Genomic DNA, 60948 nt, shown 5'->3' with positions numbered 1-60948 from the left:
CGATCCCCGATCGATCTCGCTATCATATACTCGAACCCTGATTCGTAGTTTCCACTTCTCTCTTTTTGCTAAGGCTAATCTCCCATGCCGAGATTCGGTAGCTCTTCCGTCTTCTTTCTCACTCTTCTCTTTCTCGCTCTCGCCATCTCTGAGTGCCGATTGTTTTCTACTGAGAACTCAGATCTGATCTCTGATGGCGCCTCTTCCTCTTCTTCTTGGTCTTCTCTGCTGGTTTTGAAGGGGAAATCTGCGACCTCTGAAACTTGTGAGCAAACTTATGGCTTCCTTCCCTGTACTTCTACAGTGCTTGGAAACCTGTTTCTTGTGATCGTGTATGGCTACCTCATGTTTTTGGGAGCTACTTATCTCTCTACTGGAAGTGAGCTTCTTCTTGAGGTGCTTGGCCCTGGTATTGTTGGTGGCCTCTTTCTGCCAATTCTCGGTGCTCTTCCTGATGCCATCCTTATTCTAGGTGTACTCTCTCTCTCGACCCTCTGTTTTGTTTATTCGCGATTGCTTTATTTCTTATGACTACTTTGGTTTACTCTCTCTCTCTCAACCCTCTGTTTTGTTTATTCTTATGACTACTTTGGTTTACGTTTGGTCAATCCTCTCTCTCTGCTCTGCGCTGTTCTTTGTTATACCATCGCTCTAAATTTCATGATCTCTCTGTGTCTGGTTATCTTTATAGTTGCTGCTCTTTTCCATTTATTATTGCTTTAATTCATTCGATTACTTTGTTTACGATTGCTCTATGGATGCTTTGCTTGATCGTTAATACATCTGAGAAATGAACTATTTCGGATTGGTAGAATTATGGATTGGATTTTTTGTGTGCGCACGTTTTAGCTCAATGAGAGAAATCAGCCTTAAATTTCTTTTTAACTCCCTCTTTTGGTTAATTTCTTGTGTTGCCGGCTTTCTAATGAGAATTGATCTTAATCTGACCTTCTTTGGGAATTCTATTTTGATTTGGAAATAAATTTTCTTCAATTTCTCAAGGAAGCTTTGAAGTTGAGTTTTGGAGTCCATTGTGGATGTCATATGGTTATGGTTCAAGAACTTTAGTTTTGGAACTAAAGCATTAGAACAAAGGTTGCTGGGGAAGTTCGATACGATCAACTCCTCTAGTCAAGTGTTAATATTATTAATTAGTATTCTGTGAGATTTAATCATTGAGCTTGATTTGACGATAAAACCTACAAGATTGACACAAATTCTCAAATGTAATTCCAAGCGTATTATTCTGTAACTATGTAATTGATATTTCTGATATTTTTTGCAGATTAGGACCTTCTCAATAGTAAAAAGGAAAAAAAAAGAGAAACTAGTTGTTAAGTATTCTATTAAAGATGAAGTTGTTGATTTGCCTGGAAATTGGAACTGTTCCTCAAAGACAAGCATGTGATGTAAAATTGAACTACGGATTGCATGGAGCACAGAACGTTAGATCATGACATGTGGATACAGTGACTGATTCTAGTTAGCAACAAAATAAACTGTACAAATAAAGTTATCTATAAAATGTAATGGCACTTTATTTGAGGAAAAACAAAATTCAATGCTCTAGTGCGGTAACTATGGATGTTGTTCTTCCATTATACCAAAAGCCATGGTGATGTGGGGCCTTTGGGTGGCATGAAGCAGCATATATTAAGGCTGTCATTTGGGGCGTTCTACATCAATAAAGAAGGTAGGAGACGTTCTGGTCTTGATGTTTAGAGTCATGGGCTGGATATCAATCTTTACCATATACAACTCTCCTCCTTCCTAACAATGCCCTTGTATTCTTTTCAATGTTCCCTGAGTACTTCAACTTCTCTATTGTGTCAGGTGTTGATACATGTCGACACTTAGACACATGTTGATAGGTGTAGTCACAACTCCTACACATTGATTTTAGTGCTTTTAGTATGTATCAACACCTTATATAAAAGTGTCGTGCATACAATTAAAGACTAAGATTATGTATTTTAGAGTGGACATAGATGTTTTAGCTATCATGGGCCCGTGGTGACCCAGAGTTATATGAGCGCAATTTTTTTTAAGCCTTTTTAGTATGAAATCTATACATGTTCTATTTTTTTTAATATGAAATTTAAGTCGTAAAAATAATTGTCAGCCCCAAGTTGAGAACCCATGATTGATTTAAGAAGGATTGTAATAGCTGCCATAAATGAGTGCTGATGTCATAGTTATATTTGTAGGATTAGGATAGCTGAAGGGAAATAATCTTTGATAAAGATGAAGATAGGAAATGCTTTAAGACCAGATGGTATCCCAATAGCGGTTTGGAAGTGCATTGGAGAGATTGGCATATGCTGGCTAACCAAGCTGGTCAACAAGGTGTTGTTGAGAACAAAGAAAATGTTAGACAAATAGAGAAAAAGTATTGTGGTACCTATTTGTAAGAACAAAGGAGACGTACAAAATGATACGAACTATTGGAGGGATTAAACTTATGAGCCACACTATGAAGCTATGGGAGAGATTGGTTGAATAATGACTAAGGCATGAAACAAGTGTATAAGGAAATCCGTTAAGTTTTATGCTAGGCAAGTCAACTATCAAAGCCATTTTCTTACTTAAGCAACTGATTGAGAAGGTTTAGGCAAAGGAGAAAGGCCTTCATATTGTCTTTATTGATTTAAAGAGAGCATATGATAGGGTACCTAGAGATTTAATTTGGTAGATGTTGGAAAAGAAAAGAGTCACCAGATGATATACTAACATAGTGAGAATATGTACGAGGGAGCGCTAACTAGTGTGCACACAACTAATGGAGCGACAAGTGAGTTCTAAGTGACAATGGGCCTACATCAGAGGTTAGCATTCAGCCCATATCACTTTTATTTGATTATGGATGAGTTAACCAGACACTTGCGAGATGAGGTACTGTGGTGTATGTTGTTCATGGATGACATAGTTTTGATCAATGATGCTAGAGGCAATGTCAACACAAAGTAAGAACGTTGGAGGGATGCTCTAGAATCTAAAGGTTTTAAAGTCAGTTGGACTAAGATAAAATATATAAAATGCAAATTTAGTAATAATAGGAGTAAGAACAAGGAAGTAGTTAAGATTGATGATAAAAAAATTACCTAAAAGAGACTGTTGTCGATATCTAAGGTGGATAATCCAAGAGAATGATGAGATCGAGGAAGATGTCACACATAAAATTAAAGCTCGGTGGGCAAAGTGGAGATATGCGTCCAGAGTTTTATGTGATCTCTGCGTAGCATTGAGACTGAAGGGGAAGTTTTATAAGACGACTATAAGCACAACCATACTTTATGGGACAAAACATTGGGCGGTCAAGAAACAACATGTCCATAGGATGAGCATAGCTGAGATGAGGACATTGAGATGGATGAGTGGTAGGATAAGAAATGATAGAATTCAAAACAATTATATACGAGGGCTTCAATAGGCGATAAGATGACTTAGGTGGGCTGGCCATGTGCAACGTAGACCTAGTACAACACTGGTTAGGAGGTGCGATTTGGTTCAAGTGGAAGGCTCTAGAAGGGTAAGGGGAAAGCCCAAAAGGACATTGATAGAAGTAGTGAAAAACTATAGTGACTTTTGGTCTTACTGAGGGTATGGCCCTTCATAGAGAGGAATGGAAGAACAAGATTTATGTAGCTGACCCCAAATCATTGAGTAAAGGTTTGGATGATAATGATGATGATGTGGAGTAATAGCTGCCACCTCTATGGTGGCATTTATTTGTACTTGATGCGCTAACAAATATTAATATGAGATTGCAAATGCTGTTCAGTATGAAAAAAAGTAAAATGCAATCCTCAAGGCTTGAACTCTAATCACCTTTGTAAAGCAGCGGTGTGTTTTACCATTATAGAAACAATAACTTTATGGAAAATCTTAGTAATTTTACATATGCCTTAATATTTAACTATAAAAAAATTTGAACAAATGTGTCTAGCCGTATTTTATTTTTACATGAAGCACTAGACACTCTTAGTACGTGTTAAAACACTGACACTCTTGTTGACTAATTCTGTTCCGAGATTATCTTTTCAATTTTTCTCTTTCTTTTAAGAGATTCCTTTGTTTTCTTGAATTGGTGGGATGAAGCCTCAGAGCACATCTCATGTTGATTGATTATGTTCCGAGATTATCTTTTCTAATATTCTCTTTCTTTTGTGAGATCCCTCTTGTTTTTTTTGAATTGGTGAGATGAAGCCTCAGAACACATTTCACACACGTGCAATGAAACTTCTTGTGGTACAGTTTGGAATAAATTCGAGTGATGCACATACATGTAAAAGCATGTGAAATAAATTTCACAGAGCATATTCAATCATAGACGAAACCCTGGTGCATCGTATGAATGAAGAATTCTTAGGTACTAGAAATGCTACCTATTGAATCCTTAAATTCTATTTGATGATGGGATTCTTATCATTTCCTCTACATATAGGAGTTAAGTATGATCACTTTTTTAGATAATATAAAACTTCAATAAGGAAAGATTTTGACGTATGAAAATGACAATAATTACAAATAGTACACCAAATGGGTCTTAAACTTTCATATTTCAAAAAGTTTATCTTTTTTCTCCTCAACTTTTTTACCATTTATAAATTTTCACTTAAGTGAATTTAAGCTTGAGTTCTCAAACCCATTTATACTATGTTGCTCTGTCATCATACAATGGTTTTCGTGCCTTAAAATAAGTGTATTATTATTTCCACGTCCGATTACTTGCCAGAGTAGATTTATTCTTTCACTTTTTTTGTTAAACATGGTTGTATTAGTAGTATATGTGAATTTATTCATCATCAAGTTAAAATTTTGACAATTCTGTTCCTATGGATGATATTCACCACTTTTTTGTGTTTATGCAGTATCTGGGCTCTCAGGAAGTACAGAAACTGCTCAGAAGCAAGTGTTGATTGGAATGGGCTTGCTTTCCGGCTCGACAGTCATGTTATTGACACTATTGTGGGGTTCTTGTATTGTTTTGGGGAAATGTGATCTTTCAGAAAGATCGACAGCAATTGATCAACAAGATACAAAACGATTTAGCCTTATCGGTTTGTTTTGTCCCTAATATTGTCCTATTGGTTTCAGTTAAAATCTTGAATGATAATCTATTGTGCTTGGACCGTATTGTTACTATTTTTTACTGATTTTAACTGTGTGGTGTTTCTGGGAATGCATGTTTTGCTTAGTCTGTGACAAATAATTATGAAACGGGCTGCCTACATAATCTTTTATGCCTTTATATTTTAAGGAATTGTTTTATTTTATCATTGATGATACCTTTTATCTTGATGTATAACTTGTTCGGCTCTAGGAATCTGGAATGAGGATGCAAAAAGATAAAAGCAAAATGTTTTTAGCTGCATTGTTTAGGTTTTGATTAAAAATTATAGTGTATTGTGACAGTACTTGACCAAGGTACTCGAACCTTGGCCGAGGCGAGTTACTCGGCCGAGTGAGATTAACTTGCCTGAGTCGTGTACAATTTTAAAAATAATAGAAAAACAAAAAACTAATTATTTATATATACATATAATGTACTAAACATAAACAAAAAGATTGCAATGGCGCAATGGTTAGACCTCACGATCTCTTTGGCATGAGGTTTGGGGTACCATTCCTCTCACCAAGCAAAGCCGACAAATGTTATTTTTGACCCCGTAATGACCCTTTTATTTTATTTTTTTATAGAAAAAGGGTTGGGCAGCAGCATCTGAGGGGTTTCGATCCTTGGATGTGAAGTGTATAACCTGTACATGATAACTAAATATCCATTTAAATGCTATTTGTAATAGAAAGGGCATACTTAAATGCCATTTAAATCCCTACTTGGCCTCGCCAAGTAACTCGCCCGAGTCTAAGTCGCCTCGGGCGAGTCTCGAAACACTGAAGAATTGTATTTTGATATTCTCTTGGAACTGGAAAGAAGAAACTACAAACAGAAATGAAGCACTAATCACCGTTGCACCTGAGAATTTGGTGATCAGTCCTGACCTCAATGGACTTGTGGTCCCTTGTGTTCTAGGTGTTATTTTCAAGTTAGATGACTTGTCACAAGTTCGTGTTCCATTTATTTCTTTGTCTAGTTTAATTAAGGTATGTTTGGGCTTCTTTTGTTTATTTCATTTCAGAATTATCCATATATTTACTTCTATGAAGTCAAAGTTGTAGTGACTATTATGGGCCTCATGCCAATGAAACCTACAATAATTATTTTGGATTCTTGCTGTAGCAGTCATTCATTTCTTGCTGTAACAATAACAGTCATGCATAATGGGCTGTAACAATCATGCATAATGGTTGCAAGTCCTATGCATGTTGCCTACTTGTATTGTAACTCCCATAGGGATTTGTGCATATATAGGGCACATTGCCCCACAATTTGTAGAGAGTGAAAAAATACATCTATATTTTTCTCTCTCTTGCGCTTGAGTATTACTTTCTGTCCCTTCTTTCTCAATCTTAACATGGTATCAGAGCCAAACTTGGAACCCTAGGATATCCTATACATACTGTGATTCTAAAATCATGATTTTTCTTCCGTCTTGGGCATGAAGCTGTGGTGTATCAGTAACCTTGTATTTTCTAGCAATATCATCTTGCTTTCCTCTACCGATAAGTAACTTTTTATCCCAAACTCCTTTCTTTTTAAGCAACCTCATATTTCCAGCAACATCATATTTCCAGCAACCTTGTATTTCTAGCAGCCTTACATTTCCAGCAACCTCATATTTGAAACTAAGGAATTAGTACCTTGAAAGAAGGCATTAGGGTTTCTAGTTCGAGCCTTATCACAACTATTTGGAATCGGCTTCATGAAATGATGTTGCCAAGTTTTACGCTGGCTGCCCTACCTAACACAACCCTTCTTTATCCCATTGTTGATGACAATAAAAAACAGGCCAAGCAATGAAGGATCTTTGAGTCCTTAGCAGGCTTACATCCTGACTTTGAACTTTAGAGAGTACAAGTTCTAGGAAAGTACAAATTACCCTCTCTTGAATCATTTTATAATTATATTAAAGGGGAGGCTAGTAGAAAGGCTATTGCAGAAGGACAACACTCAAGATCCATCTTGAACGATTAACTTTTGCAACAAGCTCCAAGCAAGAAAGTGTGGGTACGAAAGGAAAAAATTGTGCCCCACTTTGTCTTATCGAAAAGGAGAAACTTAAATGCTCTCATTGTGGTAAGAGGAGACACACCTGAGAGCACTGTTGGGACTTTCATCCATAGTTGAGACCGAATCCAAAAAATGCAAGTGCCATGCTGTATTGAGCCAGGGGGAGGAAACCTCAGCCACACATACTATGTATCAGATCTAAGAGATCAGGTTATCAAAGATTTACAACACTAGTTGACTGCTTCCCATGGATTCATTCAGCTCTTAGACCCCAGTAGAGCAACTAGGTACATATGCAACTGTAAGCGATGCTTCCAACTCCAGCTCTTCTACACCTTAGATCATTGATTCAGGGGCTACTGGCCATATGCCGATAAGAAAGTTGGTTTTTAATTTTTTCCTCTCGCTTCTAGTGAAGTTAAACTTCTTATGGATCCATGACCAGTGCCTTTACAAGTGGTGTATATAAACTCTCATCATCCTTGTCCTTACCTTTTGTAATACATGTATCTTCTTTTCCTTCCAATCTTCTTTCTGTTAGCAACTCGACAAAACAACTAAACTGCAGTGTCACATTTTACCCCCTCCATTGTGTTTTCAAGTTTTTCAGGACCTGAAAACGAGGAAGACGATTGGTGCTGGTCATGAAGACAATGGGCTGCACCTATTCCACACGGGATAGACTTCTAGTGCTCTCAGTTCTAAGTCTCGAAGTCATGAGTGAGTCCTCTTGAGGCACATCTCGCTTGGTTCAAAAAAGTTCCATATGGCAGTATGTCAGTTGGGATTCAGAGAAGTGTTACAGATAATTCTATATTTGTTAAAGGAAAAATTTATATAAGGGTGAGGCCCTAAACCATCAAATTAACGCGCACCTTAAAAATTCACTAGAAGTGGTTGTTTTGATGCTGAAAAACCTTCAATTTGATCATCTCGACCTCAAGTTGATGTTCATGAGAAAAATAGATTTCAACTTTTGGAAACAGTGCATCTTGTAATGTATTATCTAAATTGTCAATTTTTAAGATTTTCAAGTGTTCATAGATTTGTTCAATCTACACTATGTTTGAATCCTTAAAATTTATAATTAGAGATGAAAATATTTTTTCAGGCCATTATAAATATTTTTAATACTAAAACATCATATTTCTGCACTATTTGAAGGTGCGCCTTACTTTGATTGTTTAGAACCTCAACCTTATACAAACCTCACTCTTGGAAAAGAGATTCGTTTTCTAGTAATGATCGCGAGATTCAAAAAGTGAAAGATTTCTTAGTGGCTGTTTTTGACATCAAGGATCTTGGTCCATTGAAATATTTCCTTAGAATAGAGGTGGCTAGGTCTAAACAACGAATTTTTTGTCTCAAAGAAAATATACTCTCGATCTCCTCAATGACACAAGAATGCTTGGAGCCAAACCAACAAAATCGCCGATTGAGGTTAACCACAAATTGTATGATCAGCAGTCAGAGCCTCTGAGTAACCCTAGTGTATGTTAAAGATTAGTGGGTAGACTTATTTATTTGACTGTTACACGTCCAGACATTACTTGTGCTGTAATCATGGCAAGTTAGTTTATGCACGCACCATGCACCCATCATGTGGATTTTGTTTATCGCATTTTATGGTAGTTGAAATATGCTCCATGGAGAAGGCTACTTTATACTAGTCATGGTCTTCTTGATGTACAAAGTTTTTGCGATGCAGATTGGCCTGGGCGTTCTCTTGATTGACGATCCAATGGCTATTCTATGACAGTGGTTTGTAATTTAGTCACCTGGAAGAGTAAGAAGCAGAGTTGTAGCTCGATCTTCTGCAGTAGCTGAGTATAGAGCAATGACAAGTGCTACATGAAATAATTTGGCCCCATTCTCTTATCCACAGTGTTTCAAAAAAAGCTAGGCGGGTCCTACGCGGCCTGGGGGGTCCAGGTCGCCCAGCGCCTAGGCGGGCGCCCAGAACTTGGGCAATCCAGTCGAATCCAAAAAAGATGTCCATTTGAATAAAAAAAGGATATATTGTATAAAAAATAAAAATTAGGTATTTAGGGCACTTACTTTGAGTTTGATTGCTCAATCTTCAAACTTCCACCTCAAAGATGCTTCTAAGGACTCAAAATCTTCTAAAAAACCCCCCAAATAGATTTATAAAACATCAAAAATAAATCTAATATCAAGAAGTGATGTTTTGATCAATTTTGTCAACTTTGAGAAACCCTTCGATCCTAAAGAAATCACCAAAAACTAGTTTTTTGGAGGCTTTCTCTCTCTAAAATGGGTTCCAATAAGTTTTAGGTTTCAAATGAATTTAAAACCATCCTTCTAACCCTTTATATTTTAAAGAAAAATCAATACAAAAAAAAAAAAATTCCGCCTTTGGGCGGGGCGCCCGCCTAGGTGGGTTTTGTACCTCCTTAGCGGCGTGCAGGCCTTGGGCGACCGCCATAGGTGGGTTCCGTGCTGCTTAGGCGGCCGCCTTGGGACTGCCGCCCATCAATGCCAGGACCCAAAATATGAGCTTCAAGGAAAAGATTCCGACAGCTTGAGTTCAATTGCAAAAAGAAATCGAAAGACAAAAGATTCACCAAGATGGCAAGACAAGTCTCATGAGGAAGGACACTATTCCTACGAGGTCACAAACACATTTTAAAGATCACCACGAAGGCAAAAAGCTGACAAAGCCAGGACAAACCTGCCAAAGACTTCAGCTCGTCTCACCGACAAGACCAAACATCGGGACAGGCCAACACAATGCTCCCGACTGGACCCGGCAGACGAGACCTACAGTGGTACTCTGATTGTCAAAAGCAAACCTGGTGTAGCGGCAAACAGTGCTGACCAAAGGTTCTTTAGCAAACCATCAAGGAAATCATTTTGACAAACCAAAAGACGCTCCAAGAAGGCTAAGTCGGCCATGACTTTGGACGTGCTATGTAACGACCTGCACAACAGTAAGGGTAGTTGTGCCCAGAGCTGGTCATCTCGATAAACTGAGATACCCTACTCGCTAGAGAATAATTGGTCAGCCATGACCTTGGACTCGCTATGTAACGACCTGCACAAAGTGGTAACCAAAGCTAGTCACCTCGATAAACTGAGGCACCCTACCCGCCAAGGAGCAATTGGTGCACGACGCAGACGAATGCCGACCAAAGGCTCTTTTGCTGTCTTACCAAAACAAACAAACCTAGACCAAATGGAAACAATTCCCTTCGACATGGCACTCAATTGCCAGACGGGCTTGATTCTGATTGACGAGGTCTGTACAAAATCCTCAGCTTCAGAATCACAAATAGTCCAAGAGGGTGAGGACTTCGAAAAGATCCCTCAAAAAAGTCTCTTCTTCCCTCAAAGTTTCCACGGATGGACCCGCGAACAATGCATCCCTACATCTGAGCAGCCTAGTCACACCATTGCGTGAATATTTCCCCGGCGTTCACATGGTCCTATGGCTAGGAAGAAAAAAAAGTAAGAGCCGAGGAAATTTCCGAATGTTGTCCTTCTCGATTCTCTTGAAGCACAAACATTCAGCGGGGCAAGTTGTTTGAACACATTTTTCAGCACTTTGGTCCTTGATTAGACAATAAGTACTCCATTTGTTCGATCAGAGAATCAATTGGCAAACATACTTACTAAGGCCTCAGATTGAGTTCGACTAAAGGATACTTTGGACAAGTTGGGCATCTATGATATATTTGCTCCGGCTTGAGGGGGAGTCTAGTGGCTATTATTGGGCCCTATGCCCATTAAGCCTATAATTATTATGGATTATTGATGTAACAATCATGCATTTCTTGTTATAGCAGTCATGCATAACAGGCTGTAACAGTCATGTAACATTCATGCATAATGATTAGGGATCTGTGTACGCATAGGGCACATTGCCCCATGATTTGTAAAGAGTGAAAAAAGACATCAATATTTTCTTTCTCTTGCGCTTGAGTATACGCTATCTCTTCTCTCTCAATCCTAACAGAAATCAAAATTCATGTAGTGATTTCACTGTGTGATTAGTGAAAACAATATCTAGTGACTGTGGCTTCTTTGGAAGTTGGTATTTCAGTGAATAGATGAAGTGTCCCCACCAATGCAATTTAATCTAGAGAAAAAAATGGTCCAAATAGATGCAGTGTACAATTAATTCTAAGGTCTAAAATGATGGATGCTTAGAGCCTTAGATGATATATCAGTATCATGGAGCCAGGATTTATATAATCCCTAGCAAGGTGGAGAGAGGGCGTACCATTAGGGGGATATGAATCAGGCAAGCATGTGATGTGCTCCTGAGTGCCATACAAGGCCAAGCAGTAATCACTGAGAAAGCGTTGGACCTATGATCGAGGTTGATCACATTCAACTCTAGGGCCTTCATGAATCGGCTTCTAATCATTTGTATGAGTTAATGGTTAGGATTTTTTTGTATTTTAGTCCTGTAAATCTTTTTTATGCTAACTGATGATGAGTGACAGTATGATAGAATTCTAAGATCTGTCAAATAACTAGGAGGTCTATACTCCATGACATGTTCACTTTGGGAGAAGTAGAAATAACCGACAAGAAAGCTGCAAATTTTGACTTTATCCATAGAGTAAAGCATCTTTGAAAGAAGCTGCAAATTTTAAAGAGAAAACATGCTTCTTGATGTTGCAGTCTGTAACATGTTTATATCTAGCAAAGCGGCCGCAAATGTTACATATTTGTAACATATGCTGGACGAGCATCAGAGGATGATCCAGAAGTTGTTGAATTAGCTGTGGAAGCATAATCATCCTATGAATACTCCTTCGTAGTCTTCAAAATGTAAAAACTCGGCCATCTCATTCATTGCCCAATAAGTTGACGCTTAGAGTCAAAGGGTTAACACGCAAAAGCTCGGGCAAGTTTTCCAAATCTTAAAAATGTTAAAATAGAAACAAAATCATCCATGGGGAGACGTAAAGATAGGTGGAGCACTAGTCAAATCCTCATGCCTACCACTGGGCTGAATACCTTTTGCATGCCAAAACAACACTTGTATACACAAAAACCTCACGTACATGTGAGTTTTTCACTTGTAAAATTTGGCAACTGGTGGGGTCAGGTTGACTCATTGAGTCTTTCTGAGTTTTAAATGTGTTTTTAATGACACAAGTTCATTGAACTTCCTGGTTATTTATCTTCATTTATGTTGTTCATTGTAGTCGTAATGTTGTATATTCATATTCTTTTGACAATCACAAGTTTCAGGCCCTTATAAATGGTTTTCGTAGTGTACAACTGATTCCATTATCGCTTGTTTGATATTGCATTACTTTGTATTTTTTGAATGCCTAAATGGATTTAATATAACAAATATGACATTGATAGGTGAATCGTTTTTCATCTGCGTGCCCTTTTGCTGGCAGAGCCATTTTGCGGATTGCTATTCATGCAAGGATGGAACTTGATTCAAAATTAAACTAGTTGAGTTTGTGGGCATTGCTTGTCTTGTAGTTAGCATGCGTCTCATAAGGTATAAATATCTCAATTGACTTTTTTCATTCTATTTGCAGGATCTGGTATTACCACTGACCGTTCAACTAGTATGGCTGCTAGGATTATGGTTCTATCAATAATCCCGTTCATTATTGTGCAATTACCAACAATTTTGCATTCAACTTCATGGAAACGTGTAGCAATTTTGGTTTCCCTTGTTGTTGCAGTTTTATTGCTCATTTCATATTGCCTGTATCAGGTAAGCAGTCTATCTTTAAATTACTCTGTTCTATTAGACTTCTGTTAGTGTGCACAAGGCAAATATCTAGCTTTTGAATATACTAGTTGCATATGAAAGGATCTAAGATGTAATGCTCTAGAATGCTTCAACAATGCTGTGCATAAGACATCTAGTCCACAGTTACATGTTTCAGCAATGGTTTCCTTTCCTTCACAAGGATACGTATAGGTTCAAATCAGAATCAAGGACATGATTAGATTGTTCTGGATATGCTGACGTTGTCATTGACTTTGACAGACTGATTTTAATAATATTATTTTTCTTGTTTGTTCTAGATCATACTTGTTTATTATGTTGGTTATATATGTGGATAAGTGTGATTATTGCATTTAATGGCAAGAGTCTTATTGAACTCCTTAATGACTGAAAAAATGATTTTATCATTATTTCGGATGAAAATTTTTGGAGCATGCATTAAAAAATTGGGGTAAACACAGGATTTTTTCCATGGGGTTTTATATTCTCACAAAGCTTATAGAATATTGTTATAGGAAATTATTGGTAGACTTCATCTCTTCTCTAGGTTGCTTATTTTTACTTCAAAGAAAGTCTTATTACCTCACTACAAGAGACTCCAGTGGGAGTGACTCCACATATTAATAAATAGTGGAAGCCAGACATACTTGACAGGTGAGTAAACCATAGAATGTCTAATAGTACTTATAATCAGTCAGTCTAATTTTGATCTGTAGCTTCTTCATGACCACATTCCACATGACTAGTATGCCTTTGTATGTCATCTGATTAGGGATTACTTTTTTGACCTACCGCTACATTGGAGTGAATGAATATCGTAATAAAGATGGATTTCTGGATTATTAAACATGATATTTATATCACACACTGCTAATTTTTTTTGTGATACCATGAAAGAGTAGGAGCGTGATAAGTTGTGAACTACCATTAACATGCTTAGTGTCCAGTTCTTTCCATGGAGAGTAGATCAGTGAAAACAAAAAGCGAAGATTAGCATCAACCAACAAAACTGAGAAGGAATGTCATGAGATTGAGGATCATGGTAGCCTAGAGTTTTCAATTAACTTCCTTTTAGAGAGGAAAAAGAGTATGAACAATGTTTCATATGTGGAATCCTCTCTATTATCTCCGTAATATAAAAGTTGAGTCTAAGAGAAAATCGCCCCCCCAAGAAGAACATGGCTTATGCTTCTTCTCTCTCATCCTTTGAACCTTTGAACACGGCTATTATCCAAAACTACTTTAGGAAAGGGAAATTTATAGAAGAATCCCATTTTATTTTCAGAATATAAAGCCCCTAAAATTTATAGTTTACGCTGTAGTCCCACTTTTCGAGAGTCCATATTGTCATTTAAAATTATTTATTTATTTATAAATTGGATTAAACACAATTTTTTTTTTTTTTTGGTCGATAATCCTGGAAAATGAAGAGATTGAAAAAGATATTGCCAACAGAATTAAAGCTGGGTGGGCAACATGGAGATGTGCAACCGAAATTTTATGTGATCGCCGCATACCAATGCAGCTAAAGGGTAAGTTCTATAGGATAGTTGTGAAACTAGCTTTGCTCTATGGAGCAAAATATTGGGCAGACAAAATCAATATACTCAGAATAAGTGTGGCAGAAATGAGGATATTGAGATGGATGAGTGGCAAGACAATAAGCGATAGAATTCGAAATGAATCCATTCGGGAAATTTAGGTGTGGCACCGATAGGCGATAAGATGAGAAAGAGTAGACTTAGGTGGGTTGGCCATGTGTGGCGCTGACCCAGTACAGCACTTGTTAGGACGTGCAAGTTAGTTCAAGTAGAAAGCTCGAAAAAGGACAAGGGGTAGACCCAAAAGGATGTGGTTGGAAGTAATGAGAAAAGATATGGGGTCTTATGGCCTCATTGAGAGTATGACCCTTAATTGAGCAGAATGACAGATCATGTTTCGTGTAGCCGACCCCAATTAATTAGGAAAATGCTATGATGATGATGATGATGATGACTTAAGCTCAAGTTTTGAGCATACATAAATATCATTGTGACACACTCGTAAAAAATACAAAAAAGTAATATGAAAGAAATAAAATAATCAAAATATCCCTTAAAATTATAGGGGTATTTTCATCATTTTTCTGATTGAAATATTATTTATATATGTACTACAGGTGCATGATGGTGGGAAGAATGGATGTCTAAAATTTGAGCTTAATCCTATGTATAAACAAAAACGAAATTAAGATTTCGAAAGAGGGAATGGAGCGTAAAATATGAAAAAGTGAAATAGAGTGATCTAACTTTAAATTCGCATAATAAAATGGGCTTTCTCCTTAAATTTCCCTTTAGAAATAACTGTGTATTCAAGTTATTTATGAAGCACTTTATCCAGATGGCATAAGTAGAAGTAATGCTTCGAGCACTTTATTCTGCTTCATGTGCCTTGATGTTTTTTTGCTAGACCAGGAAAAATATGCTCATTTATTGTTGTCTTTATCCCTAGCAAAATTGGCATCAAAATATCCCAGTACTTTTTTTTGAGAATATTAACTTTTAGGAAAGGGAATATCCCATAACTTCAAGCTTGTCTGCTGGAAAATATGACTTCAAATGCTTGTTCCTTTAATGTACCTTAATTCCTTTGTGGCTTTGTAATGGGCTATGCCATGATTACCTTGATATTTATTGACAACAACTACAATATGACTTAGATGTGCCTAATATATTATGTTGGCATACCCTAAACTACCTACACCTCTTAAGAGGTTTCAAGATTTCTTTGTGGATTGAACAAAACATTCTAGACTTATCTATCTGTAGTTATCTTTATTTCTGAGAATAGGATGCTTCTCTCATATCTTTCACCTTAAGTTGGTGTTGGATTTTGTGACCTTTAAAGATCTAGAGAGCTTGTATATAAAATCTTTTATAGTGATTTGTGCACTTCAGCGGGAGTGTACTATGGTTGATTGACTTAAGATTAGGTAGCGTATGGCCTGGATTATGTCCAAAACCCTTACCCCTGGGCATGTGGTGCTACCATTCAGGGTCTATTGTGGGTTATCCCTTATTGATGACAAAGAGATGTCCAGGGATGTTTGTAATCCAGGAGAACTGTGTGGTCTCCTTTGCGCATATGGTCTGTTAGAGTTAGGGCCAAATCATCAACAAAACTTCCGTGAGGCTTGTACATATGACAATCGCATTTGGGAAGTAACCCTATATCAAGGGACACATGTACATATGCATAGAGAGAGCGCCCCCTTGCATTGTATGTGCATCTGACTTCCTTTTAAGGGGGAACCTGTAGTTCATGTATTGGGACTATGGTCCTATTGTTTATTAACTGACTTTGATCGGCCAATTATGTGCCTCTGCACTTGATTGTGGGTTATAGGTCCCATTGTGTTAGTTTGAGAAGACATTAGTAGATCATGGATCCTGGCACTGGTGCGGTGCCCTGATATTTGATTGTTTTTTTACCCATAAGGTACCTATCCCCTTCTAAGCTGTGCTTCTGTGTGTGTTAATTTGTAGGAAACTCCAGAAATATTGTTTTCAATTAAAAATGCGTTACATGCATTTTGGGAATTTTTCATAATTTTAAAAATGATTTAAAATATGTAAAAACCCTGAAAAGGTATTTCTGGAATTTGAAAATTATGGGGCCATTCGGGAAATTTTCAAAAGATTGGTGGGGCACACGTGGAGGGCTATGGGCCCAGCCCGACACGTGTGGGGCCCACTAGGGGACGTCACGTGAGGGCCACTAGGAGCCACATGTCCCTCTCTTTGGGATGGCCCATTTTTAAGTGGCACATATATATTATGATGTGAATATTTTCTTAGTGAAATATTATTTGATTGAAAAATATTCTTTAAAAGATTATCTTGGTGATTTTCTAATTATCTAGTTGTCTTTGACCAAGTTTGAATTAATTTGAATTTGTAAGTATCTCTTTGTGAGAGAATAGGATTTCTAGATTATCCTAGATTGTTCTAGATAATTTTAGAGGATAAGAATTGTCTGGTCATAGTCCTAGATAGATTAGAAGTGGATATGGGTCAAATCTCAGGGGATAAGGTTCGTATAGATTCACTCTAGATCATAATGGCTGAACTTGGAGATGAATGCTCAGATGAATTCTTCTCTCTCACGTCATAAATGACCTAATAAAATTCTAGATAATGTTAAACTCCAAATAGGACTGGACTCCTAGCCCTTGAGGCCTATAAATAGGGGGGGTCTCTACCTTATTTTAGTAGATTTGACCTCTCTCTCTCTCTCTCTCTCTCCCCCCTCCATGCCCCTCTCATCTCTCTCTCTCTCTCTATTTCTTTCTCTAATAGGGCCATGCCACCATCCATAAGTGTCTAGGGTGGTATGCTCAATGTTAAAGAGAGAGAAAAAGAGTGCTCAGCCCTCTGAGTTTAAGGGGAGGTGCTAGTTGTGGCATGCCCCAAGGTAGAAAAAGGGTTCCTAGTGAAACCCTAATTGTGACCCTAGCTCTCTTGCCCCACAAGTTTCAATAAGAAAGTCCTGGAGGTGCTTCTTAGTTTCATATTAGTGGATTCAGTGCTAGGCCCTGGAGGGTAATTCTAGGTAAAGTCAGTAAGTCTTCTCCTATTTATTTAGTTTTATTTGTTGTTGTTTTTGTCTTATTTTGTCTTCTTAAAGTCTTAATCATAGTTGTTGGAAACGCCTGGGAACCCGAATTGTTTTAAGAAATGGAATGGCGGCCGGCTAGAAGATTCTTGTCTTAGGAATCGTTGTCCGTACAATAGGAATCGTTAGGAACGAGATTCCAAGTTTTTGAGAATCGTGGTTTTATCGAAATAGATTCAAGTCTCATCCACCTATGGAATCGAGATTCCATCCTCCCACCCCTAGAATCGACAACTCCAGGACTCAAGATTCTTTAATATGCAGAATCGAGTTTTTGACATGTATGGAATCGAGTTTCTGACATATGTGGAACATAGATATGTTGTTTTGAATCGTGATTCTATCGTATTTGGAGTCAAGTTTTTAAAGTATGTAAATCAAAGATCCATGCCAGTTTGAGATTGAGATTTACAATACTATGGACTATGGGATGCGTTTGACGACCCTTACCGGGAATCAAGATTTTATTTTTATGGAGAAGGAAGCCACAAGCACATCTTGAGCCTGATCAACTTTAGAACCTATATTGGATGTCTCTTATTAGAAGGTTTCCTGAATTTTAAAGTGATTGTGTTGACTATTGTCATTATAAACAAAAGGCAAGTATTCCTAAATTGTGATTTTGACTTCATTATTATAAAGACAAAATAGGAGTATGTCTACGCCATGCTTTTACTTTTAATTGTATGTGTTGTATTTATCAATTATATTTTAAATTTAAAGCAAAGGCCATGCAGGGTGGCACAAGTATAATAATGAAACCCTGCAACTACTAGAAGCATTCGAAGGAAGATTTCTACTCCAATTGACATGGAAACATGATTTAATCCTCTCTAGAATCCAAATTCGATATATTTGGGAACGTTTACCCACAATTAATGGGTTCAAGTTTTCAAAGATGTTTTTGATAGAGATTCTGAAATTAAGGAATCGAGTTTCCTTGGTTCCGATAAATGGTTTCTAAAGATGTATTGAATCGAGATTCCGAAATTGAGGAATGAGTTTCCTTGGTTCCGAAAACACGTTTCTAAAGATGTTTCTAATCGAGATTCCGAAATTAGGGAATCGAGTTTCCTTGGTTCCAAAAAACGGTTTCCATGGAGATTCCTTAACGGAAACGCGGAATCGGGTTTCGGAACCGGAAACGTGAGGTCGGTTGAGAGATTCCGGTAACTATGGTCTCACTATTGTATTTAGTTGAATGAAGTTTACTTCGGCAATAAGTTTATAAAAGATCCTAGATTATATTAGGCTGAATTTATTATATTTGTGGCAATTGTAAGTAGAATTTTCAGTAATTAATAAATTTTTTTATTTACAGCGTAGAATTCTCCATTGCCACCTCTTTCAACTGAGAAGAAAGCCATGGTTCTGTCGTTTCTATCATTCCTAAGCATTTCTAGCCAATAATATGTCATCTGCCTACAATGAATAAATTGTAAATTTACTTGTGTGGTTTCTTTTGATTTCCAATTTCAAAATTGCATGTTTACATTCATTTAGTAAGGTTCTAAGGAATATTAAGTGACAATTACTATTACTGCTCGAATGTATATAAATTTGGCAACAAGAGAATAAATATCAACATAGTCGATTTGCGTTCTTTAGGTGAAGCCCCTTGCTGCTAACCTAATTTAAAAGTTAACAATGTGACCATTTGCCTTTAACTTCTTGTTAAGAACCCATTTGCAACCAATTGCCATCCTATCTTTATATAAATCGTGCTGATCCCAAACTTATTTACTTTCAGTTGAATCAATCTCTTCTTTGAAAAACTTTAGACTCACTCTAGGACTCGCCAGGGACCCGGAGCGAGTCATATCATCAAGTTAAGCTGGGACTTGCTAAGTCTGATCCGAGTTGGGCTAGTAAGCCAAAATAGCCTAAAAAAATAGGATGAAACCAGATTACTATAGAAAACCTCTATGTAAAATGAATCTTGTGGTATAGACTCAATGAAATTATTTGAGTCTCATTGACGCTTCACTCTTATTGCTCCACCACTGGCTCTAAATCAATTTGTTCTTTGAGGACCTTCTTGTTGATGATTGGTTCTCCTTGTTCCACTAACCATTCTTTGCCCCTAAGTATGTAGTCCATATTGATTGGATTATAATCATTCACTTCCCTTCTTAGTTGCATCTTCCTTTACTTTATATTGGAGTGCACTTAGACAAGTTTGTGAATCCTATTATTTCAAACTTGTTCCTCCTTGGTTTGTGGATCCACTGGAATGTACAATGTGAATTCTATCATTTGGAACCATAGTTACTGGAATATCTCTGTCAGGTCACGATTTCGCTTTGGAATCTCGATTTGGTGATTCTGATGAGGAATCTTCACATATCCTATTTCCTTGAAGTCATGAATCTTGGTTCCTTATTTAGGAATCTTAATTCCAATTTTTTCCAAATCTCGATCCCAACATTTATTGAATCTTGATTTCACATTTGTTAATTACCGATTCTACATATAATGAACTCCATTTTTTTGCTATAAATCCAAGATCCATAGCATCAAGTACCTTGATGCATAGGTGCAAGAAACTGCGACTCAATCAACATAGAATCTCGCTTCCACATTCATAGAATCTCGATCCTAATTTTTTCTAGGTCCTAATTCCAAGAAATCAAGTACTGATGTTCGTAGGTGCACAAAATTTTATTCATTGGATGTGGAATCTCACCTTTAATATTTCTGGATTTTGATTTCAGTTATTTGGACCCGATTGGAGAACATTGCTTCCCATGGTGCATAGGTGCTCCAAATAATAGTATGATGAATGCATTGCAGAAGTATTTGTAACACGAATCAACTTTGAATTTTCCACTTTTACCCAACTTCTAGCAGCCTTGCATGCCTGTTACATTCCTATCAGTGGGAACGACTCTATGGTGTGGACTGTCTCTCCCTTTGGGTGCTTCACAGTAGCCTCATTTTATAAGAGGCTCATTCAATCTCCCACTCTGCCTTTCACCCCTTCCTTGATGCTAGCCAAAGTCGGGTCTTCTATTGCACCCCCAAGGGTCCAGACCTTCAATTGGATAGCTTGATCACAGTCAGCGTTAACTGTGGACCAACTACAAAAGAGGGGAATTCATACCCCAAACAGATGTATTATGTGTCAAAACGAGGAGGAATCTTACGCTCATCTCTTCATTCATTGTGAACAGGCGAGATAACTTTGGAGTAGACTTTTACGTCTCTTTGGCCTTGAATGGGCTACTCCACCCATGGTTCCTTCCCTCCTATCCACAGATTTCGCCAAGCCCTGGCCTAAAGCTGGAAAAATCATATGAAAGCTGCCACAGCTGTGCTCAATTGGGTCAATTGGATAGACAGGAACAATAGGATATTCCAGGGACATTATCAACAACTGCTTGCACCCCTTCACAAGATTAAGACCTTGGTAACCTTTTGGGCGACCAACCACAAAGTCTTTGCAGGTACACCTACAAACGTTTTTCTTAGCCAATCGGGTACTATCCTCTTTCATCAGCCAAAGAAATCTCAAAAATCCAACAATTGGCAACCACACCCGAAAGGAACTATCAAACTCAATTTCGATGGTTGCTCAAGGGGTAACCCAGGGCGAGCCGGGGCTGGGGGTGTATTCCGAGACCATGAAAGGAATATTCTGCTCACGTACGCTGAATCCCTTGGCTATATTGACTCACAACATGCTAAAACAAAGCCACTGTTGATAGGGCTCAAGCACTTCAACCCATCTTGGGGATCCCACATGATAGTTGAAGGGGACTCATACAACATCATGTCTTGGGCATCCGAAAAGTCTTTACCACTCTGGTATCTACTGCCAATCTTTGATGAGATTGAATTCATTTGCAGGGGTATCAGCGTCTCATGGAGGCATACATTCAGGACGTCCAATGCACTCGCAGATCTCATGGCCAATGATGGAGCCAATCTTACAAACAATTTTCGACCTTCTTAAGCTAGCTGGGCTTCTCTCCTTTTTTGTGCTCTACTCACTTTACGTTGTAAATAGGGTGCTATATAAACCCTTCCACCATTTTTCTTAGCCAACTCATTGTTGACACAAGCATTTAACTCTTTTATGACTTTTGTAAAGGGATTACCTTGCCCGTTAGGGTCCTGGTAGCTCCCAATTTTTGTAAGGGACGCTAGACCCAACACTTGTACAAACTCTTTTTTCTTCAATGAAACAGTTAACTTCTCTCAAAAAAAAAAAAAAAAACAAATACGGATCAACTTTGAAATGCAAATGTTAAGAGTTAAGACGTACTCCACATGTATGATTCTAATATCTTTTGCAAGTAACAATGGCATGTATAACTAGGGTCTTGGATCATTAAAATGTAGAGAACTTGGTCCTTCGAGCATAAAAAAATAAATACTCTACATCTTCACCCTTATTCTATGTATGGGATTTCTACTCTTTTTTACTTTTTATTTTTGGAGAACTGATGTTTACAATAAAGCATTTTTTTTTTTTGAGAACTGATGTTTACGATGTCAAAGCATCAAATTACTCAAACTCTATACCCAATCTCAAGTTACAAGATGCAATCTTCTTTTTGATACCAAATGAAAAATGACAACAAACTACAACACGGACAACATCGTGGCACAGACAAAGTTCTATTTTGAACTATAATAATGAAATCAAAATCAAATTTAAAAAATACATGAGATAATTTGTATCTTTTGTAGACAATTTCCCTGGTGGACTACAAGTGTCTATTAACTGACCTTACTTCTGATACTGTGTCTGAGGCGCAATAATCAGTACCTCAATATTGACTTCATATCTATGAAACCCTTCTGAAAATACAAAAAATAAAATAAAATGAAAAAATATGCTTATTAAGGGATAAGTTAGTTAAAAAGAGAAAATAGAACTCTAAACACGAGGTCAATATTATGTGGAATGAGATGACTGATGGTATTAAGAAAGTGGCAAAATAAGTTTGAGGAGAAACTAAGGGTCAGTTTGACAAAATAGAATTTGAATATTCGAATTATAAAAATCTGTACAAAGCCACTACCATATATAAATATTATACTGATGTGTATTTTTCTGCACATGCTTGATTGTCGGTTATACCAAAAAAAAGAAAAGAAAACGTATAAGCAATGTCATCACACCTCACCCTGCCTTTCTCTCTCAAATTTTTCTCTGACCATGTCATCACACCACTCCTTGTCTTTCTCTCTTTAATTTCACTCTGGCCATGGCCATGAAGAAGGCAAGCAAAGTGAGGATTGGCTCAGATATACTGAGGATCTAGTCCCCATAGCTATAAAGAAGGCAAGTATGGTAAAAGTTTTGTTGGGTAAATGGAAAGGGATATCATCGAAATTGGAGTTGGTTTTCCACTATTTATCTTCTCTCTCAAGCCACCCCTTCTCTCTCAAGCCACCCTATTTCTCCCGAAACTCTCTCTGCAAAGAATAGTTGCAGTTGGCAGCAATCTCTGCAACTTTGCAGGAAGCCATTGATTTGGTAAACTCGTGTTTTGAAGAGAAATACACAAGCAAGCTTTCGATGAAGAGCACTCTCGACTCTCTCTATATGAAACTGGACTTGAATCTCCATGACTCTGGCCTTCTTGTTAAGACAGGTTTTGGGTGAATCCACTATGCCATTAAATGTTACAAGATCAGGAGGAGGGTGAACCATTTGTGATTCTCTGATGGAACAACAATAGTGTGAGAGTTTAGGAGCATAGAGGACAAATGGATTGGGCTAGAGAGAGAATACAAGTTGTTGGGAGAGAGAGAGAGAATACAAATGGATTTGGATGTACTATGTCTATCTGAAAATATTGTTGAAACTGAGAGATAATGGTGGCTACTTCTTCATCATGATGATGAAGATGTAATGGGGAAGAAGATGAAGCAAGAGAGAAAGCGGTAGTGTAAGAAGAAGCCATGGGAGCTCTCAACTTGGAGGTTTACAAAGGCTTACTAGAGAGTGGGGTGGAGGGGGGGGAGAGAGAGAGAGAGAGAGGGAGGGAGGGAGAGAAAGATGGGACACTGGTGAATGAAGGATACATGAAGACCAAAAGGGAAGGATAGAAGAGAGAGAAAGAGATAGTAGGGGAGGAGGTTGGGTGCGGAAAAGAGAGGGAGGAGGGCAAAAAATTTTGACAGTAGAAATAGAATGCCTCGTGAAAACTTTTTGGCATCTTCAAAAATTCAAGTCAGAGTTGAATTTTTGGGGATTCAAATATGAGCCAGTTTTGTGAAGTTGAAAATATTTGATTCGACCCTATCAAACAGGGTCCACAAAGTTCTCTAATCAGAATTATATTAGATCTCATAATAATTCAAAAATATCAGGATATTAGAGTGCTATCGAATATATCCTAAAAGGAATAAAAATTCTGATAGGGAAACGTGATGGTTGAGTGATAAGGTTCAAAAGGCTATTACTAAAAAATGATTATGTTATAAAACTTGGAAATGTAATAGAAATGATCAAAACTTAGAAGAAATATAAAAATGCTAAGAGAAATGCTAAACTTAAGGCATATCTATGCAGTAAACTGATCACAAGAAAAGGTGAAAAAGATGTCTTCTATTAGCAAAAATAAGAGAGAAAAAGTGTAGGGATCTAGACCTTATTAAATGCATTAACAGTGATGATCAAAGGGTCTTGGTGAAGGATGAAGAGGTCAACAAAAGGTGGAGAGTTTATTTTAAAAAATTATTAAATGAAGAACATAATAGGAACATAGCGGTAGAGGGAACCATTGGCATAAATGAAGGCGGAGGTCATAGATACATTCGCAGGATTAGGATATCAGAAGTGAAAGATGATTGAAAATGATGAAGATAGGAAGGGTTTTAGAGTTAGATGGTATCCCGATAAAGGTGTGGAAGTGCATGAGGGAGATTGGCATTAATTAGCTGACGAAGTTGTTCAACAAGATGTTGAAAACAAAGAAAATGTCAGATGGATGGAGAAAAAGCATTTGGTACCTATTTATAAGAACAAATGAGACACAGAATTGTGCAAACTATCGAGGGATCAAACTTATGAGCCACACTACGATGCTGTGGGAGAGAGTGATTGAGCAACGACTAAGACACAAAACAAGTGTACAAGAAAACCAATTCAGTTTTATGCCGAGGTGATCAATAACTGAGGATATTTTCCTACTTAGGAAGTTTAGGGCAAAGGGAAAAGACCTCCACAATGTTTCTTAATCTAGAAAAAGCTTATGATAGAGTACCTCGAGATTTGATTTGGTGGGTGTTAGAAAAGAAAGAGGTCTCCAGACACTTTATTGACTTAGTGAGAGATGTGTATGGGGAAGCGCTAACTAGTGCGCAAACAACTAGCGGAAAGATGACTGACATTTCAGTGATAATATGTCTACATCATGGGTCAACATTGAGCCCATACCTCTTTATCTTAATTATGAACGACTTAACTAGGCACCTACAAGATGAGGTACCGTGGTGTATGTTGTTCGCGAACGAGACTCGAAACGTCGTCAACACAAAATTAGAACTTTGGAGGTATGCTATAGAATTTAGAGGTTTTAAAATTAACCGGGCTAAGACAGAGTATATGAAATGCAAGTTTAGTCATAATAGGAGTAGAGAGGAATGAGAGGGTTTTCCAAGGCTACAAAAGGGAAGTTTCAGTGCTATTTCAGAAGGTTACATCCTTAGTAACCTTTTGGGCTTCATCTCACAAGAATTTTGTAGGGATCCTTGCTAACACCTTTCTCAGTCAGTGGGACAATATTTTGAACCTCCAACCTCGCAAGAAACAAAGGCCTCACAACTGGGTAGCCCCTCCAGTTAACGCCATCAAACTCAACTTTGATGGTTGTTCACTGGGAAACCTAGGGCCATTAGGAGCAGGAGGGGTATTTCATGATCACAACAGCAAAATTTTCCTCACCTACTCGAAAAATGTGGGACATGGAGATTCCCAGTTCGCTGAAGCGTTGGCTCTCCTGCTGGGTCGTAAAAGATTCAGCCCCTCGTGAGGCCAACTCTTGGTGGTCCAACTCTTGGTGGTGGAAGGAGATGCCCAAAACATCATCTCTTGGGTAGCAGACATCTCCCCTTCTCCTTGGTACCTCTTCATTATTTCTGATGAAATCAACCATACATTGATGAAATGAACCATATATGCAGGGATATAAACGTCTTATGGAGGCATACTTGGCGGACATTGAACGAGCTCACTGATCTTCTTGCTAAAGACGGAGCACAGGCAAGTGTGGAAGACCTCGACCGGTCCATCTCCTTTTTTGCTCTGGACCACAGAGGCTTCCCAGGACTATAGGTACCTTTTCTTTTTATTATACTCGGGTCTCTTATAAGCCTCTTTTGCTACACTCTTATTTTTGTAATCTTGCAAGACAGGGCCGGTTTTTTGTATAGGGCCCTCGGACCTATTTTTTGACCGAGGTACCCGCCTTGTGGGTACTAGAGGTCCTCTCTTTCCCCCTTCACTTGTACTCTCTCTTACAGTAATACGAAGTTAACATTATCAAAAAAAAAAAAGATATAGGGACTTATGGTCTCACTAAAGATAGAGCCCTTAATAGAGCATAATAGCAGATTAAGATTTGTGTAGCTGACCCCATTTAGTTCGAAAAAAGGCTCTGATGATGATCTACAGAAACCTTCTTTAAGTCTTGATTGCCATATAGGTTGAAACGTGATTCCAATTTGATATGATTCTCGATTCCAAATTGGTATGAATCTTGGTTCCAAATATATCAAAAACTTGATTCCAAAGATGTTGGAATCGCGATTCCATATGTGAAGGATTCTCATTTCCATATGGGTCAATTCCAAATAGGTTGGAATCTCGATTCCATCATGTAGGGATCTCAATTCCATTTGGGTCGAAACGCGATTCCTATAAAATGGAAATCCCATTTCCCGAGTGTCCCCTTGTATGGACATCAATTCTGAAAACATGAATCTTCTAGCCTGTCGATTCTGCGATGTCGATTCCTACAAACGATTTGGAGTCTGAGATGTTTCCAACAACTATGTTTTGAACCTGTTTCTCCTTGGTTTGTGGATCCACTGGAATGTACTATAGTTTCTGTCGCACCTAATTGTGGAACAAGTTTTAATTAGGATCCTAGTTGCGATGTTATGCAAGTAAGGGGTGTCGCAATGCCTTTTATGTGTCTCCCACATTGCTTAAAAGAAAAGTTAAATTAGTAAAAAATAAGAGGCATCTTGTCTTGCATCAGACTCCCCTGGTTGGAGAAAACTTGTAGATTGAGGACAAGTTTTGAAGTAAACTAAACTGAATCTTGGGTTAGAGCCACAACAATAGTTATCGGAATCTCCCATGCAAGGTCGCGATTCTGATTCGGAATCCCGATTCTATGATTCTAACAAGGAATCTTCATGGAATCCATTTTCATGAAGTCAGAAATCTCAATTCCTTATTTTAGGAATCTCGATTCCAACACTTTATATCTTTTCTGACATTTATTGATTATCGATCATGTAATTGTTGATCGCGATTTTAAATTTGTTGAATCTGGATTCCACATACAAATATATACATATTAACTACAAAAATAAACAATTCAGAACCTATGCGAAGCATCAAATCAAAAACTCAATTCCAAAGATATTAGAACTTAGATTCCATATATGAAAGAATCTTGATTTCATGAGAGTCGATTCCAAATAGGTCATAAACTCTATTCCAAAGAGAACAGAATCTCAATTCCGTATATGTAGGGATCTCGAATCCATTTGGGTCGAATCTTGATTCCTATAAAGTGGGAATCATGTTTCCCATAATTCCTCTTGTACAGATGTTGATTATGAAAACATGAATCCTCTATCCAAACACGATTTCACAATTCCGATCCCTAAAACGATTCAGAATCTTAGGCATCTCCAACAACTATGGCCACAACCTTCTTCCCCTGAACATTATTCTTCGAATCTTGGACCTATGGCTATTAGCCTAACTTAAACGAGGATGATGCGTTGAGACTAGGGCTTTGAAATCAATGGGCACATTCATAAACACTTATTGAGAAACCCTCGTAGAAAGGGTCATTATATATTGATGAATGTATGCTCAGTTCAGTCACATAAAGTTGCTGAAATTGAAAAATTCAGCCATAAAACCCTACTAAAATAGTCTTGGCTCAGCCCTAGAACAGATCAAAGGGAGCATCTTCGAGATTGTCACTGGATTCAATGGTTAAACGAAGAACTTCACCAAGATTCTCCTTGAAAGCCCTTCATCTTTTTTTTCCGTCAAAGATCAGGTCAACCACGAGATCTTGTTCATCATCGTAGATCGGCTTTCCTATGAGGTTATCTTTATTTGAGCATACGCCAAAGATTGGTGGCGAATACCAATCTACAACCTGCTGATTTTGGAAACAATTTGATGAAAATAAAGATTCTTCTTCATGGTCGGCCTCCTCACTATCATGAACCAAATTGTACTCACAAGCAACGAGATTACCTCTCCCAAGGTTGTAGTCAAATTATGCTTGTCAAATGTCCACCTTCAAATCGAAAACCCTAGAGTGATGCCCCCCACATCTAGGTTATTACTTTCCTCTTCACTCATCTCCTCATGCGAAGCACTATAGTGAAGAGGGATGTACTCTCCACATCTTCTTTAAGGAAAAGATAACTGCCTAGCCCATGAGTGATGGCCGCGAGTTGTTGTGCAAGCTGCCAAAGCCGCCTTTTGAGATGTTCGATCTTTTCATCTGTGCGCACAGTAGATCTATGAGAGCTCCTCTTCCTTAACCCCTTATTACTACCATCGATTAACCGAAATCACAACTACTAGCCTTGATTGAAAATTTTTGCCCTTGTTGATCACAGATCCTCTGCTCTAATACCATTGATGTAGAAAGAATTTCACAGGGAAGAAAATCAAATAATCTATTGGTTAGAAAATTAAAGGAAGCTAATAAACCTAGCTTCCATGTGTCTACAGAATTCAAACGAATTCAAGAAAACAATATTTCTAAACCATAACTCAAATCTCCATTCTAAATCCCCTATATAGACCCCTATTTATAATAAAAGACTTAGAGCCCAAGAAATCCTAATTCTAATTGAAATACAAGTCCTAATTAAAACAAAATTCATAATGACAGTTTTATCCCTGATAAAACAAATACTTCCATAGGCGTTCTAACTACTATTAAACAATTGTAAAATCCTTAAAATAATAAAAAATACTTGAATCCCTTAAAAAACTTGAAAACCCTAAGAAATAAATATATCCCTAAATTTAATAAGAAAATTTTAAAACCAAAAGAGGTATATATTTCTACATCAAGTAGTTCTTTGCATTATATGTAACCACTTGAAACTACATTCTCCCCTACAACCTCTTCCACTACATTATCAAGCATCTTAAATAAACGCAACAAACATAGCTTCCAATACACCAAAAGATAAATAGTAGTCTAACTTTCCCATCCTTTCACTTAATAAAAAAAAAAAACTTTCCCATCCTTCCAACCATTTGATATAATCGAGACCTAGTCATTCGCCACATGGCCTTATGCTCATCAGGAAGTAGATCAACCTGAGCCACCACCTCACCTAAGCAAGGGCTTGGAAGCTCATGTGCAGTTGGCCCTTGAATCATGGCCCGGCGTTTGTTATAGTGCATATTCAATTGATTATGTTTAGGGGTGGCAATTGGCCGGGCCAACCTTGGTAGTGGCCCTGACTTGACCCTTTTTCCCATAGGGCTGACCTAAGCCTAGCCCTGGCCCTATTAGGGCTGGGCCGGGCTAAAAACAAATGAAGCAAAAATAAAAGAAAAAAAGAGGGTCGGCAACCGGGCTGGCTCTAGCCCTAGCTCGGCCCTCGAGCCACAGTTTGTGACCCAAACCCTACTCTTTAAGGGCCAGGCAGGGCTAGGCCGCATGGCCCATTGCCACCGCTAATGATATTCGCTATTCGCTGCATTTTATCAGATTGCGATACCCTAAAACAAGCTTTCTCTTACCTTCTATATTTTCTTCTTGTTTGCCTTCTCCCATGTGGACTTAATGTACTCTACGCTGCTTCAGGCCCACGAAGAAGGGGGTTAATTCGACCTTGAGTAGGCTTAGTAGGTTGTGAGTGCTTATATCAAGCTACATAAGTTGGGGTTGAGAAATCTTAGTAGATCTTTGCTTCTCAACAAAGATGGAAGACCTGAAGAGTCTTGGGACTCCTGGCGCATACCCCCCCTTGCCAGGTACTACTAGTTCGGGAGATATTGAATGATTGGTTCCAACTTCTGAGGACCCCTCACCCATGCTGGCTTGATATCTAGAATACATGTTTTTTAGATTTGCCCTCTTTGTAAGCTCAAGTTAGGCCACAAATATCTCATCCTCTTCCTTCTAAAGTGATGCATAATACTTTCTCCCCATCTCCTTGGTCAGCCTTTATCTTTGGACCTCCTTTCGCTTTACTGCCTGGATAGCTATTACTTCGCTTTTTGCAAACACACTTCCACAAGGGACTACATTACCCGAAATTTGATCAGGTGTTGTTTAGGCAATTAATATTGTTTGACATCTCCTTCCACAATATGTGCACTTCACCCAACCGTGCCCTGATCCAGCTGTGCCACATGTTGTCGTGTTGGATCCTTCCTACCCCTCCCCCCCCCTCCCCCACACACCACACACACACACACACACACACCCCAAAAATTGGCATCTCCTAAGCCTACAAAAGCAAGCATGCTAAAGGCATAGAAACCCAACTAAAATATTTTCATATGCATTAAAATTTGAAAAAAAAAAAGGTTAAAGTATGGAGTTTCTCTAGAGGAAAATTTATATTAGAACTATTCTAAGCCTACTAGACACATTAAAAATTATCGAAAGAAATCCCATTTGCAGCATTAATCATCGTCATTTTAGCCTTTTCGTTTATCAGGATTCATGATGAGCTTTAGTAAAATTTTATGATGGCTGCCTACCTAACACAATCATGCCCCTTTACCTGGGCATTGGATGGGTTAAGGGAAAGTTTAAGGTCATCACCCTTCTTAGACCAACTCATTAGCATCATTAAGTTGAAAAAAATAAAAAATGGCCATTGGCAATATTAGGTTATTACATCCATAGAAATATCTCTCACAGAAAGGTACATCTATAGATATATCTTTTTGTGCATCAAAATATTAAGACAAGTTGATTTACTCAATTTTATTACAGGATCCACCAAAACATTCTAAGCATCCTAGAGGCGTAAAAGAACAAGCAGAAACATCCTATCAGCGCCACCAAATAGAAAAGGAAAAAAAACCAATATTATAAAAAAGAAAAATTAGCTATAGACATGTAAAAGGTATCCTCTATAGATGTAAATGAGAAAGTGAATCTATGTTTTTGGAGAGAATTTAACAAAAATACAATATTAACTAAAAATATAACTAGATCTATTTGTAGTTGTAGAAAAAGTCTTTTATATGAATTTAGATTGAGAAAATAAGACAACTTCGTTTATCCAAAGTTTTGAAGCTAATCCTCAAATCTTTATGCCTAGTTCGAGTCAATGCTTGCAATCTCAAATACCCCAAACTGAAACCCCCCAAAACTAGATTTGGGATTTGAGTTCAGATATAGTTGATCCAACCTCTTGAAATTTTTGGCCAAATAGTGTTTCAATGTTTAAAGTCACACAAATTTGAGATTTTTGAGTGGTTTTTTGTGGGAATTAGGCCTTTGATTTGGTGAGAACTCAGAAATAGGCTCAAGGAAGAAACTTCAGCCAAGACATAGGGTTGCAAAGAAATTGCAAGTTTTTGAACTTCTGCGAAACCCTAGTTTGAAAATGAAAACCTCAGAAATCAGATATTTTAGTTTTCTCTTGAATGTGATAACTAGAAGATGCAATATGCGGGAATCTCAAATTTTAAGTCAAATGGACTTTTGGTGGAAGAAAAATGGGAAGAAAGGTGATTTGATTTTTTACCGCATGTTTTAATTTATTAGATTATCAGACGTAGCGAGTTCCTATGGACTCGAGGAGTCTGTCAGAATTTCATTGATTTGAGCTAACTTGCCTGAGTTACTACAATGACTCGGACTTGCCTTCTTTTTTAACACTGGTTTTCAGAGGGGTGGCGAAGTGAGAGTGTACTGGATTTGGGTAACTATTCCATGATATATGTGCGTGTGTCTGGGTACGTGCGTGTAACTTTGTTAGTCTGTTATGTATTTTGCTAATTGGCTTCTTAGTTTGCATAATATCTCAGCTTTAGGTAGAAACATATATAAAAGCTTATTTTCTGCTGATCTGTTTATACAGGTTTTTGAGCCTTGGATACAAAAGCGAAGGTTTGCATATGCAAAACATAAACATATAATATCAGGAATTCTGAAGTCTTTGCAGAAACATGCCCTTGGAAGGCTCTTTGATGCTGATGGGCAACCAAATATTGCTGCTATTCATAAGTTAGTTTTGCTTGTGAAATTCATATGGCTTCGCATATGTGACGGTAGTCTTTTACTCTTGTGTCTAATTATTGTGTGATTGTTGTGTGATTGCAGACTCTTTCATGTTATTGATCAGGATAAAAATGGAAAAATATCTTGTAGTGAACTTCAGGCTTTCATCATCGGGATTCAATTAGAGAACATAAATTTGGATGAGGAAGTTGATGTCGCAAACGTTATGGCTGATTTTGATATCTCTTATGATAGTAATATTGACCTTCCTGAGTTTGTCAGGGGAATAACGAAATGGCTTTATGAGGCCAAGAATGTTGTTGATCATCCTGGTCATTACTCATCAAAGTTCACATCAGACTTTCATTTGGTATGTTACACATTAATATGCTTTATTCATTCTTACTCATATGATGGTCACTTAAAATATTCCATGTGCATGGTTCTTATGTAGAAAACAAAGGAAGAGCTTGACCGACTGGATAATGAGAGTGATGAGATTGTAGAGGGTATTGAAAATGCCCGGACAGTTTGCTTGAAAGCAGTGTTTTTGTTACTTTGTGGGACTGTTATTGCAGCTGTTTTTGCGGATCCTCTTGTAGATGCTGTTAGCAATTTTTCTACTGCAACAAGTATTCCTTCATTCTTTATATCCTTCATCGCAATGCCTTTGGCAACAAACTCTAGCGAAGCTGTCTCGGCTCTTATTTTTGCCAGTCGTAAAAAGCAAAGAACTGCATCTTTAACATTCTCCGAGGTGAGTCTCTCTCAACATCCAACCTGAACTTTCGTGTTTTAGGAGTCGCTCGTCTTGATGTAACGTTTTTAGTGAGATAAAAAGTGGATTGTCAATGAACACTGTCTTAATCTAGAAATTAACGTATCTTGAGTTAGTGTAGGGCCTGTAGGCATTTAAGAGTAGTTTAGATTTACTTGGATACACTTATTTATTCAAATTTCAATTTTCTTCTTTTTGTGAAATAAAACTTTCATTATTTTATGGACTTATGTAATGAGTAGAATTAGGAGTATGTTTGTATCTGCGTAATGTTTATTACTGATGTTCCTGCATTATATGGTTGCGTTGTTTCGGTGAGTACTTGTTCATCTCCTCATTGGATTTGTTTTTGGAAACAAAATGCTCCATTTAGACTTAGAGGTGTCATTGGTGATTATATATATAGGGAATTGATGGCATAGGCCCACTAGCCTACAACTATATATGAGCCCAACGACGCAGATACAATATGGGCTGATTCAATGATCACGATTGCATTTTGCATTTGAATTTTAATTTTCTTATAAATCCAAATTACTTGAAATTTTGGGTGTGTGTTCTTTAAAAATTGAAGAATCCAATAAAAATATCAAAAAAATATTTCGTGAAAATAAAATTGACCAACATACCCTTGAAACTTTTCGAGGGTATTTTAGTCAATTTATATATTGCAAATTATTTTTTAAATATTTTTATTAGGTGTGTCTTTATTAAAAGAATAAACACGTAAAATTTAATGTGATTTGGATTTGTAGACAACATATTAAAATTAAAATACGAAATGAAGTCCTGACTGTTAGATCAGCCCAGATTAAATTTGGACCGATCTGACAGTCACGACCTCATAGTTACAAATATTCATATTTAATTATTATTATTAGCATTTATTATGAAATATCATCAACATAATTAATATTAGTATTGTTATAATACTGTATAATAATAATGTACTATAACTATGACATATAATATCATTATATTTTATGATAATGTTATGTTATTATCTTAATAAATTAATGTCTAACTATATTAAAATATTACATTTATTTGTTATAATAGTTATTAACATTATAATATTATATGAATGCTAAAAAAATGATATTGTATTAATATATAATTATAATAGTTATGATATTATTGTATAATTATAATATTTGTGTTTCATTGTTATTATTATTTAAACTATTTATTATTGGAATACTGGTCATTTAAATATATTTCTATGTATACTATTATATTATTATCATATATATATATATATATATATATATATATATATATATTGTATTATTTATTGTGAAATCATCAAAATCATTAATATTAGGGTGTGGTTTCCATAAGGTTGCAACCTTCAACAATCCAATTAAGGCGCACCTTCGAATTTTATCATAACATGTAATTTTGGTGTAAAAATTTCTTAGGATTATCTTAAAATATATTTTCATCTCTAATTATAAAATTTTAAGGAAAACTACGTAAATATCCGTTTTAGTTTTCATTATTACCAAAATACCGAATACTTTATGTTATTACTGATATATTTGTTTTTTGGACATCATAACAATTTTTTTTAAAAAAAGACGAAACTACGCACTTCATTTTTTCGAAAACCGAAATCTGGCCTATTTTGGTTTTCAAAAAACCAAAAATTTTAAATTTTTGGTTTTTTAAGAGTAAAAAATTTTAGTCTCTCTTGTGGGTCCTTTGCGTATTCTCTCTCTCTCTTCTGCCAAGAATACCAGTCTACGCGATTTGCAAAGCAACCTCTGGATTACGCAGACGGAAACAAGATGCGATGTCAAACGTTTCGCTCACAAATGAGATTTTGGTCATGGGAAAGATTGTTGAAGATGTTTCTCCTCACCCCAATGTGATCCAGTTATATGATGTTTATGAGGATCAAGGTGGGGTCCATTTGATTTTGGAGCTTTGTTTAGGGGGCGAGCTATTTGATCGGAAAGTTGCTCAAACGAGATACACAGAGGCAGGAGCAGCAGCTGTTATTAGGCAAATCGCGAGTGGGTTGTGGGGCCTTCACCAAGCAAATATAGTCCATCGGGACATGAAACCCGAGAATTGCCTTTTCTTGAACAAGAGTGAGGATTCTCCATTGAAGATTATGGACTTTGGGCTTCGTTCAATGGAGGATGTCACTGACCCAATTGATAGTGGTAGAGAGAGAGAGAGGTAGAGAGAATATGCAGAGGACCCACAAGAGAGAAAAAATTTCGGTTCTTGAAAAACCAAAAATTTAAAATTTTTGGTTTTTCAATAACCGAAATTTCAGTTTTTGAAAAATAAAAAATGGTCAGTTTTGTCTTTCTTTTAAAAAATTGTTATGAAGTCCAAAAAACGGACATAACAGTATTAACGGAAAGTATTCAGCATTTTGGTAATAACGGAAACTAAAATGGATATTTACGTAATTTACTCAAATTTTAAACTCAAAAAATGGTTAAAATCAAGTAAGACTATAAACATATGAAAATCTTGAAAATTAACAGTCTAGATAATGTGTTGCAAGAAGCACTATTTCTAGGACTCAAAATTACTTTTTTTTCATATTCATACATCTCGATGTCGAGATGATCAATTAAAGTGTTTTTCGACATTAAGACAACCTTTTTTCGATGGATTTTTTAGGTGCATCAGTAATTCTACATTTTAAGGTTGCAATCTTATATAAACTTTTTCCTTAATATTAAAATTATTATATTATAATATAACAGTTTAATACTATAATGGCTTGGGTCAAGACAGTAGCAGCAGCATTTTCATAGCACTGTCTCATGTTCCATTCGTATGTAACCTTGTCCAAAACAAAAAACAACATTATACTATATTTGTAACGTATATTTTCATTATATTTTTATTTTGAATATTATTTTATTATTTTAATACATTATTATCTTAATATATTACCATCGTATTATATTTATATAAAATAATAATATGAAAGAATATATATTTTTATTATAATATACTAAAAAAAAAAATTGTATTATATAAATAAAATACAATACAAAGTAATATTGTATCGATATATAATTATCATAATTATGGTATTATTATAAATATAATGTTTATGTGTATTATTATTATTATTGCTATTATTATTGTTTAAAATATTTATTGCTAGAATAGTTATCATTTAAATTTTTGATTAAATAAATATATATTATAAATAATAATATGAAAAGTGGATATATTTCGTTGGTCATGTTACTTATAATTAATTATTATTATTTGAGAATTACATGTTTCATGTACGATTTTGTTCGAATTAGCAATAGAGAGAGAGAGAGAGAGAGAGAGCGAAGGGATATAAAATTTAAAATTTTCAGTTTTTTAAAAACCGAAATTTTGGTTTTTGAAAAACCAAAAATGGGTAATTTCATCTTTTTTAAAAAAAATTGTTATAAAGTCCAAAAAACGGACATATCAGTAATAACAAAAAGTATTCGGTATTTTGGTAATAACGGAAACTAAAACGGATATTTATGTAATTTTTCCAAATTTTAAACTAAAAAAAATGGTTAAAATCAAGTAAATCTATAAACATATGAAAAATTTGAAACTTAACGATCTAGATAATGTGTTGCAAGAAGCACTATTTCTGGGACTCAAACTTTTTTTTTTTCATATTTATACATCTCGAGGTCGAGATGTTCAATTAAAAGGTTTTTCAACATTAAAACAGCGTTTTTTGATGGATTTTTGAGGTGCTTCCGTAATTCTACATTTTAAGGTTGCAACCTTAATATTAAAATTATTATATTATAATATAACAGTTTAATACTATAATGGCTTGGGTAAAGACAGTAGCAGCAACATTTTCATAGCACTGTCTCAAGTTCTATTCCTATGTAACGTTGTCCCAAAAAAAAAAAAACAACATTATACTATATTTGTAATGTATAATTTCATTATGTTTTTATTTGAATATTATTTTATTATCTTTATATATATATATATATATATATATATATATATATATATATATATATATATATATTTTTTTTTTTTTTATAATATAATAAAAATAAAAATTATATTATATAAATAAAATACAATATAAAGTAATATTGTATCGTTATATAATTATCATAATTATGATATTATTATAAATATAATGTTTATGTGTATTATTATTATTGTTTAAAATAGTTATTGTTGGAATAGTCATCATTTAAATATTTGATTAAATAAATATATATTATAAATAATAATATGATAAGTGGAATATATTTCGTTGGTCATGTTACTTATAATTAATTATTATTATTTGAGAATTACATATTTCATATACGATTTTGTTCGAATTGGTAAGAGAGAGAGAGAGAGAGAGAGAGAGAGAGAGAGAGAAGGGATATAATACAAAATCTGGCCATAAAATGTTCTACAAAATAAGATCTGAACTGGCTGATTTGTTAATCATATTATAGACAGCTTATGTCCAATAAATTATTTTAATTGGAGAAGTACTAACATATAATCATCAAATTATATAAGGAACGGTTAAATTGGTTTAACAGCAAACTACCAAACCTCGGTTTTATATTTAGATGAGCCAAATAGGGGATTTGTTATATACTAGGTTCATCCAGAAGCTACCATACAACATTGTTCTTAAAACCATGTTTTATAAATACTAGAATTTGTATACCCAGGATTTGATGCATAACCAAGTTTTTCAAATACCAGGTCACAAATGACCTATAAGTTCCTAGGTGTTGCAAAAGTCGAAGTCATGGACGTGTGTTGAGCACCAGCGCAGTCTCCAATTTGAAGTGTTTCGGTGAAGTGCCTTCATATTTTTCTTTAAAGCGGTACTTTTGACCCACATGTCAAGTGAACCTTGCATCTACCATCCTTCTGGATCTTTGCTAAACCTTAGAATCCCAATTCCTTTGACACTAATTCCTTGTTTATGTTACAAAAAAATAAAATTGCTATCAGGATTAGTTGCTTGCACCTGCTGCCACCTTCCGCACAATAGCCATAGGGGTTCCAAAAAAAAAAGAAGAAATTTACTCAGAATAATATTAAGTTTTCTTTGAAGATGGGAATGCATATTTGACTGTGTGAGATATTATACGTTTTTCATATGGGATTGGTAATGATACATTCACACACTAACTGATAGATTTGTAATAGTTTAAGATTACTGTACAGAATGAGATATGTGCTATATACACCGGGGTGCTGACTCCTGGAGTGAAATAAAAAATTCATGGCTGTGCAATAAAAAAGGTAAAACACAAGCAGTTCTTTCTTTATATAGCGCGTTAATGATTGCTTTTTCCTGTTTCAATAGTTTTACTTTTTTCTTGTGAAAAGCTTTCTGCTTCACAAACTTTTTAGAAGTCTTGTTAAGCTGTTTATGCCTTGTTGTATCTCGTTTTTAGGGTACACCTTTCCTTGTCTCTGGCTACATTGCTTTGAATTTTATGTTTCAAGATTCTATCTACAAACCATCTAGGTTACCTCCTTGACATGGAAGTCTGTACAATCACCGGAAAATGGGACAGCTAGCGCTAGAGTTGGTTTTCTAACACCCATGGAATATTTCAAACTTAGTACCATTTCTCAGTTTTCCTCATCTTTTCAGCCATATGCTTTCCTATGTAATGTTCACTTGGCAGTTTTCCTCCTCTTTTCAGCCATATGCTTTCCTATGTAATGTTCACAAGTATTCCAACCCCAATGGACATATTGTCAGATTGTCTTCCTTGACCCGATATTTATGCACCATTCTGTACCTCAATATCTGCTACCATCTAGATGAGGTTGGTTTACTGAGCTAGAATGTGTTTTGAACCCATCAAGAGGCTTGTACTTGCTTTGATGAATTGTGTAGCGCCAAGTATCTAAACCCAAGTTACTGGAGAATGTTGTTATCTCCTTAAGGAATATGGTTTGGTACATAGACTAACTGAAGTGGTTTGTGGAGTCTTATTTTTTGCCATGTTCTTTCTTTGTCTTTTTTGTTTTCCAGATATACGGTGCAGTGACGATGAACAATATCCTATGTTTGGCAGTCTTCCTAGCCCTCGTTTATGTACGGCACTTGACGTGGGATTTCTCAGCTGAGGTGCTTGTTATCCTTGTAGTAGTCCTTATTATGGGACTTGTTGGCAGCTTCCGCACTACATTTCCTCTTTGGGCATGTTTCATAGCATACGCGCTGTACCCTCTATCCTTGTTACTGGTCTATCTCCTTGACTACCAATTTGGTTGGTCGTAGAATGGAAGGGCAAGGGAAATCGTATACCACTTGAGAGCTTCTTAGTGAAGAGCAAACAATATGAAGGCCTTTTTTTTTCTGAACTCTTGTGATTGGAAATCTTATATTGTTATGTCCTATATGCTTTGCGCTAAACTCAATGTCGTTGCGTTGTTTTGGGAGCTTTGGATCCTAAAAACTTATGGTGGATGATTTGTGCTAATTTTCTTTTTTTTTTATAGATAGGAAAACACTACGCAATGTTTATAGGTGAAAATGAACAGTGATTTCGTCTATTCTCATCACCGTTCAAAGTTCATCGTACGGTCATGATTGTTCGATAGTGTTTCATTTTTTATTTATTTTTTACAGATCGAAATAACATGAAATTTATAGTGTGTATTCATTAAAAATAGGAGAATTTTTAAAAATTATAAAAAAAATATTTTACATGAAAAAATGATCAAAATACCTCTGAAAAGTTTTGGAGGTATTTTGATCAATTTATTTTTTACTGATAATTTTGTTTATATTTTAATTAGATGCGTTCCAGTAAGATGTACATATTTTTCAAATTTCAAGTTATTCAGATTTGTAAAAAAAAATAAAAAATAAAACACTATCAGACAATCGTGACCGTGCGATGAAATTTGGACAGTGATGAGGTCAAGCGAAATCACTATTTATTTCACCTATAGGTGTTGGAAAGATATATATATATATATATATATATATATATATAGTAATGATTTTATATGACCTTTCCACATTTATGTGTGTAGGATTTAAAAAGATCACCATTAAAGTTGGCATGAATCTCTAGAAGAGTTATCACATGGGTGTGAGACTCGATTTTACTATAGATTTATGTCAAATTTAATGGTGATTTTTTGGGGTCCTACAGACATGGGTGGGAGAAAGTCCTATAGAATCATTTTATATATATATATATATATATATATATATATATATATATATATTAAGACCCTAAACGATCAAAGTAAGGCACACCTCTAAAATTCATCTTAAGATGTAATTTTGGTGTAAAAATTTATTATAATGGCATGAGAATCTATATATATATTAAGACCTTAAACGATCAAAGTAAGGCACACCTCCAAAATTTATCTTAAGATGTAATTTTGGTGTAAAAATTTATTATAATGGCATGAGAATCTATTATCATCTCTAATTATGTAATTTTAAACTCCCATAAAGAAAACCTTGCAACCTTAAAATGTTGAATTAAGGTGCTCTTTAGAAATCCTAAAAAAGAAAAGCAACCTGAGTAAACATAAATTGAAAAGATAGTTATACTTACAAAAAAAAGCTACAAAATAAAGAACAAAATAGAAGTTTATCAATATTGACATCAAATTAGGATTAGCATATCCAAGAATCATCGCAATGAATAAAGGGCTTTACAGTAGAGAAAAAGATGATGACAAAGGTGAGAGTAGAGGAAGAGAACGATGGAGAGAGAGAATGAGGGGCAACAGAGAAATGGTGAGAAAAGATAAAAGGAAATGCGGGAGAAAAGAGTTTGTAAATTTTTTAGGGAGTCTAGGCTGAGTTACTTGAAAAAGGTTAGTATAAGGATGGTTTTGACCGGTGTTCGAAAAATTGGCCGGTCGGAACCGGCTGGTTAGCTCGCTATCGATGGGGTGGCGATTCTGGTTAGATCTGGTTTAGTGTACTAGTAAAAAACCATAGCATCTTGAAAAAAATCGGCTAAAAAAGCGGCCGGTTTGGCCTTGAACCGATGAAATTTTAGCAAAACCGACCGTTTTGTGAAAACCAGTCGGGTATGGCGTTATATCGAGCAATATAACGAAATAACGACGCACAGCAAATAACGGTTGTTATTTGGAATAGTGCCTGTTATTTGAGCAGAACCTGTCATCCGTCATTTTGGCAGCTTTTTGATGTTTTTTTTTGCCTTTTTTTTGTTTCGTTTGGCTCAATAATTATACTATATTTTCAAATCTTCTATAAATCTATCAATATTGAATCCAAAACTCCAAGATTAGATCGATTTTGGCGATTTTTGGTACGTTTTTTGGTATTCTTGAGCTTTTTATAAAAAATCCACCATTCCTTTGATTTTGGCCTGGTTTTTCAATTTTTTTCGATAAAAAGTTGGGGTTTTTAATTATCACAGAGATACATATACTTCAAGACTCCTGATTTCATTGAAATGGAGAGATTTGGGGCTCAATTTTGATATTGAATTAGACAAGGTAAGCCCGAAGCCAAATTTTTTTATTTTTTTTCTTAATTTTGTAGCTTTTTTAGGATTTTTCAGACAATATTTGATAGTATTATTCATTGCAATAAATCAAAGAACGAGTTTTTGAACAACAAAAATAAAATTTGGAGCTCGATTTTAGAAATTTAGGGTTTTTTTGTTTTTAATGTTATATAATATATATATTTATAAAAATATGTTTTTTGTTATGAAAAGGAATATATATATACACAATATTTGTGTGAGATTATTGATTGCATAAAACAAATGAACGAATTTTAGAACAAAAACAAAAATTTAGTGGTCAATTTTGGGGACTTAAGGGATTTTCGGGATTTTAGGGTTTATTGAATGAAAAATAAAATTGATATTTTTTTTGTGAGGATTGTTTTTAATGTTATATAATATATACATTTATAAAAATATGTTTTGGTGATGAATATGAAAATATATATAAACAATTATTTGTGTGAGATTAATGATTGCATAAAATAAATGAACGAATTTTAGAACAAAAACAAAAATTTGGAGGTCGATTTTGGGGATTTTAGGGATTTTTGGGATTTTAGGGTTTATTGAATGAAAAATAAAATTGACATTTTTTTGTGAGGATTGTTTTTAATGTTATATAATATATATATATTTATAAAAATATGTTTTTTGTGATGAATATGAGAATATATATATATATATATATATATATATATATATATATATATATATATATATATAATTTTGTATTCCAAGTATTCTTTAAATTTTAGGGAGACATTTTTTATGAATAATTTGATTTTGTAGTGTCATCTTGATTCAAAAAACACTTAGTATTCCAAGTATTCTTTACGTATCGAACTACCTGTTGGCTATACTTCATTATGCAATTGTGTCATAAAGCCTTAAGATTTTATATCTTTATGTATGCAGCAATTAAGATTTTATATCTTTATGTATGCAGCAATGTTATGCAAAATGGATATATTTAGTTGTCCAACTTTAATTGTGTTTAAAGCTCATTTTTATAGAGGTTTCAGTTTTGGCAGCATATCTTATTAGATCTTCAGTTTTGGCAGCATATCTTAATTTATATAAAAAGTTGTTTCAATTTTTTTTGTAAGAAAAAAGTATGTAATATTATACACTTAATCTAACTTTTTTTATTTTTTTCAATATTTTTTATTTTTTTTGGACGTTTTTATTTTTATTTAAAAAAAAAACTACTTGGCGGGTTAAAACGGTTAAGTGCCTGGGTTAGCCCCGTTCCGATTCAAACCGCTCCGAGCCTCAAAACCGGTTAACCATTCCGGTTCGATTTTGCGAACAGTTTTGACAACGGTTGGTCAACAGTTTGAAACCATTAGTATGAGAGGATGATAGCCTTACACCTCTTCAATTATACAGGTAGAACATCAAAGATAAAGGTTGTAGAGAGATTTAAGGAGAGATAATGGGATAGTTTATGAAAGGGGATGATAGGGATTTGACACCTCTTTTCAAGTTTGCATATTTTATTTAGGAGTATATAGATAGATGTTAAGAGTTTTTAGGGAAGAGAGAGATGAAATGAGATATTTAAGGAATGAGAAGTGAGGTAGTTTGTGAAATGAAAGGGAAAGAGATTTTAGGAGAAAAGGGAAGGAGAGTGATTTTACGGAAGGGGAGAAGGATCCATCGTTTAAAGGAAAGGTATTATGTGATATTTCATAACTACCCATTGCAAGTAGAGAGTGAGATGACCCGTGTCGTAAAAACAGGGCATGTTCTCTTCTCACGTAAAATATAGAAGATAAATAATAAAGAGTAATATAGGGGACGACAAACTATGAGGCCATTTATTTTGTTATAAGGGTCACAATTATTTTTGGTCGTTACTTATGAAATCCAATTGATTTATGTGCTGAGGACATTTATTTTAAATTTTATACCTAATCAATGACACATTTTTAACCACTTGATTTCACATCCAATCGTCAATAATAATTGTGACATCCATGCATCAAAAATAAATGATCTCATATACATTTTCTAAATATAGATATACATAGCAAAAGAATGTAATTTTTAGGCAAACAAACACCAGAGAAAACTTTAAAGCTAAATATCATATGGGAGATATAAAGGAGGAAAGAGAGGTACACGAGGTTATGGTAGTAACGGGTTGGTCCGGGTTAGGCGGGACCCGGATCTGAAATTTGATATGGGGTATGGACTCGCACCCGACCGGACTTGAATTCACCGAACCCATATTCGGACCCAAAACTATAGTATGGGACCCAGACCCGGACATGGACATGCTAGACCCAATCAGACCTGAATTTGGATTCAAATAGCGTTCAAGTCCAAGATTTGGACCCAGACCTGACCCGTCAGGTCCAATTTTTTGACCCATACCCGGACCCGGATCGGGTGTGCCCCTTGGGTCCCGAGTCGGGTTCGGGTCCATTAACAACCCAATAATGAGTGTTTCTACATAACATAGAGTTGATAAGAGTGGATCAACGTTCATGGGAGTAGATGAAATGAAAGGGCTCCATAATGAACACAACCATCTAGAGAGAGAGAGACAGACTAACGCCAATTGAAAACAATCCAGAGCTTTTCTCTCTGTGTCTTTTCATTCAATAGAGAGAGAGAGAGAGAGATTATGCCCTTTCCTCTTTTGAAACATTCAAAGCAAGACTTATTTTCTAAAGAATTCAACATTAACAAAGTTCGTGGAAGGTAATCTCTTAGTTTAAGGTATCATCACAAGTTCCTTTATCGACCTAATAACCCAAATATGGTTCCCTTCTCTTATTTTCCAAGTTTACCAAACAGAGCAAAAGAAGAAGAAAACCACGCCATACTAAGATACTAAAAATGCTCTCCCCTATCTAGGTTCATGCACCACCTACACATCAATTTGAATCGGGCAGGCCACGCTGTAATAACAAAACAGGATGGTCTCCACTCTCCTGATCAGTGATATTTGTCCTTCTGAGATTGTGGTAGTGGGGACCATACAACTTTTCCTTGAAACTTGAACCAAACAAACCTCCTTTTTACACCACCTAGTTTTGAATCGAACTTATAATAGACTCTCACTTATGCAACATGTGAAACCCTGTATCCAAATTAGGAGCATGAGGGCCCTTTTCTTTCTTTTTTTTTTCACGCGCTCTTGAAAAATGCTCTCAAATTTTTCCCAAAGGGTAAACCCAGAGTGTAATATATATATATATATATATATATATATATATATATATATATATATATATATATATATATATATATATATATATATATATATATATATATATATATATATAAAATGAAGTTTGTATAAGGTATCAACTTTAAACAATCACGGTAAATGCTCTTCAAAATCTCATGCCAAAACTCTCACCATAGTTTAAAAGACTATTTTTCACCTCTATAATATAATTGAAAGCTCCGACAATGGTGCACATCTAGCATATCTATGAGCACTTAAAAATCTTGAAAATGGACTATCTAGATAATGTGTTACAAGATACACTATTTTTTGAATTTAAAATTCATTTTTTCTTTCATATCCATATATATTGAAGTCAAGATGATCAATTAGAGAATTTTCTAATGATGAAACAACCTTTTTCCATGGGTTTTTGAGGTGCACCTTATTTCTGACACCTTAGATAAATGGTAGACCGGCAAATGAGTGTGTTATATATGCTTTTAAAATGGATTCACTATTGAAGTCTTCAAAATCATTTTGATAAAAAAAAATTACTTCATAATTCGAAAAAAGATTATTCTTTTTGGGATTTTGGAAAAAGTTTCTATAAGGTTGCAACCTTAAACTATAGAACTACGGATGCACCTCAAAAATCCATCGGAAAAGGTTGTTTTAATATTGAAAAACACTCAAATTGATCATCTCAACATCGAGATGTATGACTATGAAAAAAAAAAAAAGGGATTTTGAGTCCCAAAAATAGTGCATCTTACACCATTTTATCTAGACTGTCTATTTTCAATATTTTTCATATGTTTATAGATCTACTTGATTTTAATCATTTTTGGAGTTTTAAATTTTATAATTAGATATGAAAATAGATTTTGAGATAATCCTAAAAATTATTTACACTAAAATTATATATTATGATAAAATTTGAAGGTGCGCCATTGAATTGTTGAAGGTTGCAGCCTTATGGAAAGCACACCCTTTGTTTGTGCGAATAATTATTTTATATGTTTATTTTATTCATTCTTAAAGGTGGGAATTAATATTTCGAATTCATTATAGTAGAAAGCAAAGCATAACCAATCTAAGCATATGATGCATTCTTAGATTCTCGTGACACACACACTCTCTCTCCCTAACATGTCTGCAATGAATAACCGATATCCAATATACAATCCTCTCACCGTGGACGGTTAGGATTCACCGAAACCAAACGCGCCTTTCTAAGTCAGAAACAACAAAGTTAGATCTGCGCGTCCATAGGTGGGTCCGTGGTTCTCCTTTTGGTTTGTATCCACTTTGGAATAATAAAGAAGGTGACGTCACGACTTAAAAAGCATGTATGCTTGTGGGAGCAAGTAAATAGTACGCAAGCCTGAGGCCACAATGACTAGGGTAAGTGTACATGAAAATTTAGAGAGAGAGAGAGAGGGCACAATTAATAGAGTGAGAGTTCATAAAAGAGAAAGAGAAAGAGTTCGTAAAATTGAAGAGAGAGAAAGGCACAATTAATAGAGTGGGAGTTCATAAAATTGAAGAGAGAGAGAGAGAGGAAGAGTTCATAAAATTGAAGAGATATGAAATGGAGGGGTCTGTGTAAGAGAGAAAAAATAGAGGGGTCCATGAGAGATTAATGGAGAGGGAGAGAGAGGAAATGGAGGGTCCATGATAGAGGGAGATTAATGGAATAAAATGGTGTACTGTACACACAAGAAAGGGTAGTGTGCGGTTTCCCAAAATTGAGTGTGAGGGATCACCCGAATCTTTGATTACAGATAAGTGAGAGAAAGAGCTATGGTCGTCACTGACGGGATAAGCAGTTTTTCTAAGCCCCAGGTCTTTTGGTAAACATCATTGTTTGAAAACTCTGCGCTCAAGTTAAGTCGGCTCAGGATCCTCCGAGTCATTTGGATTTAATAGTTTAGTAAATTAAATTCAAAATATAAATTTGTATGATTTAAATAAAAAAATATTTTTTTACTATTTTCACCTATAAATCAAAATTTTCTTACTTCTATCTTTTATATGTTTTTTCCTTCCGTTTTTTGGACTTTTAATACTCTTCTTAGTTTAGTTGGCTTTTACTGCACTGGAAAATATAGTATTGATGTCAATATATTCTTAATTGGTCATCTACGGTTATGGGTCCTACATTGAAAATGGATATGGAGCTTTAACATACGATGAGGTTTGTATCAGATGGCACCTTATACTATTGAAGTACACACTTCAAAATTATATGGAAAGAAGCCGTTTGAGTGCCGAAAAGCTTTGTGACGGTGTGAGAAGAGAGAGAGATTATTCTGTAATACATCACTTGGACAGTTTCATTTTGAAGCATTGCAGTCACATATTCGTGTTATGCATTACTTTTTAATCTTCAATTTTATAATGTTGGGAGGAAATAGATTTCAAGCCATGGTAAGGTCTCGTCACAAAACTATATTTTTCAACTTGTGTCGAGCAATGTTTGGGAATTCGGCGATTTTAATCGAGACTCGTCGACCCGAACATCGAATCAGCCGGGACTCAACTGGTTTTGGCAGGGCCCTTTCCCTTGCTAAATACCCGTCATAAATTTTCTTTAATTGTTTATGTTTTTTTTATTGTTTACCATTTTCTGGATTGTGAATTCCGATTTATTATGGTCAGTGCAATGGCGATCTTAACACAAATATGTGGAATGGACGATCTACCCTGCCGATTGTGTTTTCAAACACCGATTTCAAGTAAAAGTTCACTTTCTTAACAAAAAGTTGGGCAAGTATTAAGAAAGTCCCCCTGGCTTACAAAAAAAACTATTAGAAAGTATATAATGAAACATTTACCTTTGGTGCAAGGTGGTCACAATTAATCGTGACCATTGGATGTGAAATTGGGTCGCTGCATTTATTTCATTCACCAAGTTCAAAGTCCAAAATAATTTTTTTTCAAACTTTATGACACACCCAAGCTCTCTTATTTTACATCAGATGGTAGTGAATAATTATAACCTCCCTATATAAAAAATACATGGTATCATTGTATACAATCTCAAAAACTAATTAAAAAGAAAAAATTTACATTTAAAAATATAATTGTATATGCTATATGTAACAATTGCAACCATTTATGGTTCTATAAAAATTCGCTTGAAGAGACGTACCATCGATCATGGATTACAGAGGGAGAATCTGGTGAAGGAGATGTTGAGCTGTGATCCATGAGTGTGGTCCATGCAAATGCCGACCCGAGATCCTCGGGGCAGGAAGAGTAAGTGGCGTGGGCCCAGAATCTTAGTTGGTAGAGAGAGAGTAGAAAGAGAGTTGAAGGCCGGGCCAAAATCAAAAGCAAATTTAATGCGACACCAAGAAATCTCTATGAAAGTTTGAAGACGACCTTCATTTTCAATATTAGAGATCACTGTGGGCCTCCCACACAAACAGGCCAGGTGCCATGTCATCCTTCCTCTAACCGATTGCCATATAAATTCACAAAAATTTGTGTTAAAGTGTACCTTTGCCTCTAACCTTTCAAGGAGACATTATAGATACCCTCAATCTGTTTACAGGCATGCTCCCCATTTTTTATACCATAATATCAACCTCATTATTATTTTTCTTTGCAATTGCCTTCTATATAACAAGTTATTTTTTATATCAAAATAATCACAATTTTAACCTTTTTTAAAAAAAAACAAATGTGATGCCCAACATGTGTCGGTCTGACACAAAAATGTGTCAGACCGACTTTTATATTCAAGTTGTATCGGTCAGGCACAATTTGCTCTGGACTTGTTTAGAAAGAGTAGAAAATGTAGCCTAGAAACATGGTATTTTGGTAAAAAAAAAATTAATTTTTTTACTTGGGAATTGGCTGCAAAAAAAAAGAGTGTTGGAGTTAATATTCACAAAATTAATTTTTTTAGGGGGATACCTAAAAAGTACAAATTGGGGGCATCTATAATTTTCTTATTTTTCAATTATGTATAATTAAAAATCTCCACATTTATTATTTTAATAATGAACAATTTTTATGCTTCTCCTCGAGCATTATTGTGATTTTTAAGTGGACCCTAAATTTTAAATAAATCCTAAGTACCTCTTTGGCTCTATGGAGTAAGTAGACAGTTCACGCTAATAATAACAAACCCTTGAATTCCATAAAATGGGATTGGCCACGAGAGTAGGCAATCTAGAAAATCAAACTGAATAAGTGAATTGCCAATCCGGATTAACCAATCTGACATATTTTCCGGTATTCAAACCAATTCATAAAAATAAAACAAATTGAAAAAATTGAAAAGGAAAAAAATTAGAAGATATAGTGTGTATGTTTCGAATATCCCAGTTCCCTGACTAACTAGTCCACTTCTCTAACATAATGTTGCAAGTCTAGAGGGATTAGACCGATTCCAAGTTCCCAAGGAACTGGTTCAAATCGGATCGATTAGGACTACGGGTTTTTAAACTACTGATTAAGCAATTGGTTCATGTGAATGCGAAACTTAAACCCACTGCCCATCGAAAAAAAAATGAAAAGAAAAGAAAAAAAGAAAAAAAAATTTCTTTGGACATTTAAATTTGACGTCTCCATTCAAATCTCAACCCCATTCTCAAACAAGTTCAAAATGCAGTCCCTAGATCACAACATGACTACTCACAAGGAGATATAAAATGCAGAATTGTCTAGACTATTTGCTTTTTGTACAAGGATGTCACAATCATTATTGTCTTTTAGATTTCAAAATGGGTGGTTGTATACACAAAGTTCCAAAAAAATAATTCTTGATTTCGTCACTCACCTCAAGCCATCTAATTGACTAATGAGTAGTAATAGTTGTGACCTCTTTGCACAACAATAAATAGCCTCTTTGTAGACAATCCCATAAAATGCAAGAGACATTTTTCACTTTGAAAAATCTTGAAGGAGATCCATAAAATTATGGCACCCAATTTTCAAAAGTAGCAACTTGTTTTCCTAAAAGGCCAAGTATTTTAAGCGTGTTGCCACTTAGCATAAAATATAATGACGGCTCTCTTGATCTGCATAAAAAAACTGTTTATTGTGTATCTCAATCATTATTAATCGTTGGATGTAAAATTAGATTGTTGGAGATGTGTCATTGGTTTGGGACAAAGTCCAAAAGTAAAATTTTCAATGTTGTAACATATTTCAATGTATTAGATTTTACATCCAATAACTAAAAATGATTAACCTCTTCGTACTAAAAAATAAATGATTTCATAGTATATAATACCAAAAACTTATACAAAGTATAAAAATTATTACAAAGAATTCTACAAATAGAGCAGAATTCTACACATAGGGCTTGTCCGATAAAGGTTTGTGTGGATGTATTTCTTGATAATTTATTATTTTAACTAAAATTAATCTTAATATTTTTTGACGGTATACTAGTTGGATTACCGGCATTGCACGCACGATATTCATTTTTTCTTGAAGAATATTCATCTCTATTTCAAGAGGACTATTCCAATCTCCATAAACTTCTTAAAGTCTATCTATTTCTTGAAATTTGGGATTTCAATACCAAAAATATGGGATATGCTTTTCCAAATCTATCTTATATGGGAAATGCTATTCCAAATTTTAGAGATTTCTTTTTCTTAGGATTCTGTTCCATGGGATAAGTCTCATTGGGTTGTAGGGTTTAACTTTTATTTGTGTATCTTCTCTTTCCTATCTATCACGTGAGGATGTATATCTTATAAGAAATATGATAGGAGATTTGGTATATACTCTATGATTTAATTAATTACTAAGTTTAGGAATTTAAAATGTATTTGATCTCATCAAAAAAGGCAGGAATAAATTTTGGAGGACAAAAAGAGTGCATGAATTCTCTATACGTGATTATTTTCTTAATATTATTTTGTGTAAATATTAAGTAGATTTTACAATTTGGCTTAAGCTCCGATAACGTCGGATATCTAACCTCTCTCCTCTCTTATGATAGGGTCCTTTTTAATGCTTTTTTCACGTCTTCACCCTCGAACTCTAGCTTAATAATCTCTAAATGGCTGTTTGGGTACCTGACCACCCTCTAACTCTAACTTAATAATCTCTAAATGGTTGTTTGGGTACTTGAAAATCTATTACGTGATAATAGATTATAAGAAAATGTGATATTTTCCACCATTTAAGTATACTTAATAGTAAAAAAATGTAAATAGATTATGCCATATTTCCTCAAAAATCAAAAAATCCATTAGCGGCGGTGAGGTCATAGATGAAAAATCTATTATTAATGAATAATTTTGAAAAATCTTTCGTATACAGTTTTTTCTATATTGTCACTGATTAAAACAATAAGCCCTCTTTTCAAAATAACTATTATAAGTGATCTCTCCCCTTTTAAGCTTTTCCCGTTATCTGAAGCTCGTCCCGTTATCTGAAGGCATCACTAATCATATAAACACAAAAATAATAATACTAAAAATTAGTAATCAATGATAAATTACTCAACACAATCATAATAAAAAATTTCACACAACATAATTATCATAAGAGATTACTAAAATCTCAATTGAAATAACATACATCTTTGGTCTCCTCCAATACCTCAAAATTTTATAAGGCAATTACTAAATCTTCTAGTTTATTAATCAAACTTCTTTCCATTTTTTAATTCATACCATAGAGATTTTGAATTTAGTATTATAAATTTATTGTTTATTTGAAATTATATAGAGAGACATTTGAAAGACTTCTATAAAAAATAAATAAAAATAAGGCTTATTATAATAAAATCAAGTTATTCCAATCATATCGTTCCAATGACTTGTTAGAAGACATGTGATTCTATGTAAGTGCCAAAGGCATGTAAAATAAGTTGGAAATACTGTCATGATGACTGTAAAATTATGCAAGTTATTATTAGAAAATCTTTTTGGAATGGTGATGATGTTATTTTTAGAAATCTTTTTAGAATGGTGTGATGATGATTTTAATTCCGTATTTTAGCGGAATTTTGTGACAAAAAAGAAAGAAATGATAATTCTGCATTTTAGTGGAATTTTGTGATAAAAAAGAAAGAAATGATAATTATGCATTTTAGTGAAATTTTGTGACAAAAAAGAAAGAAATGTTAGTTTATAGACACGTTCTGGTAAAATGTTGATAATACATTTTGTATATTTCTTTCAGACATAGCCAAATAATAACAATGTATTTCCCAGGTTGCATCTAAATACTATACAAATAGTACCAATCCATTTATAGGTAATGTATTAAGCCAGTAATATATTTCACAAACAATATATTTCCGAGTATCGAAACGGCCCCTAAAAGACAGGAGTAAATGAATTCTACTCATGTGGCTATTTTTTTTCATATTATTTTGTCTTTTCTCAACCATAGAAATAGGAAGTAAATTTTACAATTTGGCTTGAAATCCTACAATATGGGATTATATAACATCATAAGTTCCATTCTTATTCTTTCGCCACATGTCCACCCTGGCTTAATAATATAGTATAGATAAAATTATTAAAAAAAAACTTACATAATATAGTATAGATAAAATTATTAAAAAAAAACTTGCATATAATTCTCCATGTAAACTTTTGTTTTTTTCCAAATAATGCTTTTACTTTATTCAAATTGAAAATCAAATGTTTTTAGCAAAAAATATATATTGAGAACACTTGAGAATACAAAACATTTAAATAGTTTTTTAATAAAGATATGTATGGATAGCTAATAAAATAATATTATACAAAAGAGTAAAGTTATGAAACTATTTGTAGCTATATGAATAGTAATATAAGTGGAATCCCAGTCATTAATTCTTTATCATGTAGTTCAAAATACATACCAACACCTGAATTTTAATCATTTTCCTATAAATTCAATTGAGATAAAGTTTGGGTGTATATCTTTGACACAACTGCGCATCATATAAAAATATATAACAAATACTTGTAAGAATTTAAAATGACAAAATTACCCCCATCATTTTCAGGGATATTTTGGTCATTTTATATTTTAAAAAATATTTCTTTTATATTTTGTTTCTTGTACGCCCTGTTTTTTACTATACATGCTCAAATTTTCACCACAGTTCAATTTTTAGAAAAAAGATTAAAATTCATATAATGATATAGTTTTTGAACCACCCGATAAAAACTTGATGACTCAGATTCTATTTGTATTACTACTCATTATAGCTTGCACTTATACAAAATATATTAAGTTCATATAAGAGTAAAGTAATTAATTTATTTACTAAAAAAAACTGATTCAAGCAGGTCTTTAAAAAAAAAAAAGCTTTATTAAATTTTATTATTTAAGATATTAGACTTCTTGAAAATTTATTTTTAACTTTCTCTCTCCTATTTTTGTAGAGAAGGCAATGCATGATCCCCCCGTTTAAAAACAATTTTATTTGGCCTCACTTTTTTTTTTTCATCCTGCACTTTTTTTTTTTTCTCGTGGTTTTTTCCCTTCCCCTTTCGCCCTCTCTCTAAAAACTCAAAATTATTATTTTTTTTAAGTTCTTTCCTCACATTTTTCCCACTAAGAAACCCAACTCATTATTCCTCTTCTCACTTTCTCTTTCTAAATATCAACTTTATTCTTCTCCACTCGCACATTTTTTTTTTAGAAACCCAATCCCATTCTTGCTGCCTCTCGTATTCTCTCTCTAAAGCTAAAATTGGAAAATAAAAAGAAAGGAGAAGAGAAATCAAAGAAGGCACAAATTACGTCTTTGGGGTTTCTGAAAGCATGATGTAATATGTTTTTCTTTCTTTTTTTTCTTGGTTAAAGTTAGTTTTATAGAGAGAATATGAGAGGAGGAAAGATTGTTTTGGGTTCTCAGAAAGAGGATGTGAGGCCTAACGGATAAATTATAGGAAAAATAAGACATGAGAGAAAGAAAGGTTTCAAAATATTTTGTTTCTTTGAAGTAAAAAGTCCATATAAGGTCGATACTTTAAATTGTATACTTAAGGTGCACCTCAAAAATCAGGAAAACACTATTTTGACATTGGCAAGCCATTATTCGATCATCTTGACATCAAGATGTATGGATAGGAAAAAAAAAAAAAAAAACTTTCCAAAAATATTATATCTTGCAACACATTAGTGCTGAAAATAGTATATCTTGCGACATATCAAAAATACGGAAAATATGTTTGATTTGAATTATTTTTTGAGTTTAAATTTGGGGAAATATCCCTGGACCATCTATTTTTGGTTTTCATATCTAAATAGTTCCAATGATTTAAAATATATATCCTAACCCCCTAACTAACTTTATCCATTTTTAATTATTTTTTTAGCCCTAACAAATACCAAAAAAAACATGCTCCTTCTAAACCCTTCATCTCTTTACGTGATATATTCTCCCAAATTTTGCGCTCTCTCTCTTCTTTGAGATTATTCTAAACCCCTTCTCTCTTTGTATTTTCTCCCACTTTATCTCTCTAGATCTCTCGTGCTCTCTGTCTACCCGTATTTCCCGAAACCGCTCTATCTCATTTTGGGTTCTAAAAACAGGTACAATCAATATACAATTAATCATCCATGCGAATAATATCCAAGCAATCAATAAAAAAAATCCACAGAAATCAAGCAAATATATAAAAATAAATAAACTATGGAGAGCGAGCGGCAAAATAGGGAGAGAGAGAGGGTTTGGGAAAAGTCATGGAGAGACAGATTTAGGGAAAAATCATGTAAAGAGAGAGAAATGATGGTGTTTAAAAATGATATATCTTTATTATATTTGTTTGAGGCAAAAAAATAGGTTTAAGTGAGATAAAGTTAGCTGAAGGGATTAAAAGATACAAAATTTAGAATTTCTAGGACCCAAGATATGTTTTGAAACCTTGAGTCTAGTGAGACATAAAACTTAAAAATGGGGGATATAGAGATCTTTTCCCTTAAAAATTTATTACTAGTGATGAAATAGACTTTTAGGCCATCTTAAAATTTAGGGACACCAAAAGTACATCGTATAAGAAAGTTTGGAGGCATACTTTGATTGTTTAAATTTGCAACCTTAGAGTCAAAGAGCTTGAGCTTAACTGGTTAACACTTGAAGATTTACAACGTTATGTTCTAGCCTCAATTCCTACATGGGGTAGTGGCCATCTCTCCTCATACTCAAAAAAAAAAGGTTGAAACCTTATGCAAAACATCACCCTTCTTTAAAAAAAGAATTGTATACTCGAACTAGTCATTAGATGGCTTAAAGTGTGTCACAATAAAAAAATTTTTAAAAAAATTATCGGGATTATATACTATGAGACTATTTATCATTGGGGATTGTATACTATGAGACTATTTATCATTGGGGATTGTATACTTTGATACCATTTATTTTTTGCGCAAGGAGATTATAATTGATACTAGCTATTAGATATCAAATTGGATGACTTGGGGTGTATCACAAAGTTTGAGAATTTTTTTTTTTTGAACTTGGGGTATAGTCAATGATACACTCACAACCATTTGATTTGGAATTTGATGGACAAAAACGGTTACGATCTCCTTGTATAAAAGTAATGGTCTATTTGTATACATTTTCTTGTCATTGTTACAAGGAGGTCACACTTATTTTTAGTTATTAGATATCAAATCAAATGACTTAGGATGTCTCGAAAAATTATTTTTAAACTTTATTTAATCAATGGTACTCTTCCAACCACATGATTTAAAATTTGGTGAGTAGAAGGGTTTGTGACATTCTCGCACTCCGTTTATACAATTGTCCATCGCAAAAGGAAAATTGTTTTATGCGGGCTGGACCACATGACTATACATGCGGTCCAAAAAAATATAAAACATCATTTGTTTCATCTAAAAACAACGAAAACATGCTGTCCAAATATTTTTTTACTATAATTATTATTTTTAATTTTTAAAATTTATTTATTTTCTAAAACTGCATCTAAAAAAAATGATTAATACGCTCGTATTTGTTACGCATGGCATCATAGAAACCGGGTCTATAACAAAATCTGATGTAGTTAATTTCTAGAAAGATATTCCATTAAAGCGTAGTCTTTTTTTTTGTTGAAAAGAAGGAGGCCCGAGAGAGGGAGATATTCCATTAAAGCGTAGTATTTTTTTTGTTGTAAGGAGGCGGCCCAAGAGGGGGAGATATTCCATTAAAGCATAGTATTTGTTTTTCTTGAAATGAGGAGGCGCGAGAGGGGGAGATATTCCATTAAAGCGTAGTATTTTTTTTTCTTGAAAGGGGGCGGCCCGAGAGAGGGAGATATTCGTAGTTCTTTTTTTTCTTGGAAGGAGGCCCGAGACGCAAAAGGGTGATGAGGATCGAGAGGTCATTGAGATAGAAGTTATGGTGAGTTGAGGTACGGTGTTTTTAGTGTTTGTGTGATGATAGCAGCGTCAGGAGTTGCTTCCCCACATGGGGCACAATTCGGGTAGTGGGCCTCAGAACCCCCAAAAAGCCGCACCGATTTTCCTCTCTCCCCCCAGATATGCTCCTCCGTACTCTCTCTCTCTCTCTCTCTCTACAAGAACTTCTCGCTGTAAACTTCTCATCTTTTTTACAGGCGCAATGTAGGGTAAAAACACCAAAATCCAAAATCCAAAATTAAAACTGCTCTCTCTCTTTAGAAATTGCTATGTTCCTCTCTTTAAAAAACAAAAACTCTCTAGAGTTTACTATGTTTCTCACTCTATAACATCTCTCTCGTCTTTAATGGAGAGATGGGCCTGAAAAGTTAAAAAGCTGAAGGGGCAAAAGCTGCCGCAGCTGCTACTTTCTTTGCAGAAGAAAGAAAATACCAAAAAAAACTTAGATGCCATCGGACTCGCTGGAGGTGAGTCTCGATCTGCAGATATAGATATGGAAAAAATGGATGAAGAGATAGAGAGAGAAACAAAATTTAGAGAGAGAGAAAGGACAAAAAAGTGGAGAGGTGGGCCACAGGGTTTGGCAATGGAAAAGAGCCAGATGGGGCTGGTGTCTGTTTTATCTAAGTCCTTGGCCTCTGTGATTTAGATTTGTAACGAGTGAGCGAAAATGGCGGTGAGTCTCACCCCCACTTGTATTCATTGTGCGAAAGCTTCGTTAATTAAGAAAGAAACCTAGATTCTCAATCTTTTATCTACGTGATTTCTGGCCCCTCTCTCTCTATCTCTCTCCTCGATTCTGGTTGTTTTATAGGAAGATCTTAGGACTTCAATTCGGTTTCCTTTTGTGATAAGTTTGAGGGATATTTTATGGTGATTTAAGGAGCGACGCTTGCGGTTTTTGATTCATTTATCGACTTGGATCTTGGATTGTAACGACTGCGTATTTGATCCATTCTTTAGCCCTGGATCCTCGCCTGTAATAGTGAGGGAGATGTATCTAGAGAGAGGGTTTTAATTTGGTCATGTGATTCAGTCTAGAGAGACAAAGAGGGAGAGTATCAGAGATTTGGGTTTTGATTCTTGAGGTGGGTTTTGATTTCTGAATGTCATAGAGCAGTAGAGAGAGAAATACTGAAGCCACTGAATCTGGTTGTGTGAACAAATCTAATATTAGATAGAAATATTAATGAGAGAGAATATTAAAGAGAGAGTGTTGATGTGGCTTTGATTTATTAATGTTATTTTATCAGTAGAGAGAGAGAGAGAAAGAGAGGGATTTGTAGATCTCTGCCATTTGGGTGATGGCAGAGGGAGAGCCTTGAGAGATTTGTGTGTTTTGGTTGAGTAAGAGAGAGAGACCTGATTTTCTGTTTTGTTGAAATGGGATTTTGATGTGTTAATGGGATGAGTTGTAGAGAGAGGAAATTTGGGATTTGGGTTGATGGAAAATGCTGCTTAGACATGGAAGAGGCGTGACCCACATTCTCCATTCTCACTCTAAACTCCCCATTAACCACCATCCACCATTAACGCTTCTTCTTCTTCCTCGCTCCTCGCTATGATGCAAGATGAGAACCAGAAATCCAGATCAAACAGGAGAACAAAGAGCAGGGAAAAGAAGATCCCTCAACGCGGTCTCGGTGTTGCCCAACTGGAGAAGCTTAGAATGGAAGAAATGCAAAAGCAACAATCACGCACTCTCTCTCTCCAAAAATCTCTTCCATTTGCTCCCCTCCCAATCCCTGTAACGACTTCAAGTGCAACTTCTCTGGTTCTTAATCCTAGCAATTTCCACCATTTTAGCCCTAATATTCGATGCTCCGAATCTCCAGCAATGGAGTCTTCTTGCTTGGCGAATGTGGGTTCACAGGTGGTGATGCCTCCTCCTGCGTGGCCTGCCATGCCGCCTGGTTCGGGAGAGAATTCGAGCCACCGTGATCCAGAGGTTATGAAGAAGACGGATTACTTTCCCTTTGGTTCTCCATTTACCTGTGATTCTCTATCTCAGAGCATAATAAGAAGGAACCCACATTCCTTGGTATGGTACAAATTCAATTATTGTTCTCTATTCTCCATCTCTGTCTGTGACATTTGGGCTTTCTCTCTATTTTGAGTATTTTTTTGAATTTCTAGTGTGTTTTTCATTTTGCAGGTGGCGCCAACACCATCATCATCATCTGGAGTTAACAATCTACAGATGGAGCCCCCTTCAAACCAAAGCTACTCTAGCAACAAGCCTCCATGGACAATTGAGGAAGACAGGGTATGTCCTGTTTTTGTAGAGAGAGAAAGTCACATTGTGGTTGTTCAATGTGGTTTATATTCTGTCTGGTTCTTTCTTTTCCTCTGGTTCTTCCAGTCATGGTGATTGTGGGTTTTGGTTAGTGAAATTAGATTATCGGCATCAAGCGCCCATGGCCTCTCTTCCAAGAAAACCAATCTCTTCATCTTCCTCAAAATAAGTCGCCCAATTTGGGAATTCACCATGAACCTTCCAAATTAGAAGAAAACTCCGTTTTCAGGCACGCATTTCTCTCTCTCTTCCTCTATCTACAGTAACTTAAAAAACTCTGTTCTCTCTGATTGAATGGGTATTTCTCTTGCATTTTCTCATTAAATGGGTGTTTCTCTTACTTGCAGAGACCATTGTTCGAGCTCGATGCACCTTCAATCAGGTGTCACAGTTAACTGGAGAAATTCTTTGGGGTCACAGGTGGATCAAGGCTCTTATAGTACATTGAGACCCTCTTTCGAACCAGTTGCTGATCGAAGACGTGAAAGTGTAGATGGTGCTTTTCTCACTCTAGCTCCTTCAAATTCATCCATGAATCCTACCATCAATCCCCATTACACCATGGATTTTGCTAAATATCATGTCAATCCTCGCTCCACCGTTGATGTTGCCAACCATCACCAGTACCAAACTCAGGTATTTTTCATTTTCATTTAATTTCTTAAGAGAGAAAATGCTGTACATATAGTCTAAATATCAATCATCATCATAGTCGGAAGCTTATATTCTAAATCTGATGAATAAGATAGAGAAACCCATATTCCAATACTGTAAATATCAGAAGATAGAGGAAAAACAACATTTTAAAATAATCTAAATCATAAGCAAAGCCTGATGTTTTATTAGTATTTGAAACAGGAATTCATAGGAAATATTGAGAGAGAGAGAAAAGAGAAGGGGGTGAGATTCATCCCTTTCATTAGCCCGGGTCCAAGCAAAGTAAAACCACCAAATTCTGAAGATAGAAGAGAGAGTAATGAGGAGCCAAGCGTTGATCTCAACCTCAAGTTATGAAAGGCCAAAGGAGAGAAAAAAATGTCTCTTTAGCGAGATTGCAAGGTGGCAGATCTAAAGATAGAGTTTTCAGAGAGTGTTATTATGGCATAGTCTCTTTTGGTTTTGGTTGTCATTTGACGGAGAAAGGTGAAAAATGTTTGGATTAAATGTGTTTGATTTGTGCAGAGTTGCACCCAACCAATTTTTTATTTTTTGGGTAATTTAGTGGGGACGACAGGCCTTTACCCGTTTTTTTTTTTTTTTTCAATAGGTGTTAATTGGGGGTATCAAAGCCATAGGAATGGATAATACGATGTGGTAACTGGGTATGGGGATACTACGATTAGGATACTACGACGTGATACTACGATGGGGTAACTGGGTATGGGAATACTACGATGTGGTAACTGGGTATAGGGATACTACGATGTCGTAACTGGGTATGGGGATACGCCCACCATGATTGGATAGGTGTATGGGGATACGGCCACCACGACTAGATACTACGATGTGGTAACTGGGTGTGGAGATACTACGATGTGGTAATTGGGTATGGGGATATTGCTACCGCGACGAACCAGCCCCTTTTCTTGAAGTGGTATGGCAGTGGGGATTTAGGCTCTACCCTTTGGTGATAATGGAGTCAAAGACCTCGTCATAAGACTCGGCAATACTACCTCAAATCCCTACCCTTTGGTGAGAATCGAGTCAAAGACCTTATCATTGATCTCGGCAATACTACCTCCAAAGCTCATGTTATTCTCAAGCACCCAATTTTTAATTCATTTTCATTAGATACCCCTTGGCCGAAATTTGGGGCACAATATCTACTTATTATAATGGCTGTATATAAAATTGGGATACTTTTTTATTGTGATTCCCACCATGCTAAATGCCCTTTACGAGGGTCCATAATAGAGTCGAATAACCTCCCATTCCCATCCTTTTATAATTTAATTTACTTCAAAATCAGTCTACGATCTCCAAAATGTTTCAGATTATCTGCTTGGTCTTTCTCTTTGTATGTCTTATAATATATACGTGGGAAGTTTTCATTTCGAGATAAGTTCTCTACAATCTTAAAATAGAAACATTGCATTGCAGAAAATATGCGATTTCATATGATAAAAAACGTTTATCTCAATTACAATAATAATCATCTTTTGGGGCGCCAATGTAAAGTTGTGGTTAGTGTTATTTTTGTTCATAGAAACGAGGGTTTAGAAAGCTGATTCTGTAGTGTTATTTTACCACCTTGAATTGTAACATGGAGGCATACTCATGTTGGAATAATTTGTAGTGTTATGCTTGTCAATGATATTTGCAAAAAAGGGATTGATGGATAATAATTTGGTGGATTCAGATAGAGGTTCTTGTAGCAAGAGGATGGTTAAATGACTATGGTAATTCATCAAGTTATTCATAGGTGCCAAATCTCATTTCTCATGGAAGTTGGACAAAATGATTATTAGTTTTATCGTAAAATCGGCCACATAAAATTGGAAAATAGGAACAATGAATTCTTTAAAGGGTTTCAGTCAAAAGTGTAACAAAAAATTATGTTCAATAAATTGAAGAATCGTCATTCAATTATATTGAAGATGTACTGATGGTGGGATGCAATGCGATGCACTATTATAGTTGGATTCTTGATAATTGAGTTATTCGTCATATATACCAGCATAAATTATGGTTTGAATGATGGAAATTATGCAAAGGGGAATTATCAGCAATAGGAAACAACATGATTGTAAACTAGTCAGAATTGACTTGCATTAGTTAGAATTGATATGGGTAGATCTACTTGGAACAGTACAAATCTACAAAGCAAATTGGATTACTCAAAGTTTTCAAAGGGAGCTCTAGTTTAAATGAAGAGAATGATAATAGAAACTTGTACAAATTGATTGGAAGTACAATTGTGAA

The 60948-nt window shown here is 35.2% G+C and overlaps 2 protein-coding genes across 4 annotated transcripts; both read left to right on the top strand.

The window, feature by feature from the left end:
* Positions 1-243: 243 nt before the first annotated feature.
* Positions 244-39102, top strand: LOC18442228 (sodium/calcium exchanger NCL2). Of its 2 annotated transcripts, XM_006852451.4 has the most exons (7): positions 244-472; positions 4872-5060; positions 12664-12845; positions 31803-31948; positions 32045-32312; positions 32397-32699; positions 38719-39102. In XM_006852451.4, the coding sequence occupies exons 1-7, from the start codon at positions 346-348 to the stop codon at positions 38965-38967; spliced, it is 1464 nt and encodes a 487-aa protein (XP_006852513.2). In that variant the 5' UTR covers positions 244-345; the 3' UTR covers positions 38968-39102. The 2 variants fall into 2 exon arrangements, with proteins under 2 accessions (XP_006852513.2, XP_088723740.1); XM_088867614.1 differs by lacking the exons at positions 244-472; positions 4872-5060 and adding an exon at positions 12522-12573.
* Positions 39103-56550: 17448 nt separating this feature from the next.
* LOC110007912 (verprolin) lies at positions 56551-59190 on the top strand. Of its 2 annotated transcripts, none has more exons than XR_016056067.1 (5): positions 56551-57771; positions 57886-57996; positions 58119-58255; positions 58374-58662; positions 58885-59190. XR_016056067.1 is itself a non-coding variant. In XM_020672119.2 (5 exons), exons 1-5 carry the CDS (start codon positions 57292-57294, stop codon positions 59038-59040), a joined length of 1164 nt encoding a protein of 387 aa, XP_020527778.2. In that variant the 5' UTR covers positions 56551-57291; the 3' UTR covers positions 59041-59190. The 2 variants fall into 2 exon arrangements, 1 of the variants encoding a protein (XP_020527778.2); XM_020672119.2 differs by having other exon boundaries at positions 58128-58255.
* The last annotated feature ends 1758 nt before the right edge of the window (positions 59191-60948 follow it).

Source organism: Amborella trichopoda, chromosome 1 (genome assembly GCF_054954075.1).
Source record: "Amborella trichopoda isolate Santa Cruz 75 chromosome 1, AtrichopodaSantaCruz75HAP2 v2.0, whole genome shotgun sequence".
Classification (NCBI taxonomy): domain Eukaryota; kingdom Viridiplantae; phylum Streptophyta; class Magnoliopsida; order Amborellales; family Amborellaceae; genus Amborella; species Amborella trichopoda.
This window is presented reverse-complemented; position numbering and strand designations above follow the sequence as displayed.

Bases quoted from the DNA above. Each gene is read 5' to 3' on its own strand.
- LOC110007912 (XM_020672119.2), top strand. From the start codon at position 57,292: ATGATGCAAGATGAGAACCAGAAATCCAGATCAAACAGGAGAACAAAG. The intron at 57,772-57,885 runs GTATGGTACAAA...TTCATTTTGCAG, and splicing joins GAAGGAACCCACATTCCTTG to GTGGCGCCAACACCATCATC. The intron at 58,256-58,373 runs GCACGCATTTCT...TCTTACTTGCAG, and splicing joins GAAGAAAACTCCGTTTTCAG to AGACCATTGTTCGAGCTCGA.
- LOC18442228 (XM_006852451.4), top strand. From the start codon at position 346: ATGTTTTTGGGAGCTACTTATCTCTCTACTGGAAGTGAGCTTCTTCTT. The intron at 31,949-32,044 runs GTTAGTTTTGCT...GTGTGATTGCAG, and splicing joins AATATTGCTGCTATTCATAA to ACTCTTTCATGTTATTGATC. The intron at 32,700-38,718 runs GTGAGTCTCTCT...TTTGTTTTCCAG, and splicing joins CATCTTTAACATTCTCCGAG to ATATACGGTGCAGTGACGAT.